Below are 60,948 nucleotides of genomic sequence, written 5' to 3'. Positions count from 1 at the left end.
TCGATGGGAAGAAACCTCGGGAAAGCCCATTCAAAGAGAGATCCCCTTTCCTGGGATGGCTGGGGGGGTTACAGGAACTCCGAAAAAGCTAAATTTTTATTTATTTATTTTTTAAGATTGACCCACTCTATCTATTCCTGTCCAACAGAAAAAAGAAAGGAAGTTACTACAATGTATCACACTTACATGATAAGGTGTGAATTGTGTGTTTGTGTGTGTTATCTTAGCCAGGGGTGAAGCTGGAGCTCCTCCAGTGTTGGGCGCTTCTCCGGGACTATAGCTAAACATGCGTCCAAGAAATTCCGGCATTCTTGAAAGAAAGAAAAGATCAAAAAGATGAAGATGATAGTTCTAGTGATCCAAGGCATCAGTGAATGTGGAAGTGTGAAGTTTTCTTACCTGTGGACAGACGCTTTTTGATGCTCAGTTGCTTTGTGAGGAACCTCGCGGTACTAAAGTATCGTGCATGAAGCGCTTCATACAACACCACTCCCATTTGCCACACCGTGGTGGGTCCACACCTGTAGCAGCTCCTAATGTACCACTCGGGAGGGATGTGAAGAGGAGTGCCTAACAAACAGACACAATTGCAATTTCTTCTAAAACAAAAGACACAAATTGTTACATCTGTGAAAAGCAGGAGCAGAATATGTTACCATAGAAGATGCGATACAGAGATCGCTGTTTAACAAAGCAGCTCAGTCCAAAGTCAATGATGCGAACTCGAGGCACATCTGAGCCGGTCTCAATCAGAATGTTTTGTCCCTTGATGTCCCGATGAAAGATGTGTTTCTCCTCAAGTTCCTTTACAGCATCAACTAGTTGCTTCAGAATGACCTGGAAAAGATGAAAAACACAATAATGAGTTAATGCTTTTCTGCCTTGATTGAATGCTGTACAGTCTAAGGCTCTCCCAGTCAACCTACCTTGGCCTTGTCCTCTGGTAAAGCTCTTCCATTTTCTGCTTTGTATTTTTGCAGGTCCACAGCAGGGACAGGTCTCTCCAGCACCAGGATCAGCTCTTTGCCAAAGTCGAACCACTCCAGCAAGGACACAGGTGCTGATATTCCCACTGACCCTTCTGCTTCACCTGCAAGTTTAAGCATAATGGCCACTTCCACCGAGAGCATCTTCCCATTTTCATCCTGAAATATTACAACAAAGTGGATGATGAGGAACGCCGCATTCAATCCAGTAATGTAAAACTAATTCAAGTGTTGGACGCTTACCGCCACTTTGCAGTAGACTTTATTTTTGGGAATGTGTTTGATGGCAACCTAGAAGACACAGAGCATTGGTGAGCATTTCCTCAGTATGACATAATGAAAGGTGGAAACACAGCAGACGTCTCAGTTTACGATATTATCCATTATCTGCGTTACTGCCTGTCTTACTACCATCATCTGAACACTTACTGGAAAACGATCTTCTATCCGGTAGCCAGAAAACACTGCTCCGCAGCCTCCTTCTCCGAGCTGGTGCTCCTCCACATATCTGGCTTGGAATTCACCTGAACAGACAAAACAGCAAATCTTGTTTTATTACAGCTGTGACACAAATTACTCTCCTCTGTAGCCTAAATGTTCCTTCTGCCCTTCCCCTGAATATAAAACCCAAGCTGCTTGCTACTTACGTTTTTGGTCTGCCACTGATTTTTTGCCCTGGTCCACATTCCTTTTTTTTTTCTTGGGTGACTCTCTGTTGTCTCCCGTGGCCTTTCTTTTGCCATTTTTTGTGCACTCCTGTTTGTTGTTCAAGTCTGGAGATGTGGAAAACACCAAAAGCACATCAGCTCACTGGATGATAGACACAAACACTAAACACCAATATCTTAAACCTAGCAACCACACTTAATCTACCCCCTTATTCAACTAATTAGCCTACCTTTACCAGAGTCCAACGAGGAGGATGCTTGCTCCTTGTCACCGCTCGTATGGTCGAGAAGTTTAGCCTTCTTTGCTTTCTTTGTTGTGCCCTCTTCATCTTGCACAACCTTGCGCTTCACTCCTTTGACCACATCTGAGCTGGTGGAAGGACCAGCCTGCTCAGCGACCCTCCTCCTTTTTATTGGGGTCTTCTTTTCAGGACTGGCCTTTCTTTTAGCAGTCCTGCTCTTACAATCTATAAACGACGACAACAACACAGTGGTGAAAAAGAGTCCCCGACATCAGGACTGGAAGCAGTTTGATGGCAAAGAATTTGAAATTGCTTTTGCTTAAATGATCACAAGTTTATTCTTGGGATTAAAAAAACTGACCAGTGCGAATTGATACTAGGTTTACTAAGTCTTAGATCTTGATGACACTTGTTGGTCTGTTTTTACTGTTGAGTCCAAGAATAAACTTATTACATTATTTTACCAAAAGACCGGTAACCTTCCTTTGATTAGACATCTTGTATTAAAGCTATTTTCAATCAAACATATGATTCAATTGCTTCAAAAATGATTCACACAGTGTCAACATTTCTAGGATTTGGATTTTACCAGGTTCTTATTTTATTATTTTACTTACCTTGATCTCCTGAATCTTTCTTATCGGCCGGAGTGGTAATTTTTCTTGTTTCCTTTTTCATTGTAATTTCGGAGACCCTTTAAAATCGAAAATGTAAACCGTAATGAGTTAATATTGAGTTAATACTTCTTCAAATGTGCACCTTTCAAATGCTTGACTTTTCTAACTGAATTCTGTAAGTGAGCTTTATAAGTAAACTCTGGAAACTACGGCAACACAACATAGAATCTTGCCTTTCAGTGACTTCACTGACTGCCAGTAGTTCAAAGTAGTTTACAGAAAAACACTCTGGCAGACAAAGCCATAATATTTCATATAATTCAGTCATTTCATATCAATTAAACAGTTTCTTTCATTATCTTTCATCATTTGTATAAAGACCTCATCTATGGATGACAGTATGAAGATTTGTGGTTGACCACACACTAATAAACACAGTGTCAGCTACATTGTCATCTGATTTAAAGTATTTATTATGTACATTTAACTGTCATGGTACTGAGTCTGTGACCCAGTGTTTTGTGTTTGTTCATTTATATTCATTGATTATTCTTATGTATGTTTTTGGTTCTCTTTATTGTTTTCTTCTTGTGTTATATTCTTAGGCTTTAGGTTTCTGTTACTTTGCCTTGCCCCTGTGTCCCACGTGGCCCATTGTTTTCCTCTGTTTGCTGTTGGGTTGTCTGTGTATCATCCATGACAATTAAATTAAATAGCAAATGCAACTACAATTTCAATGAGATTCATTCCTGGCATTCTACTGCGGTGGCTGAAAGTAGACACCAAGCATTATCACTGTAACTGATGTAAATATTGGACTTGGAGGGGATTCATCTGATAGACTGATGCAAACATTACTGTAGCGACTTCCACAGTCGCTAGAGGCCAGGGATGGAGCCTGCCTATTTGCCTGACACGCTGTCAACTTTACGCAATAATGCAAGAGGTGGAATTGTTTGCTTGTTTATTAAAGTGCTTTGAGAGTTTACAGAGTAATGTCATCAGCTCCTGATTCAGACTCTTAAAACATCACAGGCTCTAATGTAACAAAGCGAAACATGTTGTGCAGCGCAGCGGTCAACAAAAACTACGGCTACCCAGCCCTCCTCTCTGTCAAAAATACGGAGTGGAAACTACAGATATTTGTTTAAAAATGTAGGGAGTAAAAATTAAGTACAGCAAGGAAGTTTTTTTTTACTTTTTTACTTCCTACCTGTGGAGCCAATTAAGCTAAATTTAAGAAGCGCATGTCTGTGTATACTTAAAAGCTCTTATGGTTATTTTCACTTTGTAGACAAATTAAAGCACAGAAAAGAAAAACACGATACATTAGAGCATGACATAATTTGACCTGAGGTGGCGCTGCACCGTGAGAGAGCCTGAACGTCAACCGGAAGAAGACGAGAATAAACTCCTTATAAACAACATGGCGTCTCCCTGTGAGGTTTTTTGTTTTGTTTTGTTTTTTAAATGAACTTTATTTAGAACAATAACAATGACAATCTCAAAGAGACAAGCGACATATTAAATCAATCAGAACAGAATCACATCTCCTGTACACCACAATGAAATCGACAATAACTGAAAGTAAACATACATACACACACACACACACACACACACACACACACACACACACACACACACATATATATACATATATATACATATATATGCATATACACATGCATACATACACATCCATATTCACACATCTACATAATAATAATATAAAAAGATGAATAACCAATACAAAAATAAATAACAATAAAAAAAAGAATGAAAAACAAGGAACAGAAATAAAGAAGACAAGGGGGATCATAAAATCTCTAAAAGTGAGGTTCCATAAACAAGACACATAACTTAAATAAGGGGCTAAGAAAAATCAAACTCTTCTAAAAATCTATGCAATTTGATTGCTTGGGGCTTATTTATTAGCTTAAGAGATTTATGGAACAGGGAGAATTTTGTCCTACCTGGATATAAGGTGTTAACCAAATACCTCCTCAAAAATGGATTATTGCATTTTCCATTAACCAAGTCAAGACCATCTAGTTTAACTTTATGTAAATTTGTAGTCTGTATATTTGAAAAATTGTTCTTTATTGTATTTACAAGGACTGTTGGGATATTCTGTGAAACCTTTTTATAGAGCTCGAACGAGCAACTCATGTCATATTTCTCATTAAGCCTGTTTAATTCAAGTATATCTCCATTTTCATCCATTATATGTGTCACAGACCAAATTTGTTTTGTCATCCATTCGTCCACAAACATAGATTTCCCCCGATTCAATATCACCCTATTATTCCACAATGGAACATTGTGGGGACTAAAGTTATGTTTAAACATTAATTTACAATTTAACAAAACTTGTTGATGAAATTTGGAAAGTTTTATGGGTAGTTTAGAAATGTCAAAATCACATACTAAAAGGATCCCCCCAACTTTGTTGAAAATAAGAGATGGCATCAAGAACCACATCTCATTATCATTTTTCAAGAAAGATCGTAGCCAATTAATCTTTAAAATGCCATTCATTATTTCAAAATCGATTGCTTTTAAACCCCCCTCTTCATAATCTTTTATCAAGTCCCTGTTACTAATATAATGATGTTTATTTTTCCATATGAAATTAAAATTCGCCTTATTTATGTCTTTTATAATTCTTGGTGGGATGGCTAGGGAATAAGCTGGATAGATTAATCTGGACAAAGATTCAACCTTGGTCAACATTATCCTGCCGAACAACGTTAAATCTCTCTGTAGTCAATGGTTTAGAGGTTTTTTTTGCATTTGTCAATTGTATTCTGAATATTCTTTTCGTCTCCCTGTGAGGTGTCATGCCGAGCAGATGTCAGAGTTGAGTTCAAGCAAAGTTGACTCTTTCGGTGATTACAGTTTGTCCGGGCGGGCTGTGCGTCTTATTTCATCCGCAGACACGTCGTTGGATGAGGAACAGCTCATGTTGGCATCAGTGGCAGTCAGGATGGCAGCATCTTCCAGAGGGAAGGTCAGGTCGCTGGTCTCTCTGAGCAGGACGCTGTCCACCAACAAGCCCGGTTCCACGGCTGGAGATTACCCTTCTCCGGCTGAAGTTCCCGCTTCTCCCCCGAACAGCGAGCCAGCCGCGGCGCCTCAGCGGAGACCCAAAAAAGACCCCAGCGGCTGCTCCGTGCTCCTCTTCCCCGGTCAGGGCAGCCAGTTTGTGGGCATGGGCAGAGGACTTTTAAAATACCCCAACGTTAAAGAAATGTTCACCGTAGCCCAGAAGATCCTGGGTTACGACCTGCTGTCTCTGTGTCTGGAGGGCCCCGAGGACGAGCTGCAGAAAACGGTTCACTGTCAGCCGGCGGTGTTTGTCACCTCCCTGGCTGCTGTGGAGAGACTCAACCAAGAAAACCCCAAAGTAAGTGCCAGATAAATGTCTGGAAAAAGGACAATAACTGCAGGTCCTGCCTTCTTAAATGTGGCCATTTTATCTTTTTTTTTTTTTTTTTAAATACTGCTACAGTAATATTAATTTATATTTAAAATGTGCGCACATTATGTATGAAGGTGTGGATGAATGATGCTTGTTGTAAGAAAGCATTTTGAGTGCCCAGTAGAAGAGCATCTTTCAAATGCAAAGTTTCTCATTTCAACTTTAATTACTGCACCTGATTAAGGCGGTAGAGTAAATAAGGCTTCCAACAGTGGTTATTTCTTATTATCACATCTTGTTTTTATTGTTTTTATCAGTAGATTGTTGTTTCACTCCCACCAAAAACATCACCGTAAATAATCTTCTGATTCTGAATGACCATTTAAAAAAATAAACAAATTGTTCTGAGTTAATTTCAGTTACGGATGTATCAGTGACATAAATGATATATCGGTCATAATCGGGAGGCTGTTACATTTTTATTTTTTTATTTTTTTTTGACTTGTTTCCTGCTGTACACAGGCCATTGAGATGTGTGTCGCTGCTGCAGGTTTCAGTGTCGGAGAATTTGCTGCTCTTGTCTTTTCTGGGGCGATGAACTTTGCAGAAGGTAGAAAGATTTCTTTTTTGGGTTTTTTTGTGCACTTGTAAAAGGTGTTTTAATCACAACTTTGGTTAATATTCTGTATTTACTCCTTATGCATCTTCTAGCTTTGTATGCAGTGAAGGTGCGAGCGGAGACTATGCAGAAGGCCTCAGAACTGGTTCCCAGTGGGATGCTGTCAGTCACTGGTAGACCTCAGGCTCAGTATAATTATGCCTGTCTGCAGTAGGGCTGCCACGATTAGTCGACTAGTCACGATTACGTCGACTATCAAAATCGTCGACGACTGATTTAATAGTCGAGGCGGCGTTTGAAGCTTTGTAAGATCACAAAAGACGCAGGAATAAGTAGTAAGAGTGTAATAACGGACTGAAACAGAAGATGGCAGCACTGCATATACAAGGATGCCGGCCGTTAAACCCCGAAGAAGAAGAAGAAGAAGAAGAAGCGGTGTCCCAGAATTCATAGCGCGGCCTAGCTCAGTTTCCAACAATGGCGGCAGCTAGTTAGTTTTAATATTACTCTTATTATTCTTTCTGGGTCACAAAATAAACGTTTAACATATTTTCAGGCGAGAATGTAGCTGTGTAAACCTCAAATATCTGCTCAGTTTATCAAGACACCACATATTTTCAAAAGCGCTCCGATGTTTTCGGAGACGTCTGTTACCCACTAGCTCGATAGCTAGCCGGGGCAAGGCTCACTAGAGCCGTGAGAACACCGGACTCCCGGCAGATCGTTTTCAAACACACCGCTGTCTTTCGCTGCTCAGGTTAAACATGATATATAAGTCACTTAGATAACTTAAAAATGTTATTGTTTGGCTTATTTTAGTATTTTATTTGTTCCTGAGTAAATCTGTTTTGCTGAGATTAAAGTTATAGTTTTTACACAGCTGAATAAACGTCAAGCAGACAGCTGATTATCAGAAGTGTGAGATGCTCGAGAATATTCTCCGGTGTCCTGTTATATTTTAGATAGCAAGGAGTTTATTAAACTTCACCGAAACAATCTGCAAATTTCATTAAAATTTAATAAACTATCATCTTGTCTTTATTTTTAGTTAGCACATACCTTAAACACTTAAAGCTGTAAGCTAATGATAGTTATATAAGAGCAGATGCTGCTGGTGCAATAAGCTGAACGTTTTACATCCAATGGATGATGAATCAGAATCAGAATACTTTATTGATCCCTGGGGGAAATTATTTTTTGTTACAGTGCTCCATTTTAAACCAACATTAAGACAAGACAGACAATACGCTAACTAAGAATAGTACAATATATACATATATATACATACATACATACATAAGTCACTTATAAATAAATAGTTGGAAAAGAAACATGTGTAGCTGTAGCAGCAAACAGTGTGTTAAGTGGATGCGTTGTACAGGGAGATGGCCACAGGCAGGAATGATTTCCTGTGTCGTTCAGTGGTGCTTTTCGGTAATCTCAGTCTCTCACTGAACGAGCTCCTGTGACTGACCAACATGTCATGGAGTGGGTGGGAGGTGTTATCCAACATTGTCTTTATCTTGGACAGCATCCGCCTCTCCGACACCACCTTGAGGGAGTCCAGCTCCATCCCCACAACATTGCTGGCCTTACGGATCAGTTTATTAAGTCTGTTGGCATCTGCGACCCTCAGCCTGCTCCCCCAGCATGCAACAGCATAGAGGATCGCACTGGCCACAACAGACTCATAGAAAATCCTCAGCATTTTCTGGCAGATGTTGAAGGACCTCAGTCGCCTCAAAAAATAGAGACGACTCTGGCCCTTCCTGTAAAGTGCTGTGGTGTTTTTAGCCCAGTCCAGTTTATTGTCAATGTGTACTCCAAGGTATTTATAGTCCTCCACAATGTCAACACTGACCCCCTGGATTGAAACAGGGGTCAAGTGTTTCCTGGTCTTCCTGAAGTCCACGATCAGTTCCTTGGTCTTTGCCACGTTGAGCTGCAGATGATTCTGCTCACACCACGTGACAAAGGAGTCGACCACAGCCCGGTACTCTGTCTCATCATCCCTGCTGATGCATCCAACCACCGCAGAGTCATCAGAAAACTTCTGAAGATGGCAGGTCTCTGTGCAGTGGCTGAAGTCTGTGGTGTAGAGGGTGAAGAGGAAGGGGGAGAGGACAGTCCCCTGTGGTGCCCCTGTGTTGCTAATCACCTTGTCAGACACACACTGTGGGAGACGTACATATTGTGGTCTTCCTGTCAGGTAATCAACAATCCAGGACACCAGAGAAGCATCCACCTGCATCGCTGCTAACTTATCACCCAGGAGGGTCGGCCTGATGGTGTTGAAAGCACTGGAAAAGTCAAAAAACATGACCCTCACAGTGCTCGCCGGCTGGTCCAGATGGGTGTAGACACGATTGAGCAGGTAGATGATGGCGTCCTCTGTTCCGAGACGAGGCTGATAAGCGAACTGAAGGGGATCCAGATGTGGTCTTACTATGGGTCGCAGCTGGTCCAGGATGAGCCTTTCCAGGGTCTTCATGATGTGGGAGGTCAGTGCCACGGGCCTGTAATCCTGGGGGCCACTGGGACGAGGCGTCTTTGGTACAGGGACGAGGCATGATGTCTTCCACATCACCGGGACCCTCTGCAGACTCAGACTCAGCATAAACAGTTTATGAAAGACTCCACACAGCTGGGGGGCACAGGTCTTGAGGACAAGGGGACTCACTCCGTCTGGTCCAGCAGACTTGCCTGAGTGAAGTCTCCTCATTTGCATCTCAACCTGGTATTGAGTGAAGGTGATGGGTGGGGGAGGGGTGTCAGGAATCTCACAGGAGGCAACATGTGAAGAGAGAGGCTGGCACAGTGGTGTGGTTCTGGATTCCAGGCTGACTGCAGGTGAGGTTGTGGGGGTGGGAGCAGACACTGTGGTGTCGAATCTATTGAAAAACAGATTCAACTCGTCGGCTCTATTCTCACCTCCCTCAGCTCCCCTGCTGTTGGTTGGCCTGAATCCAGTGATGGTCTTCATGCCCCTCCACACCTCTCTCATGCTGTTCTGCTGGAGTTTCCACTCCAGCTTCCTCCTGTAATTGTCCTTAGCCTCTCTGATCTTGTCCTTTAGTAACACCTGGATCTTCCTCACCTCCTCTTTGTTGCCCCCTCTGAAAGCCCTCTTCTTGTTGTTGAGGAGGGCTTTGATGTCCTTAGTCACCCACGGCTTGTTATTTGGGTAACAATGAACAGTCTGAGCTGGAACAATGGAGTCGGTGCAGAAAGTTATGTAGCCTGTGATACACTCAGTAAGCCCATTGATGTCCTCGGCGTGAGGCTCACAGAGTGTTTCCCAGTCGGTCACCTCGAAACAGCCCTGTAGTTCCGCTATTGCCTCCTCTGACCACCTCCTAACAGTCCTGGTGGTCACAGGTTCCCTCCTCACAATTGGCACATAGCGGGGGGTGAGGTGAATCAGGTTATGATCTGACCTACCAAGTGGGGGGAGGGAGGAGGAGCTGTATGCATCCTTGACGTTAGCATACAGTAAGTCTAAAGTTTTCTCTCCCCTGGTGGGACAGTCCACATATTGTTTGAATGTTGGTAGTGTATTGTCCAGTGATACATGGTTGAAGTCACCCGAGATCACAATAAAGGCACTCGGGTGCTGAGTCTGTAGCCGAGCTATGGCAGAGTGGATAGTCTGATTAGTCGACTAATCGCAAAAATAATCGGTGACTAGTCGACTATCAAAATAATCGTTTGTGGCAGCCCTAGTCTGCAGGCAAAAGAGCACTGCAAGAGTCTGGGGATGGAGAATCCTGTGTGCTCTGTGGCCAACTAGCTTTTTCCAGATGGCAGGGTTATTGCAGGGCACCAGCAGGTAATGCATTCATATATTCTTGCTGCTTTAATATACCGTGAATCTATTGTGTTCTCTTTTCTGTCTTCTCTCAACCATCAAAAAAGTTGTTAGAGCTGCTCTTGTCATTTCTGCTGTCTTCTTTGACTTCTCAGGCTCTGGATTTCCTCCAGGAAAACTCTCGGCGCCTAAAGTTCATGCGGACCAAAACTCTCCCAGTCAGTGGTGCGTTCCATACTGAGCTGATGGCATCGGCTACTGAACCTCTCAGAGAGGTGCTCCGGCAGGTGGAGGTCAGTCAGCCACTTTATCCAAAAGGGATTAACATATTTTCCGAAACATGTATTCAATTACTCTGTAAAGCTACACCAGTCCTCATTTTTAAAAGATAACCCATCCTATTCAGTCTGACTCGGAAAGTTAAATGGAAAGTATACCCAAGATTTTACATCTGGTATTCAGCCATTCAAACTGCCCTCCGTCTTCAGAGTGAGGGAAAGTCTTCCCTTCACCATGAACTCAAACTGAAGAGACGGATCCAGCGGGAAAACAGTCAGCGGGAACGCAGCCGGAGCGCCCGCAGCAGCTGCAGCAGCAGGGGCAGCCAATCTGATGACTCGACTATCCATGAGACAGAGAAGACAGAAAAAGAGAAAGACAAACAGGACTTAGAGATTGAAAACATTATCAAGGTAAGTGAGGGCTATAAGAATCTTTTTTTGTAATATTTATTTAATTACATCATGCACCAAACTATCCATGGTAGTGATTATTTAACTAAGTCATAGTGGCACTGGGCAGCTGCCAGTGCAGTTCATTTTGTCCATTTAAAAAGTACCATGTACACTCACTGGCCACATTTTTGTTAGATACACCTGTTGAGCTGCTCATTAGGTCAAATACCTAATCAGCCTATCACATGGCAGCAGCTCAGTGCATTTAGGCATGTATACATTAATAAGATGACCTGCTGAAGGTCAAATGGGATTTAAATGACTTTGAACATGCATTGTTGTTTGTGTCGGACAGGCTTGTCTGAGTATTTCAGAAACTGTACAACCATCTAACCGGTTTATAGAAAATGGTCTGAAATAGAGGAAATCTCCTGTGAGCAGCACTTCTCTGGGAAAAAAATCACTTGTTGGTGCCAAAGATCAAAAGCGGAATGAGCAGATTACTTACAGCTGTAAGGAAAGCAACATGAACTCAAATACCCACTTACTTCAACCAAGTTATCAAGAAGAGCACCGCTGAAAGCACAATACGTTGAACCTCGAAGCTGATGGCCTAGTGTCACCTGCTGGATAGAGGTGAAAACACAAACCAAACAATGGCTCTTTCATCTGTTTCACAGCATGCTCGGGAACTGGAAACTCGCCGAAGGGAGGCAGAGGAGAGAGAGCGGAGGAAGCAGAGGGAGGTGCAGATGGAACTGGAAAGACAGCTGAAAGAGGCTGAGATGGTAAAAAAAAAGTTTTCCACTTGACACCAATTATGTACAGAGTCTTTTCTCCTTGACTTTGATCTTTGAGAACTGCAGCAAAATGTTGACTGTCATTATAAAATTCACATCTTTAATGATTTGGAAAAATGGTTATGACAGTCCAGGAAAAGGTGATTCAGGAATAGGTCAGTTTATACCGCTCTGTTGGTGCATCTGTTTATGTAGCTGTGTGTGTGTGCATAGATAAAAGACAGCATGCAGGCTGAGATGCAGGTGAAGGAAAAGGAGGCTGAACAACAGAAGAAGAGGATCAGGGAGCTGGAGCTGACACAGCAGCAGCTGGAAGTTGCCCTTAATATGGAGATCCAGGCTCGGCTGGAGGAGGAGAGGGCCAGACTGGAGCTTGAGCGGTAACAATGGATTTCTAACTCTTATTATGGCCCTTTATTATTTTATTTGTGATGGAGATCTGAGATATCCATAAGAAGTATTAACTGTCATGCGGCGGCTGTGTGAAGGCAAGAGAGGACCCAATTGCACGGCTCTAGACACACGGGAATGAACTCAAAGGCAGGTCTTTATTAACAGGAACATAAGAAGTCATACAAAACTATACTGGGAGAAACTAAAGCTGAGGCGCTGGGAAGACACGGGAAATGCACACAACCTAGAAGGATGACGCAACACAGAACAAAGGGACACTCTGACATAAATACACAGAAGGTAATGAGGGAAGTGGGAACACACGGGGAACACAGCTGAAGACAATTACTCATGACCGAGCAGGGAGGACACGAAACTGAAAATACTGACACCAAGATGTGGACCTTAAACACAACACAGTACACAGAGATGAGCACAGAGAGAGAGGCAGAGAACAAGGATGAATACGAGGGGATGAGGAGAACACAGAACACAACGGACGGGAACACGGTACCAGAACAAACACCACAATAAAAGCATGGACACAGGGGGAATCCAACTACCAAACCAAACAATCCAATGGACATAAGGAACAAAATACAAAACCACAGGAAAACTGAGAACACTGGGTCAAAATGACCCAGGACCATGACAATACCCCCCCTCAAGGGCTGACTCCAGACAGCCCTTGCGGACGGCAACGGCGGCAGAACAGATCCGGAGGCCGGCCGTGTGGAAGGCGGCGGCTACAGAGCGGGACCGGAGGCCGGGCCCCTCGAACCCTCCAGCGGAGACGAGGAAGGGCTGGCTGGGCTCTCCAGAACCCCCAGCGGACAAGGCAGGTGGCAGCGTGGAAGCCGCGGAGTGCTGGATGGGCTCATCCGAGCTTCCAGCCGGAGCTGATGTAGCACCAGAGGGTATCGGGACCCCTGGCTGAATGTTAAGCTGACCAGAAGACCAAACTGCTACAGGGGACCAAACTGATGGCTGTAGTAATGGTTGTGGTGACAGTGGAGTGGGCGGTGGAGTGGATGACTGAGTTAACGGTGACTGTGCTAATGGTTCAGCTAAGGAGTGCATTAATGACAGGACTACAGGTTGAATGACTGACTGAGCAGCAGCCTGAATGGCTGAGTGTCGTGATGGTTGTGGTGGAAGAGAAGCGGGTGATGGTGTGGATGATGGAGCTACGGGCGACTGAGTGGCAGACTGAACTGATGACTGAAGTGATGGTAGAGGTGAAAATTGAGCTTGTGGTGGGGTAGCTGACTGAGGTGCGGGGGACACAGGAGACAGAGCCAGCGGGGACACAGGAGGCAGAGCTACAGATTGAACTGAGGGAGACTGGGTAGCAAACTGAACTAGTGGTAGTAATGGCGGTTGGGGAGAAGGCTGGACTGTACACTGAGGAGAAGGCTGACTGACTGACTGAGGAGCATCCTGTGCAGCTGAGTGTAATGATGGTTGTGGGAGCGAATGTTGGACAGGTGGTGGTGTCGGGTCCCCTGAGCCTACAATGCGGATGAAAGGTGCAGGCACCTGCTGGACACCAGTCGCTCCCACCTGAGGAGCAGGTACAGGTGCAGAGATCGGCTGGGTCCTGGCGGGCCCCACCTCAGTGGTTGGCACAGATTTCGGCAGGGACTGGGCGGCTGCTGTCCCCACCCGAGGAGCTGATACGGGTGCAGGGACCAGCAGAGCCTCAGTCGACCCGGAAACCGGAACAGGGACCAGCTGGGCGCCAGCCCCCCTCACCTGGGGAACTGAGATAGGTGCAGGGGAGTGCTGGGCCGCAGCTATCCCTAGAACGCAAGGGGCCTGGGAGGCGGGCCTAGAAAGAACAGTCTGCAAGAGATCAATTCCCTGCCCTGAGTGAGCGGATGAGGAACAGCGCTCTGACTTCATAGCGTTAAGTGTGCTAAAGCTGTAGCTTACAGGCACTAATGCACCACCTTCAGTGTTTACAGACTCTAGAGAAATGTGATCAGCTGATGCACCAACAGTCTTAGAGCTTCTTTCTTCGGAGCTAACCATGCTTATACTGACAGAGGAGGGGTTAATAGCCGATGTAAACATAGGTCTGTGCACCGGAGAGGCAGATGAAACAAAGTCTTTTACCTCCGGATCGCTGGAAGCAGTAAACCTAGGGAAAACAGTGGTGGGTGTAGAGCCCCCTGACTCAAGAACATTCGAATCAGTAAATACGTCAGAATGGACTTTCCCCTGGGGTGATGGCTCAGAAGTAACGAGCTGGGGTCGAGCTATCACAGGAACATTTACAGTCTTGGATTTTACTGCTTTAACATCTAAGGAGGCAGGTTTTAAAGCCCCAGTGGTGAGCTTAACTGCAAAACAATCATTCTCAGCAGACACACAGGTAAAGGGCACAGAAGCAGGTGTCTCTAACTCAGGAAATGCTGACTTCAAGTTTTCAGACCTAGGAAACACTAGCGAAGGATAATCTTTCTCAAATATGAGTCCAAACGTAGGAGAAACGGTCTCTGAGTTGACCCTCCGGGCAGTACAACGGTTCATAAGAAGTTCGGGTTCGGATTCAACATTTACAGATCGTGAGCCTTTAGAGCCTACGGCAAGAGTCACAGAGTTTGCATTCCTGCATTCAGAGTAGTGAGAACTAGCCTCAGAGTGAACAGAAAGAGTGTCTTTGTCACTCACCCCAGCCGGCTGCTCAGTAGTCCCGGAATCCGGCTGAGGAGAGGACCGGCGACGGCGTCTCCTCCTTGATGAGGGAACGGAGGTGACGGGGGAAACCGGTGATGATGCGGGGGTGACGGTCTCCTCTTCATCATCCGACCTCATCGCTGCTAGGAAAGCAGCGGGAGAGCGACGGTCAGAGCTGAGAGGGGATGGAGAAGGGCTCCGCGGCAGCAGCGCCAAAAAACCCTCTCGTTTTAGCAGCCGCTGTTGCGATACCGAGAGCCCCGTCTGCTGCTGCGATGCCGTCGCGGCGAGCTTAGTTCGCTGCTGCTGCGGCGGCTGACTGGCGGAGATCTCCGTCTGCAGTCGCTGTGGTGTGGAATCCCGGGAACAGACACTGTCTGCCAGCTCACGAGCTTGTAATGCCTCCTTGGCTCGGCTCAGTTCGTCAATAAAGCCCTCATAGCAGGTGAGCTGGTGAAGGAAAGGGTTTCCCTCGATTATTGCCTTTATGGCGTTAAGTCCGACGGAAATTGTCCGTGAGTCCGAGGCGCGGGTTATTCGTTGCACCAGACTCTGTACACGGAGAATATCTCCCTCACGGGCGGAGCCTGCTGGGTCCATTTCGTGGTTGCGTCGTTCTGTCGTGCGGCGGCTGTGTGAAGGCAAGAGAGGACCCAAATGCACGGCTCTAGACACACGGGAATGAACTCAAAGGCAGGTCTTTATTAACAGGAACATAAGAAGTCATACAAAACTATAAATACACAGAAGGTAATGAGGGAAGTGGGAGTTGTTACAGGATGCAAACATATTTTATACTGCTTTGAAGTCTGGGACAGCATCATAAGAGGCATAACTGATCTCACCGTAGTCCCATGAAGACTCAAGATGAGTGTTTTCACGACTGCCATCTTGGTGTTTTGAAATCAGGCATGATGAATGAAGGGAAGAACTGTCTGTTAAGGTTCTCAGTCGTTCAGGTCATCGTAGTCTAAGGAGCTTGGAAAGAAAAGCATCTGGACTTCTTTAAGCTTCTTGAAGAGCGTTTCACCTCTCATTCAAGAAGCTTCTTCAGTTCTCTGAAGAAATTCTGAACTGAAGAAGCTTCTCAGATGAGAGGTGAAACATCTTCAAGAAACTTAAAGAAGTCCAGATGCTTTTCTTTCCACGCTCCTTAGACTGTAGTTAAACTTCACACACTGGACTTGTCAGTCACACATCCTTCGCCAGTAGGCATTCCCAGAATGATCTTTCCCCTTCTGACGCTTAGAATGACCAAATATGTGCAAAATGGACAATTCAACATGCCACCATGTCAGTCTTTTATTAAATATGACATGAAACAAATGACTGAGCCATTAAATTTGTCACAAAGGTGTTCACCTAATTCCAGGCAAATGGAATAGACTTCTATGGGACCATAAGTCTTTTTGCACTTTGACATTTGTTTTACTTTTCAGATCTGTAACCTATAACTTTTATACTGTATGTGTTTTGATCATAGGAGTCTACAGGGACTTACTTACTTTTAGCACGTTTAGCAGTTGATGTTGGCTTCTTTTTTCAGTACTGGAGCTTCCTGCTCATTGAAGACTTTTCTAAAAGGAAATGCTTAATCCAAAATGGCGTTTTAAGGGCTTGGATTAATGTCAATTTCAGCAAATATTCTTTCTTATGTTAAAAGAACATGGATCTCTGTCAGTGATAACTTCTGACTTTATAACTCAAATTTTAAGAGAGAGCTTCACTGCTAAGCTCTCATCTGTGTGGGTGTCACGGTTCGCTTGAGGACTCACATGCAGGACTCAGAGGCACAGTCAGTATTTATTACAGTTCCACCAGGTGTATATACAAACAGTGCAGGGGATAGTGCTATATACAAAGCGGTGACAGGGAAAAGGCTCCGGGGAAATCCAGGTAGGGAAAAGACACTTGCTCCTCTTCTGACTCTCTCTCCAAACACTCACACAAAAAGGGAATCCGCTCGGGGAATGCAGAGTCGGGTCCAGGGGATCTATGTACAGAAGGAAACACACGTTAGAGGTTTTGCACAGGGAAGCAAATGAGAACTTGCTGAGAGCCGGGCTGCACTGACGCGAGTCACACACAACGATCCAGCGATGAGTAGAAGCCACTCCCTGGCTTAAATGCTGGCTGCACTGATGAGGCCCAGGTGTTTCCTCCTCAGAGGGGCGTGGGCCGAGGGCGTGAACCCACCATGAGTATATCTGTATCTATATAGATATATATGTGTATTCGTAACCTTTTTTCATCATCTAGTTTCCTGTGCCAGATCTTCTACTGATCCACTGAGGCAGACATGTAAAAAAACATGAACTAAAGCATATTTCTGTATATAAACAGGACCTTAAATCTTTATCAACAGCTACTTTAGAGGAAATTCTTCAATAAACTGCAACCAAAGGCTCAACTCAGAGGACAAAACCCAACCTGTTATAAATAGTGTGACAGCAAACTTTCTCTTGTGTAAAGTTACAAATAGGAGTAATTATCCACAGGAGCTTTTATACATAATGAAGTTATAATTCGTCCTGTAGAAATTGTACATTTAAGCTATATAGTTCCCTCTGTGATAACTCTGCTATGAATGCCTCTTATTAACTTTTATGCTTTTACAACCCACTATGAGCAAACACTCAGCAACAGTGGGAAGGAAAAACTCCCTTCTTGAAGGAAAAAACCTCTGGTAGAACCAGGAAATCTGTCTAAACTAGTTGGGGGTTAGAGCAACAGATGCAAGTCTTCAGATCATTTGCAGTGTGACTGTCTTTGTGCACACTTTAACCTGATTCAGTTTTCTTATTTGTCAAAATGCACCATGGGTAAAAAAAAACAAAACAAAATAGTAATGAAGGAGAATCTTCAGCAAAGATGAATTAAACAAGTTTTATTTTGATCAAATTTTACTTTAAGTAAAACACATCTTTATTTGATGACTTTAATGTCATCAAATAAAGACAGTTTTGATGGAGCTCCTGACCCAGCCCAAGCTCTCTATGAAGACGAGGAAAAACTCCCCAGGGGGCCAGATCGATGGGAAGAAACCTCGGGAAAGCCCATTCAAAGAGAGATCCCCTTTCCTGGGATGGCTGGGGGGGTTACAGGAACTCCGAAAAAGCTAAATTTTTATTTATTTATTTTTTAAGATTGACCCACTCTATCTATTCCTGTCCAACAGAAAAAAGAAAGGAAGTTACTACAATGTATCACACTTACATGATAAGGTGTGAATTGTGTGTTTGTGTGTGTTATCTTAGCCAGGGGTGAAGCTGGAGCTCCTCCAGTGTTGGGCGCTTCTCCGGGACTATAGCTAAACATGCGTCCAAGAAATTCCGGCATTCTTGAAAGAAAGAAAAGATCAAAAAGATGAAGATGATAGTTCTAGTGATCCAAGGCATCAGTGAATGTGGAAGTGTGAAGTTTTCTTACCTGTGGACAGACGCTTTTTGATGCTCAGTTGCTTTGTGAGGAACCTCGCGGTACTAAAGTATCGTGCATGAAGCGCTTCATACAACACCACTCCCATTTGCCACACCGTGGTGGGTCCACACCTGTAGCAGCTCCTAATGTACCACTCGGGAGGGATGTGAAGAGGAGTGCCTAACAAACAGACACAATTGCAATTTCTTCTAAAACAAAAGACACAAATTGTTACATCTGTGAAAAGCAGGAGCAGAATATGTTACCATAGAAGATGCGATACAGAGATCGCTGTTTAACAAAGCAGCTCAGTCCAAAGTCAATGATGCGAACTCGAGGCACATCTGAGCCGGTCTCAATCAGAATGTTTTGTCCCTTGATGTCCCGATGAAAGATGTGTTTCTCCTCAAGTTCCTTTACAGCATCAACTAGTTGCTTCAGAATGACCTGGAAAAGATGAAAAACACAATAATGAGTTAATGCTTTTCTGCCTTGATTGAATGCTGTACAGTCTAAGGCTCTCCCAGTCAACCTACCTTGGCCTTGTCCTCTGGTAAAGCTCTTCCATTTTCTGCTTTGTATTTTTGCAGGTCCACAGCAGGGACAGGTCTCTCCAGCACCAGGATCAGCTCTTTGCCAAAGTCGAACCACTCCAGCAAGGACACAGGTGCTGATATTCCCACTGACCCTTCTGCTTCACCTGCAAGTTTAAGCATAATGGCCACTTCCACCGAGAGCATCTTCCCATTTTCATCCTGAAATATTACAACAAAGTGGATGATGAGGAACGCCGCATTCAATCCAGTAATGTAAAACTAATTCAAGTGTTGGACGCTTACCGCCACTTTGCAGTAGACTTTATTTTTGGGAATGTGTTTGATGGCAACCTAGAAGACACAGAGCATTGGTGAGCATTTCCTCAGTATGACATAATGAAAGGTGGAAACACAGCAGACGTCTCAGTTTACGATATTATCCATTATCTGCGTTACTGCCTGTCTTACTACCATCATCTGAACACTTACTGGAAAACGATCTTCTATCCGGTAGCCAGAAAACACTGCTCCGCAGCCTCCTTCTCCGAGCTGGTGCTCCTCCACATATCTGGCTTGGAATTCACCTGAACAGACAAAACAGCAAATCTTGTTTTATTACAGCTGTGACACAAATTACTCTCCTCTGTAGCCTAAATGTTCCTTCTGCCCTTCCCCTGAATATAAAACCCAAGCTGCTTGCTACTTACGTTTTTGGTCTGCCACTGATTTTTTGCCCTGGTCCACATTCCTTTTTTTTTTCTTGGGTGACTCTCTGTTGTCTCCCGTGGCCTTTCTTTTGCCATTTTTTGTGCACTCCTGTTTGTTGTTCAAGTCTGGAGATGTGGAAAACACCAAAAGCACATCAGCTCACTGGATGATAGACACAAACACTAAACACCAATATCTTAAACCTAGCAACCACACTTAATCTACCCCCTTATTCAACTAATTAGCCTACCTTTACCAGAGTCCAACGAGGAGGATGCTTGCTCCTTGTCACCGCTCGTATGGTCGAGAAGTTTAGCCTTCTTTGCTTTCTTTGTTGTGCCCTCTTCATCTTGCACAACCTTGCGCTTCACTCCTTTGACCACATCTGAGCTGGTGGAAGGACCAGCCTGCTCAGCGACCCTCCTCCTTTTTATTGGGGTCTTCTTTTCAGGACTGGCCTTTCTTTTAGCAGTCCTGCTCTTACAATCTATAAACGACGACAACAACACAGTGGTGAAAAAGAGTCCCCGACATCAGGACTGGAAGCAGTTTGATGGCAAAGAATTTGAAATTGCTTTTGCTTAAATGATCACAAGTTTATTCTTGGGATTAAAAAAACTGACCAGTGCGAATTGATACTAGGTTTACTAAGTCTTAGATCTTGATGACACTTGTTGGTCTGTTTTTACTGTTGAGTCCAAGAATAAACTTATTACATTATTTTACCAAAAGACCGGTAACCTTCCTTTGATTAGACATCTTGTATTAAAGCTATTTTCAATCAAACATATGATTCAATTGCTTCAAAAATGATTCACACAGTGTCAACATTTCTAGGATTTGGATTTTACCAGGTTCTTATTTTATTATTTTACTTACCTTGATCTCCTGAATCTTTCTTATCGGCCGGAGTGGTAATTTTTCTTGTTTCCTTTTTCATTGTAATTTCGGAGACCCTTTAAAATCGAAAATGTAAACCGTAATGAGTTAATATTGAGTTAATACTTCTTCAAATGTGCACCTTTCAAATGCTTGACTTTTCTAACTGAATTCTGTAAGTGAGCTTTATAAGTAAACTCTGGAAACTACGGCAACACAACATAGAATCTTGCCTTTCAGTGACTTCACTGACTGCCAGTAGTTCAAAGTAGTTTACAGAAAAACACTCTGGCAGACAAAGCCATAATATTTCATATAATTCAATCATTTCATATCAATTAAACAGTTTCTTTCATTATCTTTCATCATTTGTATAAAGACCTCATCTATGGATGACAGTATGAAGATTTGTGGTTGACCACACACTAATAAACACAGTGTCAGCTACATTGTCATCTGATTTAAAGTATTTATTATGTACATTTAACTGTCATGGTACTGAGTCTGTGACCCAGTGTTTTGTGTTTGTTCATTTATATTCATTGATTATTCTTATGTATGTTTTTGGTTCTCTTTATTGTTTTCTTCTTGTGTTATATTCTTAGGCTTTAGGTTTCTGTTACTTTGCCTTGCCCCTGTGTCCCACGTGGCCCATTGTTTTCCTCTGTTTGCTGTTGGGTTGTCTGTGTATCATCCATGACAATTAAATTAAATAGCAAATGCAACTACAATTTCAATGAGATTCATTCCTGGCATTCTACTGCGGTGGCTGAAAGTAGACACCAAGCATTATCACTGTAACTGATGTAAATATTGGACTTGGAGGGGATTCATCTGATAGACTGATGCAAACATTACTGTAGCGACTTCCACAGTCGCTAGAGGCCAGGGATGGAGCCTGCCTATTTGCCTGACACGCTGTCAACTTTACGCAATAATGCAAGAGGTGGAATTGTTTGCTTGTTTATTAAAGTGCTTTGAGAGTTTACAGAGTAATGTCATCAGCTCCTGATTCAGACTCTTAAAACATCACAGGCTCTAATGTAACAAAGCGAAACATGTTGTGCAGCGCAGCGGTCAACAAAAACTACGGCTACCCAGCCCTCCTCTCTGTCAAAAATACGGAGTGGAAACTACAGATATTTGTTTAAAAATGTAGGGAGTAAAAATTAAGTACAGCAAGGAAGTTTTTTTTTACTTTTTTACTTCCTACCTGTGGAGCCAATTAAGCTAAATTTAAGAAGCGCATGTCTGTGTATACTTAAAAGCTCTTATGGTTATTTTCACTTTGTAGACAAATTAAAGCACAGAAAAGAAAAACACGATACATTAGAGCATGACATAATTTGACCTGAGGTGGCGCTGCACCGTGAGAGAGCCTGAACGTCAACCGGAAGAAGACGAGAATAAACTCCGTATAAACAACATGGCGTCTCCCTGTGAGGTTTTTTGTTTTGTTTTGTTTTTTAAATGAACTTTATTTAGAACAATAACAATGACAATCTCAAAGAGACAAGCGACATATTAAATCAATCAGAACAGAATCACATCTCCTGTACACCACAATGAAATCGACAATAACTGAAAGTAAACATACATACACACACACACACACACACACACACACACACACACACACACACACATACATATATATACATATATATACATATATATACATATATATGCATATACACATGCATACATACACATCCATATTCACACATCTACATAATAATAATATAAAAAGATGAATAACCAATACAAAAATAAATAACAATAAAAAAAAGAATGAAAAACAAGGAACAGAAATAAAGAAGACAAGGGGGATCATAAAATCTCTAAAAGTGAGGTTCCATAAACAAGACACATAACTTAAATAAGGGGCTAAGAAAAATCAAACTCTTCTAAAAATCTATGCAATTTGATTGCTTGGGGCTTATTTATTAGCTTAAGAGATTTATGGAACAGAGAGAATTTTGTCCTACCTGGATATAAGGTGTTAACCAAATACCTCCTCAAAAATGGATTATTGCATTTTCCATTAACCAAGTCAAGACCATCTAGTTTAACTTTATGTAAATTTGTAGTCTGTATATTTGAAAAATTGTTCTTTATTGTATTTACAAGGACTGTTGGGATATTCTGTGAAACCTTTTTATAGAGCTCGAACGAGCAACTCATGTCATATTTCTCATTAAGCCTGTTTAATTCAAGTATATCTCCATTTTCATCCATTATATGTGTCACAGACCAAATTTGTTTTGTCATCCATTCGTCCACAAACATAGATTTCCCCCGATTCAATATCACCCTATTATTCCACAATGGAACATTGTGGGGACTAAAGTTATGTTTAAACATTAATTTACAATTTAACAAAACTTGTTGATGAAATTTGGAAAGTTTTATGGGTAGTTTAGAAATGTCAAAATCACATACTAAAAGGATCCCCCCAACTTTGTTGAAAATAAGAGATGGCATCAAGAACCACATCTCATTATCATTTTTCAAGAAAGATCGTAGCCAATTAATCTTTAAAATGCCATTCATTATTTCAAAATCGATTGCTTTTAAACCCCCCTCTTCATAATCTTTTATCAAGTCCCTGTTACTAATATAATGATGTTTATTTTTCCATATGAAATTAAAATTCGCCTTATTTATGTCTTTTATAATTCTTGGTGGGATGGCTAGGGAATAAGCTGGATAGATTAATCTGGACAAAGATTCAACCTTGGTCAACATTATCCTGCCGAACAACGTTAAATCTCTCTGTAGTCAATGGTTTAGAGGTTTTTTTTGCATTTGTCAATTGTATTCTGAATATTCTTTTCGTCTCCCTGTGAGGTGTCATGCCGAGCAGATGTCAGAGTTGAGTTCAAGCAAAGTTGACTCTTTCGGTGATTACAGTTTGTCCGGGCGGGCTGTGCGTCTTATTTCATCCGCAGACACGTCGTTGGATGAGGAACAGCTCATGTTGGCATCAGTGGCAGTCAGGATGGCAGCATCTTCCAGAGGGAAGGTCAGGTCGCTGGTCTCTCTGAGCAGGACGCTGTCCACCAACAAGCCCGGTTCCACGGCTGGAGATTACCCTTCTCCGGCTGAAGTTCCCGCTTCTCCCCCGAACAGCGAGCCAGCCACGGCGCCTCAGCGGAGACCCAAAAAAGACCCCAGCGGCTGCTCCGTGCTCCTCTTCCCCGGTCAGGGCAGCCAGTTTGTGGGCATGGGCAGAGGACTTTTAAAATACCCCAACGTTAAAGAAATGTTCACCGTAGCCCAGAAGATCCTGGGTTACGACCTGCTGTCTCTGTGTCTGGAGGGCCCCGAGGACGAGCTGCAGAAAACGGTTCACTGTCAGCCGGCGGTGTTTGTCACCTCCCTGGCTGCTGTGGAGAGACTCAACCAAGAAAACCCCAAAGTAAGTGCCAGATAAATGTCTGGAAAAAGGACAATAACTGCAGGTCCTGCCTTCTTAAATGTGGCCATTTTATCTTTTTTTTTTTTTTTTTTTAAATACTGCTACAGTAATATTAATTTATATTTAAAATGTGCGCACATTATGTATGAAGGTGTGGATGAATGATGCTTGTTGTAAGAAAGCATTTTGAGTGCCCAGTAGAAGAGCATCTTTCAAATGCAAAGTTTCTCATTTCAACTTTAATTACTGCACCTGATTAAGGCGGTAGAGTAAATAAGGCTTCCAACAGTGGTTATTTCTTATTATCACATCTTGTTTTTATTGTTTTTATCAGTAGATTGTTGTTTCACTCCCACCAAAAACATCACCGTAAATAATCTTCTGATTCTGAATGACCATTTAAAAAAATAAACAAATTGTTCTGAGTTAATTTCAGTTACGGATGTATCAGTGACATAAATGATATATCGGTCATAATCGGGAGGCTGTTACATTTTTATTTTTTTATTTTTTTTTGACTTGTTTCCTGCTGTACACAGGCCATTGAGATGTGTGTCGCTGCTGCAGGTTTCAGTGTCGGAGAATTTGCTGCTCTTGTCTTTTCTGGGGCGATGAACTTTGCAGAAGGTAGAAAGATTTCTTTTTTGGGTTTTTTTGTGCACTTGTAAAAGGTGTTTTAATCACAACTTTGGTTAATATTCTGTATTTACTCCTTATGCATCTTCTAGCTTTGTATGCAGTGAAGGTGCGAGCGGAGACTATGCAGAAGGCCTCAGAACTGGTTCCCAGTGGGATGCTGTCAGTCACTGGTAGACCTCAGGCTCAGTATAATTATGCCTGTCTGCAGTAGGGCTGCCACGATTAGTCGACTAGTCACGATTACGTCGACTATCAAAATCGTCGACGACTGATTTAATAGTCGAGGCGGCGTTTGAAGCTTTGTAAGATCACAAAAGACGCAGGAATAAGTAGTAGGATTTAAGAGTGTAATAACGGACTGAAACAGAAGATGGCAGCACTGCATATACAAGGATGCCAGCCGTTAAACCCCGAAGAAGAAGAAGAAGAAGAAGAAGAAGCGGTGTCCCAGAATTCATAGCGCGGCCTAGCTCAGTTTCCAACAATGGCGGCAGCTAGTTAGTTTTAATATTACTCTTATTATTCTTTCTGGGTCACAAAATAAACGTTTAACATATTTTCAGGCGAGAATGTAGCTGTGTAAACCTCAAATATCTGCTCAGTTTATCAAGACACCACATATTTTCAAAAGCGCTCCGATGTTTTCGGAGACGTCTGTTACCCACTAGCTCGATAGCTAGCCGGGGCAAGGCTCACTAGAGCCGTGAGAACACCGGACTCCCGGCAGATCGTTTTCAAACACACCGCTGTCTTTCGCTGCTCAGGTTAAACATGATATATAAGTCACTTAGATAACTTAAAAATGTTATTGTTTGGCTTATTTTAGTATTTTATTTGTTCCTGAGTAAATCTGTTTTGCTGAGATTAAAGTTATAGTTTTTACACAGCTGAATAAACGTCAAGCAGACAGCTGATTATCAGAAGTGTGAGATGCTGGAGAATATTCTCCGGTGTCCTGTTATATTTTAGATAGCAAGGAGTTTATTAAACTTCACCGAAACAATCTGCAAATTTCATTAAAATTTAATAAACTATCATCTTGTCTTTATTTTTAGTTAGCACATACCTTAAACACTTAAAGCTGTAAGCTAATGATAGTTATATAAGAGCAGATGCTGCTGGTGCAATAAGCTGAACGTTTTACATCCAATGGATGATGAATCAGAATCAGAATACTTTATTGATCCCTGGGGGAAATTATTTTTTGTTACAGTGCTCCATTTTAAACCAACATTAAGACAAGACAGACAATACGCTAACTAAGAATAGTACAATATATACATATATATACATACATACATACATAAGTCACTTATAAATAAATAGTTGGAAAAGAAACATGTGTAGCTGTAGCAGCAAACAGTGTGTTAAGTGGATGCGTTGTACAGGGAGATGGCCACAGGCAGGAATGATTTCCTGTGTCGTTCAGTGGTGCTTTTCGGTAATCTCAGTCTCTCACTGAACGAGCTCCTGTGACTGACCAACATGTCATGGAGTGGGTGGGAGGTGTTATCCAACATTGTCTTTATCTTGGACAGCATCCGCCTCTCCGACACCACCTTGAGGGAGTCCAGCTCCATCCCCACAACATTGCTGGCCTTACGGATCAGTTTATTAAGTCTGTTGGCATCTGCGACCCTCAGCCTGCTCCCCCAGCATGCAACAGCATAGAGGATCGCACTGGCCACCACAGACTCATAGAAAATCCTCAGCATTTTCTGGCAGATGTTGAAGGACCTCAGTCGCCTCAAAAAATAGAGACGACTCTGGCCCTTCCTGTAAAGTGCTGTGGTGTTTTTAGCCCAGTCCAGTTTATTGTCAATGTGTACTCCAAGGTATTTATAGTCCTCCACAATGTCAACACTGACCCCCTGGATTGAAACAGGGGTCAAGTGTTTCCTGGTCTTCCTGAAGTCCACGATCAGTTCCTTGGTCTTTGCCACGTTGAGTTGCAGATGATTCTGCTCACACCACGTGACAAAGGAGTCGACCACAGCCCGGTACTCTGTCTCATCATCCCTGCTGATGCATCCAACCACCGCAGAGTCATCAGAAAACTTCTGAAGATGGCAGGTCTCTGTGCAGTGGCTGAAGTCTGTGGTGTAGAGGGTGAAGAGGAAGGGGGAGAGGACAGTCCCCTGTGGTGCCCCTGTGTTGCTAATCACCTTGTCAGACACACACTGTGGGAGACGTACATATTGTGGTCTTCCTGTCAGGTAATCAACAATCCAGGACACCAGAGAAGCATCCACCTGCATCGCTGCTAACTTATCACCCAGGAGGGTCGGCCTGATGGTGTTGAAAGCACTGGAAAAGTCAAAAAACATGACCCTCACAGTGCTCGCCGGCTGGTCCAGATGGGTGTAGACACGATTGAGCAGGTAGATGATGGCGTCCTCTGTTCCGAGACGAGGCTGATAAGCGAACTGAAGGGGATCCAGATGTGGTCTTACTATGGGTCGCAGCTGGTCCAGGATGAGCCTTTCCAGGGTCTTCATGATGTGGGAGGTCAGTGCCACGGGCCTGTAATCCTGGGGGCCACTGGGACGAGGCGTCTTTGGTACAGGGACGAGGCATGATGTCTTCCACATCACCGGGACCCTCTGCAGACTCAGACTCAGCATAAACAGTTTATGAAAGACTCCACACAGCTGGGGGGCACAGGTCTTGAGGACAAGGGGACTCACTCCGTCTGGTCCAGCAGACTTGCCTGAGTGAAGTCTCCTCATTTGCATCTCAACCTGGTATTGAGTGAAGGTGATGGGTGGGGGAGGGGTGTCAGGAATCTCACAGGAGGCAACATGTGAAGAGAGAGGCTGGCACAGTGGTGTGGTTCTGGATTCCAGGCTGACTGCAGGTGAGGTTGTGGGGGTGGGAGCAGACACTGTGGTGTCGAATCTATTGAAAAACAGATTCAACTCGTCGGCTCTATTCTCACCTCCCTCAGCTCCCCTGCTGTTGGTTGGCCTGAATCCAGTGATGGTCTTCATGCCCCTCCACACCTCTCTCATGCTGTTCTGCTGGAGTTTCCACTCCAGCTTCCTCCTGTAATTGTCCTTAGCCTCTCTGATCTTGTCCTTTAGTAACACCTGGATCTTCCTCACCTCCTCTTTGTTGCCCCCTCTGAAAGCCCTCTTCTTGTTGTTGAGGAGGGCTTTGATGTCCTTAGTCACCCACGGCTTGTTATTTGGGTAACAATGAACAGTCTGAGCTGGAACAATGGAGTCGGTGCAGAAAGTTATGTAGCCTGTGATACACTCAGTAAGCCCATTGATGTCCTCGGCGTGAGGCTCACAGAGTGTTTCCCAGTCGGTCACCTCGAAACAGCCCTGTAGTTCCGCTATTGCCTCCTCTGACCACCTCCTAACAGTCCTGGTGGTCACAGGTTCCCTCCTCACAATTGGCACATAGCGGGGGGTGAGGTGAATCAGGTTATGATCTGACCTACCAAGTGGGGGGAGGGAGGAGGAGCTGTATGCATCCTTGACGTTAGCATACAGTAAGTCTAAAGTTTTCTCTCCCCTGGTGGGACAGTCCACATATTGTTTGAATGTTGGTAGTGTATTGTCCAGTGATACATGGTTGAAGTCACCCGAGATCACAATAAAGGCACTCGGGTGCTGAGTCTGTAGCCGAGCTATGGCAGAGTGGATAGTCTGATTAGTCGACTAATCGCAAAAATAATCGGTGACTAGTCGACTATCAAAATAATCGTTTGTGGCAGCCCTAGTCTGCAGGCAAAAGAGCACTGCAAGAGTCTGGGGATGGAGAATCCTGTGTGCTCTGTGGCCAACTAGCTTTTTCCAGATGGCAGGGTTATTGCAGGGCACCAGCAGGTAATGCATTCATATATTCTTGCTGCTTTAATATACCATGAATCTATTGTGTTCTCTTTTCTGTCTTCTCTCAACCATCAAAAAAGTTGTTAGAGCTGCTCTTGTCATTTCTGCTGTCTTCTTTGACTTCTCAGGCTCTGGATTTCCTCCAGGAAAACTCTCGGCGCCTAAAGTTCATGCGGACCAAAACTCTCCCAGTCAGTGGTGCGTTCCATACTGAGCTGATGGCATCGGCTACTGAACCTCTCAGAGAGGTGCTCCGGCAGGTGGAGGTCAGTCAGCCACTTTATCCAAAAGGGATTAACATATTTTCCGAAACATGTATTCAATTACTCTGTAAAGCTACACCAGTCCTCATTTTTAAAAGATAACCCATCCTATTCAGTCTGACTCGGAAAGTTAAATGGAAAGTATACCCAAGATTTTACATCTGGTATTCAGCCATTCAAACTGCCCTCCGTCTTCAGAGTGAGGGAAAGTCTTCCCTTCACCATGAACTCAAACTGAAGAGACGGATCCAGCGGGAAAACAGTCAGCGGGAACGCAGCCGGAGCGCCCGCAGCAGCTGCAGCAGCAGGGGCAGCCAATCTGATGACTCGACTATCCATGAGACAGAGAAGACAGAAAAAGAGAAAGACAAACAGGACTTAGAGATTGAAAACATTATCAAGGTAAGTGAGGGCTATAAGAATCTTTTTTTGTAATATTTATTTAATTACATCATGCACCAAACTATCCATGGTAGTGATTATTTAACTAAGTCATAGTGGCACTGGGCAGCTGCCAGTGCAGTTCATTTTGTCCATTTAAAAAGTACCATGTACACTCACTGGCCACATTTTTGTTAGATACACCTGTTGAGCTGCTCATTAGGTCAAATACCTAATCAGCCTATCACATGGCAGCAGCTCAGTGCATTTAGGCATGTATACATTAATAAGATGACCTGCTGAAGGTCAAATGGGATTTAAATGACTTTGAACATGCATTGTTGTTTGTGTCGGACAGGCTTGTCTGAGTATTTCAGAAACTGTACAACCATCTAACCGGTTTATAGAAAATGGTCTGAAATAGAGGAAATCTCCTGTGAGCAGCACTTCTCTGGGAAAAAAATCACTTGTTGGTGCCAAAGATCAAAAGCGGAATGAGCAGATTACTTACAGCTGTAAGGAAAGCAACATGAACTCAAATACCCACTTACTTCAACCAAGTTATCAAGAAGAGCACCGCTGAAAGCACAATACGTTGAACCTCGAAGCTGATGGCCTAGTGTCACCTGCTGGATAGAGGTGAAAACACAAACCAAACAATGGCTCTTTCATCTGTTTCACAGCATGCTCGGGAACTGGAAACTCGCCGAAGGGAGGCAGAGGAGAGAGAGCGGAGGAAGCAGAGGGAGGTGCAGATGGAACTGGAAAGACAGCTGAAAGAGGCTGAGATGGTAAAAAAAAAAAGTTTTCCACTTGACACCAATTATGTACAGAGTCTTTTCTCCTTGACTTTGATCTTTGAGAACTGCAGCAAAATGTTGACTGTCATTATAAAATTCACATCTTTAATGATTTGGAAAAATGGTTATGACAGTCCAGGAAAAGGTGATTCAGGAATAGGTCAGTTTATACCGCTCTGTTGGTGCATCTGTTTATGTAGCTGTGTGTGTGTGCATAGATAAAAGACAGCATGCAGGCTGAGATGCAGGTGAAGGAAAAGGAGGCTGAACAACAGAAGAAGAGGATCAGGGAGCTGGAGCTGACACAGCAGCAGCTGGAAGTTGCCCTTAATATGGAGATCCAGGCTCGGCTAGAGGAGGAGAGGGCCAGACTGGAGCTTGAGCGGTAACAATGGATTTCTAACTCTTATTATGGCCCTTTATTATTTTATTTGTGATGGAGATCTGAGATATCCATGAGAAGTATTAACTGTCATGCGGCGGCTGTGTGAAGGCAAGAGAGGACCCAATTGCACGGCTCTAGACACACGGGAATGAACTCAAAGGCAGGTCTTTATTAACAGGAACATAAGAAGTCATACAAAACTATACTGGGAGAAACTAAAGCTGAGGCGCTGGGAAGACACGGGAAATGCACACAACCTAGAAGGATGACGCAACACAGAACAAAGGGACACTCTGACATAAATACACAGAAGGTAATGAGGGAAGTGGGAACACACGGGGAACACAGCTGAAGACAATTACTCATGACCGAGCAGGGAGGACACGAAACTGAAAATACTGACACCAAGATGTGGACCTTAAACACAACACAGTACACAGAGATGAGCACAGAGAGAGAGGCAGAGAACAAGGATGAATACGAGGGGATGAGGAGAACACAGAACACAACGGACGGGAACACGGTACCAGAACAAACACCACAATAAAAGCATGGACACAGGGGGAATCCAACTACCAAACCAAACAATCCAATGGACATAAGGAACAAAATACAAAACCACAGGAAAACTGAGAACACTGGGTCAAAATGACCCAGGACCATGACAATACCCCCCCTCAAGGGCTGACTCCAGACAGCCCTTGCGGACGGCAACGGCGGCAGAACAGATCCGGAGGCCGGCCGTGTGGAAGGCGGCGGCTACAGAGCGGGACCGGAGGCCGGGCCCCTCGAACCCTCCAGCGGAGACGAGGAAGGGCTGGCTGGGCTCTCCAGAACCCCCAGCGGACAAGGCAGGTGGCAGCGTGGAAGCCGCGGAGTGCTGGATGGGCTCATCCGAGCTTCCAGCCGGAGCTGATGTAGCGCCAGAGGGTATCGGGACCCCTGGCTGAATGTTAAGCTGACCAGAAGACCAAACTGCTACAGGGGACCAAACTGATGGCTGTAGTAATGGTTGTGGTGACAGTGGAGTGGGCGGTGGAGTGGATGACTGAGTTAACGGTGACTGTGCTAATGGTTCAGCTAAGGAGTGCATTAATGACAGGACTACAGGTTGAATGACTGACTGAGCAGCAGCCTGAATGGCTGAGTGTCGTGATGGTTGTGGTGGAAGAGAAGCGGGTGATGGTGTGGATGATGGAGCTACGGGCGACTGAGTGGCAGACTGAACTGATGACTGAAGTGATGGTAGAGGTGAAAATTGAGCTTGTGGTGGGGTAGCTGACTGAGGTGCGGGGGACACAGGAGACAGAGCCAGCGGGGACACAGGAGGCAGAGCTACAGATTGAACTGAGGGAGACTGGGTAGCAAACTGAACTAGTGGTAGTAATGGCGGTTGGGGAGAAGGCTGGACTGTACACTGAGGAGAAGGCTGACTGACTGACTGAGGAGCATCCTGTGCAGCTGAGTGTAATGATGGTTGTGGGAGCGAATGTTGGACAGGTGGTGGTGTCGGGTCCCCTGAGCCTACAATGCGGATGAAAGGTGCAGGCACCTGCTGGACACCAGTCGCTCCCACCTGAGGAGCAGGTACAGGTGCAGAGATCGGCTGGGTCCTGGCGGGCCCCACCTCAGTGGTTGGCACAGATTTCGGCAGGGACTGGGCGGCTGCTGTCCCCACCCGAGGAGCTGATACGGGTGCAGGGACCAGCAGAGCCTCAGTCGACCCGGAAACCGGAACAGGGACCAGCTGGGCGCCAGCCCCCCTCACCTGGGGAACTGAGATAGGTGCAGGGGAGTGCTGGGCCGCAGCTATCCCTAGAACGCAAGGGGCCTGGGAGGCGGGCCTAGAAAGAACAGTCTGCAAGAGATCAATTCCCTGCCCTGAGTGAGCGGATGAGGAACAGCGCTCTGACTTCATAGCGTTAAGTGTGCTAAAGCTGTAGCTTACAGGCACTAATGCACCACCTTCAGTGTTTACAGACTCTAGAGAAATGTGATCAGCTGATGCACCAACAGTCTTAGAGCTTCTTTCTTCGGAGCTAACCATGCTTATACTGACAGAGGAGGGGTTAATAGCCGATGTAAACATAGGTCTGTGCACCGGAGAGGCAGATGAAACAAAGTCTTTTACCTCCGGATCGCTGGAAGCAGTAAACCTAGGGAAAACAGTGGTGGGTGTAGAGCCCCCTGACTCAAGAACATTCGAATCAGTAAATACGTCAGAATGGACTCTCCCCTGGGGTGATGGCTCAGAAGTAACGAGCTGGGGTCGAGCTATCACAGGAACATTTACAGTCTTGGATTTTACTGCTTTAACATCTAAGGAGGCAGGTTTTAAAGCCCCAGTGGTGAGCTTAACTGCAAAACAATCATTCTCAGCAGACACACAGGTAAAGGGCACAGAAGCAGGTGTCTCTAACTCAGGAAATGCTGACTTCAAGTTTTCAGACCTAGGAAACACTAGCGAAGGATAATCTTTCTCAAATATGAGTCCAAACGTAGGAGAAACGGTCTCTGAGTTGACCCTCCGGGCAGTACAACGGTTCATAAGAAGTTCGGGTTCGGATTCAACATTTACAGATCGTGAGCCTTTAGAGCCTACGGCAAGAGTCACAGAGTTTGCATTCCTGCATTCAGAGTAGTGAGAACTAGCCTCAGAGTGAACAGAAAGAGTGTCTTTGTCACTCACCCCAGCCGGCTGCTCAGTAGTCCCGGAATCCGGCTGAGGAGAGGACCGGCGACGGCGTCTCCTCCTTGATGAGGGAACGGAGGTGACGGGGGAAACCGGTGATGATGCGGGGGTGACGGTCTCCTCTTCATCATCCGACCTCATCGCTGCTAGGAAAGCAGCGGGAGAGCGACGGTCAGAGCTGAGAGGGGATGGAGAAGGGCTCCGCGGCAGCAGCGCCAAAAAACCCTCTCGTTTTAGCAGCCGCTGTTGCGATACCGAGAGCCCCGTCTGCTGCTGCGATGCCGTCGCGGCGAGCTTAGTTCGCTGCTGCTGCGGCGGCTGACTGGCGGAGATCTCCGTCTGCAGTCGCTGTGGTGTGGAATCCCGGGAACAGACACTGTCTGCCAGCTCACGAGCTTGTAATGCCTCCTTGGCTCGGCTCAGTTCGTCAATAAAGCCCTCATAGCAGGTGAGCTGGTGAAGGAAAGGGTTTCCCTCGATTATTGCCTTTATGGCGTTAAGTCCGACGGAAATTGTCCGTGAGTCCGAGGCGCGGGTTATTCGTTGCACCAGACTCTGTACACGGAGAATATCTCCCTCACGGGCGGAGCCTGCTGGGTCCATTTCGTGGTTGCGTCGTTCTGTCGTGCGGCGGCTGTGTGAAGGCAAGAGAGGACCCAAATGCACGGCTCTAGACACACGGGGATGAACTCAAAGGCAGGTCTTTATTAACAGGAACATAAGAAGTCATACAAAACTATAAATACACAGAAGGTAATGAGGGAAGTGGGAGTTGTTACAGGATGCAAACATGTTTTATACTGCTTTGAAGTCTGGGACAGCATCATAAGAGGCATAACTGATCTCACCGTAGTCCCATGAAGACTCAAGATGAGTGTTTTCACGACTGCCATCTTGGTGTTTTGAAATCAGGCATGATGAATGAAGGGAAGAACTGTCTGTTAAGGTTCTCAGTCGTTCAGGTCATCGTAGTCTAAGGAGCTTGGAAAGAAAAGCATCTGGACTTCTTTAAGCTTCTTGAAGAGCGTTTCACCTCTCATTCAAGAAGCTTCTTCAGTTCTCTGAAGAAATTCTGAACTGAAGAAGCTTCTCAGATGAGAGGTGAAACATCTTCAAGAAACTTAAAGAAGTCCAGATGCTTTTCTTTCCACGCTCCTTAGACTGTAGTTAAACTTCACACACTGGACTTGTCAGTCACACATCCTTCGCCAGTAGGCATTCCCAGAATGATCTTTCCCCTTCTGACGCTTAGAATGACCAAATATGTGCAAAATGGACAATTCAACATGCCACCATGTCAGTCTTTTATTAAATATGACATGAAACAAATGACTGAGCCATTAAATTTGTCACAAAGGTGTTCACCTAATTCCAGGCAAATGGAATAGACTTCTATGGGACCATAAGTCTTTTTGCACTTTGACATTTGTTTTACTTTTCAGATCTGTAACCTATAACTTTTATACTGTATGTGTTTTGATCATAGGAGTCTACAGGGACTTACTTACTTTTAGCACGTTTAGCAGTTGATGTTGGCTTCTTTTTTCAGTACTGGAGCTTCCTGCTCATTGAAGACTTTTCTAAAAGGAAATGCTTAATCCAAAATGGCGTTTTAAGGGCTTGGATTAATGTCAATTTCAGCAAATATTCTTTCTTATGTTAAAAGAACATGGATCTCTGTCAGTGATAACTTCTGACTTTATAACTCAAATTTTAAGAGAGAGCTTCACTGCTAAGCTCTCATCTGTGTGGGTGTCACGGTTCGCTTGAGGACTCACATGCAGGACTCAGAGGCACAGTCAGTATTTATTACAGTTCCACCAGGTGTATATACAAACAGTGCAGGGGATAGTGCTATATACAAAGCGGTGACAGGGAAAAGGCTCCGGGGAAATCCAGGTAGGGAAAAGACACTTGCTCCTCTTCTGACTCTCTCTCCAAACACTCACACAAAAAGGGAATCCGCTCGGGGAATGCAGAGTCGGGTCCAGGGGATCTATGTACAGAAGGAAACACACGTTAGAGGTTTTGCACAGGGAAGCAAATGAGAACTTGCTCAGAGCCGGGCTGCACTGACGCGAGTCACACACAACGATCCAGCGATGAGTAGAAGCCACTCCCTGGCTTAAATGCTGGCTGCACTGATGAGGCCCAGGTGTTTCCTCCTCAGAGGGGCGTGGGCCGAGGGCGTGAACCCACCATGAGTATATCTGTATCTATATAGATATATATGTGTATTCGTAACCTTTTTTCATCATCTAGTTTCCTGTGCCAGATCTTCTACTGATCCACTGAGGCAGACATGTAAAAAAACATGAACTAAAGCATATTTCTGTATATAAACAGGACCTTAAATCTTTATCAACAGCTACTTTAGAGGAAATTCTTCAATAAACTGCAACCAAAGGCTCAACTCAGAGGACAAAACCCAACCTGTTATAAATAGTGTGACAGCAAACTTTCTCTTGTGTAAAGTTACAAATAGGAGTAATTATCCACAGGAGCTTTTATACATAATGAAGTTATAATTCGTCCTGTAGAAATTGTACATTTAAGCTATATAGTTCCCTCTGTGATAACTCTGCTATGAATGCCTCTTATTAACTTTTATGCTTTTACAACCCACTATGAGCAAACACTCAGCAACAGTGGGAAGGAAAAACTCCCTTCTTGAAGGAAAAAACCTCTGGTAGAACCAGGAAATCTGTCTAAACTAGTTGGGGGTTAGAGCAACAGATGCAAGTCTTCAGATCATTTGCAGTGTGACTGTCTTTGTGCACACTTTAACCTGATTCAGTTTTCTTATTTGTCAAAATGCACCATGGGTAAAAAAAAAACAAAACAAAATAGTAATGAAGGAGAATCTTCAGCAAAGATGAATTAAACAAGTTTTATTTTGATCAAATTTTACTTTAAGTAAAACACATCTTTATTTGATGACTTTAATGTCATCAAATAAAGACAGTTTTGATGGAGCTCCTGACCCAGCCCAAGCTCTCTATGAAGACGAGGAAAAACTCCCCAGGGGGCCAGATCGATGGGAAGAAACCTCGGGAAAGCCCATTCAAAGAGAGATCCCCTTTCCTGGGATGGCTGGGGGGGTTACAGGAACTCCGAAAAAGCTAAATTTTTATTTATTTATTTTTTAAGATTGACCCACTCTATCTATTCCTGTCCAACAGAAAAAAGAAAGGAAGTTACTACAATGTATCACACTTACATGATAAGGTGTGAATTGTGTGTTTGTGTGTGTTATCTTAGCCAGGGGTGAAGCTGGAGCTCCTCCAGTGTTGGGCGCTTCTCCGGGACTATAGCTAAACATGCGTCCAAGAAATTCCGGCATTCTTGAAAGAAAGAAAAGATCAAAAAGATGAAGATGATAGTTCTAGTGATCCAAGGCATCAGTGAATGTGGAAGTGTGAAGTTTTCTTACCTGTGGACAGACGCTTTTTGATGCTCAGTTGCTTTGTGAGGAACCTCGCGGTACTAAAGTATCGTGCATGAAGCGCTTCATACAACACCACTCCCATTTGCCACACCGTGGTGGGTCCACACCTGTAGCAGCTCCTAATGTACCACTCGGGAGGGATGTGAAGAGGAGTGCCTAACAAACAGACACAATTGCAATTTCTTCTAAAACAAAAGACACAAATTGTTACATCTGTGAAAAGCAGGAGCAGAATATGTTACCATAGAAGATGCGATACAGAGATCGCTGTTTAACAAAGCAGCTCAGTCCAAAGTCAATGATGCGAACTCGAGGCACATCTGAGCCGGTCTCAATCAGAATGTTTTGTCCCTTGATGTCCCGATGAAAGATGTGTTTCTCCTCAAGTTCCTTTACAGCATCAACTAGTTGCTTCAGAATGACCTGGAAAAGATGAAAAACACAATAATGAGTTAATGCTTTTCTGCCTTGATTGAATGCTGTACAGTCTAAGGCTCTCCCAGTCAACCTACCTTGGCCTTGTCCTCTGGTAAAGCTCTTCCATTTTCTGCTTTGTATTTTTGCAGGTCCACAGCAGGGACAGGTCTCTCCAGCACCAGGATCAGCTCTTTGCCAAAGTCGAACCACTCCAGCAAGGACACAGGTGCTGATATTCCCACTGACCCTTCTGCTTCACCTGCAAGTTTAAGCATAATGGCCACTTCCACCGAGAGCATCTTCCCATTTTCATCCTGAAATATTACAACAAAGTGGATGATGAGGAACGCCGCATTCAATCCAGTAATGTAAAACTAATTCAAGTGTTGGACGCTTACCGCCACTTTGCAGTAGACTTTATTTTTGGGAATGTGTTTGATGGCAACCTAGAAGACACAGAGCATTGGTGAGCATTTCCTCAGTATGACATAATGAAAGGTGGAAACACAGCAGACGTCTCAGTTTACGATATTATCCATTATCTGCGTTACTGCCTGTCTTACTACCATCATCTGAACACTTACTGGAAAACGATCTTCTATCCGGTAGCCAGAAAACACTGCTCCGCAGCCTCCTTCTCCGAGCTGGTGCTCCTCCACATATCTGGCTTGGAATTCACCTGAACAGACAAAACAGCAAATCTTGTTTTATTACAGCTGTGACACAAATTACTCTCCTCTGTAGCCTAAATGTTCCTTCTGCCCTTCCCCTGAATATAAAACCCAAGCTGCTTGCTACTTACGTTTTTGGTCTGCCACTGATTTTTTGTCCTGGTCCACATTCCTTTTTTTTTTCTTGGGTGACTCTCTGTTGTCTCCCGTGGCCTTTCTTTTGCCATTTTTTGTGCACTCCTGTTTGTTGTTCAAGTCTGGAGATGTGGAAAACACCAAAAGCACATCAGCTCACTGGATGATAGACACAAACACTAAACACCAATATCTTAAACCTAGCAACCACACTTAATCTACCCCCTTATTCAACTAATTAGCCTACCTTTACCAGAGTCCAACGAGGAGGATGCTTGCTCCTTGTCACCGCTCGTATGGTCGAGAAGTTTAGCCTTCTTTGCTTTCTTTGTTGTGCCCTCTTCATCTTGCACAACCTTGCGCTTCACTCCTTTGACCACATCTGAGCTGGTGGAAGGACCAGCCTGCTCAGCGACCCTCCTCCTTTTTATTGGGGTCTTCTTTTCAGGACTGGCCTTTCTTTTAGCAGTCCTGCTCTTACAATCTATAAACGACGACAACAACACAGTGGTGAAAAAGAGTCCCCGACATCAGGACTGGAAGCAGTTTGATGGCAAAGAATTTGAAATTGCTTTTGCTTAAATGATCACAAGTTTATTCTTGGGATTAAAAAAACTGACCAGTGCGAATTGATACTAGGTTTACTAAGTCTTAGATCTTGATGACACTTGTTGGTCTGTTTTTACTGTTGAGTCCAAGAATAAACTTATTACATTATTTTACCAAAAGACCGGTAACCTTCCTTTGATTAGACATCTTGTATTAAAGCTATTTTCAATCAAACATATGATTCAATTGCTTCAAAAATGATTCACACAGTGTCAACATTTCTAGGATTTGGATTTTACCAGGTTCTTATTTTATTATTTTACTTACCTTGATCTCCTGAATCTTTCTTATCGGCCGGAGTGGTAATTTTTCTTGTTTCCTTTTTCATTGTAATTTCGGAGACCCTTTAAAATCGAAAATGTAAACCGTAATGAGTTAATATTGAGTTAATACTTCTTCAAATGTGCACCTTTCAAATGCTTGACTTTTCTAACTGAATTCTGTAAGTGAGCTTTATAAGTAAACTCTGGAAACTACGGCAACACAACATAGAATCTTGCCTTTCAGTGACTTCACTGACTGCCAGTAGTTCAAAGTAGTTTACAGAAAAACACTCTGGCAGACAAAGCCATAATATTTCATATAATTCAATCATTTCATATCAATTAAACAGTTTCTTTCATTATCTTTCATCATTTGTATAAAGACCTCATCTATGGATGACAGTATGAAGATTTGTGGTTGACCACACACTAATAAACACAGTGTCAGCTACATTGTCATCTGATTTAAAGTATTTATTATGTACATTTAACTGTCATGGTACTGAGTCTGTGACCCAGTGTTTTGTGTTTGTTCATTTATATTCATTGATTATTCTTATGTATGTTTTTGGTTCTCTTTATTGTTTTCTTCTTGTGTTATATTCTTAGGCTTTAGGTTTCTGTTACTTTGCCTTGCCCCTGTGTCCCACGTGGCCCATTGTTTTCCTCTGTTTGCTGTTGGGTTGTCTGTGTATCATCCATGACAATTAAATTAAATAGCAAATGCAACTACAATTTCAATGAGATTCATTCCTGGCATTCTACTGCGGTGGCTGAAAGTAGACACCAAGCATTATCACTGTAACTGATGTAAATATTGGACTTGGAGGGGATTCATCTGATAGACTGATGCAAACATTACTGTAGCGACTTCCACAGTCGCTAGAGGCCAGGGATGGAACCTGCCTATTTGCCTGACACGCTGTCAACTTTACGCAATAATGCAAGAGGTGGAATTGTTTGCTTGTTTATTAAAGTGCTTTGAGAGTTTACAGAGTAATGTCATCAGCTCCTGATTCAGACTCTTAAAACATCACAGGCTCTAATGTAACAAAGCGAAACATGTTGTGCAGCGCAGCGGTCAACAAAAACTACGGCTACCCAGCCCTCCTCTCTGTCAAAAATACGGAGTGGAAACTACAGATATTTGTTTAAAAATGTAGGGAGTAAAAATTAAGTACAGCAAGGAAGTTTTTTTTTACTTTTTTACTTCCTACCTGTGGAGCCAATTAAGCTAAATTTAAGAAGCGCATGTCTGTGTATACTTAAAAGCTCTTATGGTTATTTTCACTTTGTAGACAAATTAAAGCACAGAAAAGAAAAACACGATACATTAGAGCATGACATAATTTGACCTGAGGTGGCGCTGCACCGTGAGAGAGCCTGAACGTCAACCGGAAGAAGACGAGAATAAACTCCGTATAAACAACATGGCGTCTCCCTGTGAGGTTTTTTGTTTTGTTTTGTTTTTTAAATGAACTTTATTTAGAACAATAACAATGACAATCTCAAAGAGACAAGCGACATATTAAATCAATCAGAACAGAATCACATCTCCTGTACACCACAATGAAATCGACAATAACTGAAAGTAAACATACATACACACACACACACACACACACACACATACACATACACATACATATATATACATATATATACATATATATGCATATACACATGCATACATACACATCCATATTCACACATCTACATAATAATAATATAAAAAGATGAATAACCAATACAAAAATAAATAACAATAAAAAAAAGAATGAAAAACAAGGAACAGAAATAAAGAAGACAAGGGGGATCATAAAATCTCTAAAAGTGAGGTTCCATAAACAAGACACATAACTTAAATAAGGGGCTAAGAAAAATCAAACTCTTCTAAAAATCTATGCAATTTGATTGCTTGGGGCTTATTTATTAGCTTAAGAGATTTATGGAACAGGGAGAATTTTGTCCTACCTGGATATAAGGTGTTAACCAAATACCTCCTCAAAAATGGATTATTGCATTTTCCATTAACCAAGTCAAGACCATCTAGTTTAACTTTATGTAAATTTGTAGTCTGTATATTTGAAAAATTGTTCTTTATTGTATTTACAAGGACTGTTGGGATATTCTGTGAAACCTTTTTATAGAGCTCGAACGAGCAACTCATGTCATATTTCTCATTAAGCCTGTTTAATTCAAGTATATCTCCATTTTCATCCATTATATGTGTCACAGACCAAATTTGTTTTGTCATCCATTCGTCCACAAACATAGATTTCCCCCGATTCAATATCACCCTATTATTCCACAATGGAACATTGTGGGGACTAAAGTTATGTTTAAACATTAATTTACAATTTAACAAAACTTGTTGATGAAATTTGGAAAGTTTTATGGGTAGTTTAGAAATGTCAAAATGATCACATACTAAAAGGATCCCCCCAACTTTGTTGAAAATAAGAGATGGCATCAAGAACCACATCTCATTATCATTTTTCAAGAAAGATCGTAGCCAATTAATCTTTAAAATGCCATTCATTATTTCAAAATCGATTGCTTTTAAACCCCCCTCTTCATAATCTTTTATCAAGTCCCTGTTACTAATATAATGATGTTTATTTTTCCATATGAAATTAAAATTCGCCTTATTTATGTCTTTTATAATTCTTGGTGGGATGGCTAGGGAATAAGCTGGATAGATTAATCTGGACAAAGATTCAACCTTGGTCAACATTATCCTGCCGAACAACGTTAAATCTCTCTGTAGTCAATGGTTTAGAGGGTTTTTTTGCATTTGTCAATTGTATTCTGAATATTCTTTTCGTCTCCCTGTGAGGTGTCATGCCGAGCAGATGTCAGAGTTGAGTTCAAGCAAAGTTGACTCTTTCGGTGATTACAGTTTGTCCGGGCGGGCTGTGCGTCTTATTTCATCCGCAGACACGTCGTTGGATGAGGAACAGCTCATGTTGGCATCAGTGGCAGTCAGGATGGCAGCATCTTCCAGAGGGAAGGTCAGGTCGCTGGTCTCTCTGAGCAGGACGCTGTCCACCAACAAGCCCGGTTCCACGGCTGGAGATTACCCTTCTCCGGCTGAAGTTCCCGCTTCTCCCCCGAACAGCGAGCCAGCCGCGGCGCCTCAGCGGAGACCCAAAAAAGACCCCAGCGGCTGCTCCGTGCTCCTCTTCCCCGGTCAGGGCAGCCAGTTTGTGGGCATGGGCAGAGGACTTTTAAAATACCCCAACGTTAAAGAAATGTTCACCGTAGCCCAGAAGATCCTGGGTTACGACCTGCTGTCTCTGTGTCTGGAGGGCCCCGAGGACGAGCTGCAGAAAACGGTTCACTGTCAGCCGGCGGTGTTTGTCACCTCCCTGGCTGCTGTGGAGAGACTCAACCAAGAAAACCCCAAAGTAAGTGCCAGATAAATGTCTGGAAAAAGGACAATAACTGCAGGTCCTGCCTTCTTAAATGTGGCCATTTTATCTTTTTTTTTTTTTTTTTTTTAAATACTGCTACAGTAATATTAATTTATATTTAAAATGTGCGCACATTATGTATGAAGGTGTGGATGAATGATGCTTGTTGTAAGAAAGCATTTTGAGTGCCCAGTAGAAGAGCATCTTTCAAATGCAAAGTTTCTCATTTCAACTTTAATTACTGCACCTGATTAAGGCGGTAGAGTAAATAAGGCTTCCAACAGTGGTTATTTCTTATTATCACATCACAGGCGCGGGTTATTCGTTGCACCAGACTCTGTACACGGAGAATATCTCCCTCACGGGCGGAGCCTGCTGGGTCCATTTCGTGGTTGCGTCGTTCTGTCGTGCGGCGGCTGTGTGAAGGCAAGAGAGGACCCAAATGCACGGCTCTAGACACACGGGAATGAACTCAAAGGCAGGTCTTTATTAACAGGAACATAAGAAGTCATACAAAACTATAAATACACAGAAGGTAATGAGGGAAGTGGGAGTTGTTACAGGATGCAAACATGTTTTATACTGCTTTGAAGTCTGGGACAGCATCATAAGAGGCATAACTGATCTCACCGTAGTCCCATGAAGACTCAAGATGAGTGTTTTCACGACTGCCATCTTGGTGTTTTGAAATCAGGCATGATGAATGAAGGGAAGAACTGTCTGTTAAGGTTCTCAGTCGTTCAGGTCATCGTAGTCTAAGGAGCTTGGAAAGAAAAGCATCTGGACTTCTTTAAGCTTCTTGAAGAGCGTTTCACCTCTCATTCAAGAAGCTTCTTCAGTTCTCTGAAGAAATTCTGAACTGAAGAAGCTTCTCAGATGAGAGGTGAAACATCTTCAAGAAACTTAAAGAAGTCCAGATGCTTTTCTTTCCACGCTCCTTAGACTGTAGTTAAACTTCACACACTGGACTTGTCAGTCACACATCCTTCGCCAGTAGGCATTCCCAGAATGATCTTTCCCCTTCTGACGCTTAGAATGACCAAATATGTGCAAAATGGACAATTCAACATGCCACCATGTCAGTCTTTTATTAAATATGACATGAAACAAATGACTGAGCCATTAAATTTGTCACAAAGGTGTTCACCTAATTCCAGGCAAATGGAATAGACTTCTATGGGACCATAAGTCTTTTTGCACTTTGACATTTGTTTTACTTTTCAGATCTGTAACCTATAACTTTTATACTGTATGTGTTTTGATCATAGGAGTCTACAGGGACTTACTTACTTTTAGCACGTTTAGCAGTTGATGTTGGCTTCTTTTTTCAGTACTGGAGCTTCCTGCTCATTGAAGACTTTTCTAAAAGGAAATGCTTAATCCAAAATGGCGTTTTAAGGGCTTGGATTAATGTCAATTTCAGCAAATATTCTTTCTTATGTTAAAAGAACATGGATCTCTGTCAGTGATAACTTCTGACTTTATAACTCAAATTTTAAGAGAGAGCTTCACTGCTAAGCTCTCATCTGTGTGGGTGTCACGGTTCGCTTGAGGACTCACATGCAGGACTCAGAGGCACAGTCAGTATTTATTACAGTTCCACCAGGTGTATATACAAACAGTGCAGGGGATAGTGCTATATACAAAGCGGTGACAGGGAAAAGGCTCCGGGGAAATCCAGGTAGGGAAAAGACACTTGCTCCTCTTCTGACTCTCTCTCCAAACACTCACACAAAAAGGGAATCCGCTCGGGGAATGCAGAGTCGGGTCCAGGGGATCTATGTACAGAAGGAAACACACGTTAGAGGTTTTGCACAGGGAAGCAAATGAGAACTTGCTGAGAGCCGGGCTGCACTGACGCGAGTCACACACAACGATCCAGCGATGAGTAGAAGCCACTCCCTGGCTTAAATGCTGGCTGCACTGATGAGGCCCAGGTGTTTCCTCCTCAGAGGGGCGTGGGCCGAGGGCGTGAACCCACCATGAGTATATCTGTATCTATATAGATATATATGTGTATTCGTAACCTTTTTTCATCATCTAGTTTCCTGTGCCAGATCTTCTACTGATCCACTGAGGCAGACATGTAAAAAAACATGAACTAAAGCATATTTCTGTATATAAACAGGACCTTAAATCTTTATCAACAGCTACTTTAGAGGAAATTCTTCAATAAACTGCAACCAAAGGCTCAACTCAGAGGACAAAACCCAACCTGTTATAAATAGTGTGACAGCAAACTTTCTCTTGTGTAAAGTTACAAATAGGAGTAATTATCCACAGGAGCTTTTATACATAATGAAGTTATAATTCGTCCTGTAGAAATTGTACATTTAAGCTATATAGTTCCCTCTGTGATAACTCTGCTATGAATGCCTCTTATTAACTTTTATGCTTTTACAACCCACTATGAGCAAACACTCAGCAACAGTGGGAAGGAAAAACTCCCTTCTTGAAGGAAAAAACCTCTGGTAGAACCAGGAAATCTGTCTAAACTAGTTGGGGGTTAGAGCAACAGATGCAAGTCTTCAGATCATTTGCAGTGTGACTGTCTTTGTGCACACTTTAACCTGATTCAGTTTTCTTATTTGTCAAAATGCACCATGGGTAAAAAAAACAAAACAAAATAGTAATGAAGGAGAATCTTCAGCAAAGATGAATTAAACAAGTTTTATTTTGATCAAATTTTACTTTAAGTAAAACACATCTTTATTTGATGACTTTAATGTCATCAAATAAAGACAGTTTTGATGGAGCTCCTGACCCAGCCCAAGCTCTCTATGAAGACGAGGAAAAACTCCCCAGGGGGCCAGATCGATGGGAAGAAACCTCGGGAAAGCCCATTCAAAGAGAGATCCCCTTTCCTGGGATGGCTGGGGGGGTTACAGGAACTCCGAAAAAGCTAAATTTTTATTTATTTATTTTTTAAGATTGACCCACTCTATCTATTCCTGTCCAACAGAAAAAAGAAAGGAAGTTACTACAATGTATCACACTTACATGATAAGGTGTGAATTGTGTGTTTGTGTGTGTTATCTTAGCCAGGGGTGAAGCTGGAGCTCCTCCAGTGTTGGGCGCTTCTCCGGGACTATAGCTAAACATGCGTCCAAGAAATTCCGGCATTCTTGAAAGAAAGAAAAGATCAAAAAGATGAAGATGATAGTTCTAGTGATCCAAAGCATCAGTGAATCTGGAAGTGTGAAGTTTTCTTACCTGTGGACAGACGCTTTTTGATGCTCAGTTGCTTTGTGAGGAACCTCGCGGTACTAAAGTATCGTGCATGAAGCGCTTCATACAACACCACTCCCATTTGCCACACCGTGGTGGGTCCACACCTGTAGCAGCTCCTAATGTACCACTCGGGAGGGATGTGAAGAGGAGTGCCTAACAAACAGACACAATTGCAATTTCTTCTAAAACAAAAGACACAAATTGTTACATCTGTGAAAAGCAGGAGCAGAATATGTTACCATAGAAGATGCGATACAGAGATCGCTGTTTAACAAAGCAGCTCAGTCCAAAGTCAATGATGCGAACTCGAGGCACATCTGAGCCGGTCTCAATCAGAATGTTTTGTCCCTTGATGTCCCGATGAAAGATGTGTTTCTCCTCAAGTTCCTTTACAGCATCAACTAGTTGCTTCAGAATGACCTGGAAAAGATGAAAAACACAATAATGAGTTAATGCTTTTCTGCCTTGATTGAATGCTGTACAGTCTAAGGCTCTCCCAGTCAACCTACCTTGGCCTTGTCCTCTGGTAAAGCTCTTCCATTTTCTGCTTTGTATTTTTGCAGGTCCACAGCAGGGACAGGTCTCTCCAGCACCAGGATCAGCTCTTTGCCAAAGTCGAACCACTCCAGCAAGGACACAGGTGCTGATATTCCCACTGACCCTTCTGCTTCACCTGCAAGTTTAAGCATAATGGCCACTTCCACCGAGAGCATCTTCCCATTTTCATCCTGAAATATTACAACAAAGTGGATGATGAGGAACGCCGCATTCAATCCAGTAATGTAAAACTAATTCAAGTGTTGGACGCTTACCGCCACTTTGCAGTAGACTTTATTTTTGGGAATGTGTTTGATGGCAACCTAGAAGACACAGAGCATTGGTGAGCATTTCCTCAGTATGACATAATGAAAGGTGGAAACACAGCAGACGTCTCAGTTTACGATATTATCCATTATCTGCGTTACTGCCTGTCTTACTACCATCATCTGAACACTTACTGGAAAACGATCTTCTATCCGGTAGCCAGAAAACACTGCTCCGCAGCCTCCTTCTCCGAGCTGGTGCTCCTCCACATATCTGGCTTGGAATTCACCTGAACAGACAAAACAGCAAATCTTGTTTTATTACAGCTGTGACACAAATTACTCTCCTCTGTAGCCTAAATGTTCCTTCTGCCCTTCCCCTGAATATAAAACCCAAGCTGCTTGCTACTTACGTTTTTGGTCTGCCACTGATTTTTTGTCCTGGTCCACATTCCTTTTTTTTTTCTTGGGTGACTCTCTGTTGTCTCCCGTGGCCTTTCTTTTGCCATTTTTTGTGCACTCCTGTTTGTTGTTCAAGTCTGGAGATGTGGAAAACACCAAAAGCACATCAGCTCACTGGATGATAGACACAAACACTAAACACCAATATCTTAAACCTAGCAACCACACTTAATCTACCCCCTTATTCAACTAATTAGCCTACCTTTACCAGAGTCCAACGAGGAGGATGCTTGCTCCTTGTCACCGCTCGTATGGTCGAGAAGTTTAGCCTTCTTTGCTTTCTTTGTTGTGCCCTCTTCATCTTGCACAACCTTGCGCTTCACTCCTTTGACCACATCTGAGCTGGTGGAAGGACCAGCCTGCTCAGCGACCCTCCTCCTTTTTATTGGGGTCTTCTTTTCAGGACTGGCCTTTCTTTTAGCAGTCCTGCTCTTACAATCTATAAACGACGACAACAACACAGTGGTGAAAAAGAGTCCCCGACATCAGGACTGGAAGCAGTTTGATGGCAAAGAATTTGAAATTGCTTTTGCTTAAATGATCACAAGTTTATTCTTGGGATTAAAAAAACTGACCAGTGCGAATTGATACTAGGTTTACTAAGTCTTAGATCTTGATGACACTTGTTGGTCTGTTTTTACTGTTGAGTCCAAGAATAAACTTATTACATTATTTTACCAAAAGACCGGTAACCTTCCTTTGATTAGACATCTTGTATTAAAGCTATTTTCAATCAAACATATGATTCAATTGCTTCAAAAATGATTCACACAGTGTCAACATTTCTAGGATTTGGATTTTACCAGGTTCTTATTTTATTATTTTACTTACCTTGATCTCCTGAATCTTTCTTATCGGCCGGAGTGGTAATTTTTCTTGTTTCCTTTTTCATTGTAATTTCGGAGACCCTTTAAAATCGAAAATGTAAACCGTAATGAGTTAATATTGAGTTAATACTTCTTCAAATGTGCACCTTTCAAATGCTTGACTTTTCTAACTGAATTCTGTAAGTGAGCTTTATAAGTAAACTCTGGAAACTACGGCAACACAACATAGAATCTTGCCTTTCAGTGACTTCACTGACTGCCAGTAGTTCAAAGTAGTTTACAGAAAAACACTCTGGCAGACAAAGCCATAATATTTCATATGATTCAATCATTTCATATCAATTAAACAGTTTCTTTCATTATCTTTCATCATTTGTATAAAGACCTCATCTATGGATGACAGTATGAAGATTTGTGGTTGACCACACACTAATAAACACAGTGTCAGCTACATTGTCATCTGATTTAAAGTATTTATTATGTACATTTAACTGTCATGGTACTGAGTCTGTGACCCAGTGTTTTGTGTTTGTTCATTTATATTCATTGATTATTCTTATGTATGTTTTTGGTTCTCTTTATTGTTTTCTTCTTGTGTTATATTCTTAGGCTATAGGTTTCTGTTACTTTGCCTTGCCCCTGTGTCCCACGTGTCATATCTATTCATTCTTGTTTCCATGTTCCCCAATTTCTCCCCAGTCAGTCATGTCTCTGTGTCAACTCTGTGTCTTTGTAAAAGTCTCTTGTTTGCTGTTTTACTTTGATAGTCATGTGTGCTATGTTAGTGTTTTCATGTCTGTGAAGGTTCTCAGTCATCTAGGTCATCGTAGTCTAAGGAGTTTGGAAAGAAAGCGTCAGAACTTAAACTTTGCTTGAATGTCTTCAAGCAACTTAAAGAAGTCCAGACGTTTTCTTTCTAAGCTCCTTAGACTAGTGTTTTCAGTTTTCCTTCCCCATGGTCTTGCTGTTTGTGATTTCTCGCAGCTGTGCTCTCATCCTGTGTCTTATTCCCTCATTTATCCCTCTGTGTATTTAAGCCCATTGTTTTCCTCTGTTTGCTGTTGGGTTGTCTGTGTATCATCCATGACAATTAAATTAAATAGCAAATGCAACTACAATTTCAATGAGATTCATTCCTTGCATTCTACTGCAGTGGCTGAAAGTAGACACCAAGCATTATCACTGTAACTAATATAAATATTGGACTTGGAGGGTATTCATCTGATAGACTGATGCAAACATTACTGTGAGGAAAATTTTGAATCTCCCAATTTTCTTTTTTTCTGAAAGAAAGAAAGTTGGTTACTGTATCACATTTGTATGGCAAGATGTGAATTCAGTATGCGTGTGTGTTTGTGTCAGAGAGGAGTTTATCTGAGCCAGGGGTAAAGCAGGAGGTCCTCCAGCATTGGGCACTTCTCCAGGACTTTGTTAAAACTTGTTTTCAAGACGTCTGAAATGAAAGAAGGACAAGAGATATCGAGATGATAATTCCAGTGAGCCAAGCGATCACACTGATTTTCTGCAAAATGTTCTTTTTGAGAGGCATTCGGCTGGGCAGGGGGTATAACACATCTGCAATGCAGCAACATCTGCTCTCTGGGCCTGTGTGAGAGTGTTATCTCAATGGCGGGAATGGGGATGTTGGAATTTGGCATCTCAGGCACCAACTCATCTCTTTCCTTAACCGGGCTCACCAGAGATTGGTTTCAGCCTCTCTCCATGCTTTAAGGAGGTTGAGTTGATAAATCTGACTGGCCCCTCCCCTGTCTGACCGTATCTCTTCATAGTCAACACCAATGTTCTCACCGTGTGACCATGAACGGTCCTTACCACTTGGCAAGTAATTTCGAGCTAGAAGAAGGGAGTAAGACAAGAATTTTATGTCCCTGTTAAAATACAATTACATTTTATCAAATATCACTAAGCAGTCCTTACCTTTAAATACAGCCTGGTTTCTTTCTCTTTCTTTCTATACTCTGAGTGAAGTTAGCTCTCATTCTTTCTCCTCCTGTGAAATACAGCAAGTGGAGCTTTAGCTAGCAACACACTGTGACACAGTTAGTGTTTGTTGAGGTGATAGAAATGCTGCATTTCAAATTACCTGACACAACATTTTACTCCCTTTTATGTTCACTCCTTTTTTTCTGAAGTACCGCAAATTATTGGCTCGTGGGGTTGTTCTGGTGTTGTGCTAAAAATAAATGAATCAAAACTACGGTACACGGTTTGCTCTTTCATCTCTTTTTATGCGACATCCTCTACTGATTAAAACGCGACTGCCTTTCATGTGTCACTGTTTAGGCTCAAATCTCATTGTTTGAAGGCCTGCAGTGACGTGAAATATTAACTTCCCCCAATGGGTTAAACCCAAAGTAACGAGTTTGTTTTGAAAATATACGGAGTGGAAACTACAGATATTTGTTTAAAAACGTAGGGAGTAAAAATTAAGTACAGCAAGGAAGTTTTTTTTTTACTTTTTTACTTCCTACCTGTGGAGCCAATTAAGCTAAATTTAAGAAGCGCATGTCTGTGTATACTTAAAAGCTCTTATAGTTATTTTCACTTTGTAGTAAATTTTGTATGACATGACATACTTTGACCTGAGGTGGCGCTGCAGCGTGAAAGAGCCTGAACGTCAACCGGAAGAAGACGAGAATAAACTCCGTATAAACAACATGGCGTCTCCCTGTGAGGTGTCATGCCGAGCAGATGTCAGAGTTGAGTTCAAGCAAAGTTGACTCTTTCGGTGATTACAGTTTGTCCGGGCGGGCTGTGCGTCTTATTTCATCCGCAGACACGTCGTTGGATGAGGAACAGCTCATGTTGGCATCAGTGGCAGTCAGGATGGCAGCATCTTCCAGAGGGAAGGTCAGGTCGCTGGTCTCTCTGAGCAGGACGCTGTCCACCAACAAGCCCGGTTCCACGGCTGGAGATTACCCTTCTCCGGCTGAAGTTCCCGCTTCTCCCCCGAACAGCGAGCCAGCCGCGGCGCCTCAGCGGAGACCCAAAAAAGACCCCAGCGGCTGCTCCGTGCTCCTCTTCCCCGGTCAGGGCAGCCAGTTTGTGGGCATGGGCAGAGGACTTTTAAAATACCCCAACGTTAAAGAAATGTTCACCGTAGCCCAGAAGATCCTGGGTTACGACCTGCTGTCTCTGTGTCTGGAGGGCCCCGAGGACGAGCTGCAGAAAACGGTTCACTGTCAGCCGGCGGTGTTTGTCACCTCCCTGGCTGCTGTGGAGAGACTCAACCAAGAAAACCCCAAAGTAAGTGCCAGATAAATGTCTGGAAAAAGGACAATAACTGCAGGTCCTGCCTTCTTAAATGTGGCCAGTTTATCTTTTTTTTTTTCATTTTTAAAAAATACTGCTACAGTAATATTAATTTATATTTAAAATGTGCGCACATTATGTATGAGGGTGTGGATGAATGATGCTTGAGTGCCCAGTAGAAGAGCATCTTTCAAATGCAAAGTTTCTCATTTCAACTTTAATTACTGCCCCTTGATTAAGGCGGTAGAGTAAATAAGGCTTCCAACAGTGGTTATTTCTTATTATCACATCTTGTTTTTATTGTTTTTATCAGTAGATTGTTGTTTCACTCCCACCAAAAACATCACCGTAAATAATCTTCTGATTCTGAATGACCATTTAAAAAAATAAACAAATTGTTCTGAGTTAATTTCAGTTACGGATGTATCAGTGACGTAAATGATATATCGGTCATAATCGGGAGGCTGTTACATTTTTATTTTTTTTATTTTTTTTTGACTTGTTTCCTGCTGTACACAGGCCATTGAGATGTGTGTCGCTGCTGCAGGTTTCAGTGTCGGAGAATTTGCTGCTCTTGTCTTTTCTGGGGCGATGAACTTTGCAGAAGGTAGAAAGATTTCTTTTTTGGGGTTTTTTTGTGCACTTGTAAAAGGTGTTTTAATCACAACTTTGGTTAATATTCTGTATTTACTCCTTATGCATCTTCTAGCTTTGTATGCAGTGAAGGTGCGAGCGGAGACTATGCAGAAGGCCTCAGAACTGGTTCCCAGTGGGATGCTGTCAGTCATTGGTAGACCTCAGGCTCAGTATAATTATGCCTGTCTGCAGGCAAAAGAGCACTGCAAGAGTCTGGGGGTGGAGAATCCTGTGTGCTCTGTGGCCAACTACCTGTTTCCAGATGGCAGGGTTATTGCAGGGCACCAGCAGGTAATGCATTCATATATTCTTGCTGCTTTAATATACCGTGAATCTATTGTGTTCTCTTTTCTGTCTTTTCTCTCAACCATCAAAAAAGTTGTTAGAGCTGCTCTTGTCATTTCTGCTGTCTTCTTTGACTTCTCAGGCTCTGGATTTCCTCCAGGAAAACTCTCGGCGCCTAAAGTTCATGCGGACCAAAACTCTCCCAGTCAGTGGTGCGTTCCATACTGAGCTGATGGCATCGGCTACTGAACCCCTCAGAGAGGTGCTCCGGCAGGTGGAGGTCAGTCAGCCACTTTATCCAAAAGGGATTAACATATTTTCTGAAACATGCATTCAATTACTCTGTAAAGCTACACCAGTCCTCATTTTTTTAAGATAACCCATCCTATTCAGTCTGACTCGGAAAGTTAAATGGAAAGTATACCCAAGATTTTACATCTGGTCCTTAGCAGGTCTTAAAATTAAGTAAATACAAGCACATATGAGCTGCAAAACAACATATAACACAGTGTCATTTATGTAATTAAAAAATAAGCCTAAATAAGCAACACTGTAAAGAAGATTTGGCATGTTAGGGACTGATAAAGTCAGGGTCCATGTGTTGTTCATCTGACATTGTATTTAAATCATTTTTGAGCCTCCTAACCACAAGTTCCATGTGCGATTTCCTATTCGTCCCCTTCCCGTCCAGGTACGACGTCCTGAGATCAGCGTCTACTCCAACGTAGATGGAAAACGTTACATGAACGAGAGCCACGTGCGCAGGCAGCTTGTTAAGCAGCTGGTGTCACCAGTGAAATGGGAGCAGACCCTGCACGAGATCTACGAGAGGACGCAAGGACAGCATTTCCCACACACCTACGAGGTCGGACCCGGAAGGCAGCTGGGCGCCACGCTTCAGAAGTGCAACAGGAAGGCATACCAAACGTACGCCCATGTGGAAGTCACCGCATATGAAGACTGATAAGGCTCCTGTGGTTGCTTCTTGTCTTTATACAAGTGTGTAATTAAAGATTTTTGTAATTTCTTTTTTTAATTTACAATGTTGTCACATTTTTGTCATTAAGAAGTTTATTTGGCGTCACATGAAAAAGCAGTTTCAAATCTTGAACAGAAAGTCCAGCTCCCTTCATTGTACACTAAGCAATGCTACATATCATTTGAAAACATTTTGGCCTCTTAAACCAGTAAGAAACAAATCTGGATACAAAAGACTGCAAGCCAGCAACAGTCCAGTCAACATGTTTTCTGACATGAATCAACATGTCACTGCTACAATAAACTGGCCAACTCCTTAGGCAAGGCTAGATTTCCTTTAAACAATTTACTCCCAACTAATTTTACATTATACTTTTTTTTTCTTCTCTTTTGAGAGAAGAGGTTGTCGTCCTCACTTTCAACTTCAATACCGCTCAATAAAAACAGTTATTTAAAAAAAAGGGAAAAGTCAAAGTAAACAGCAAGAGAAAACAGCAGTAATTCTCACTCGATAGCAAACATATTTTGACAAACATGGCTGAGAAGACCTGCTCGTGGCCCTCTTAAGCTTTCTGCTCCGTCCATAGTGCACTGAAAATGGTCACCATGGCCACCAGTGCCACAGTAACAAGTGCTCCTCTGTTCCACCCAGTGCAGGTTACTGGGTTAAAGTTGGATGCCTGTAAAATGAGACATAATGAGAAAAAGTGGGCTGTTTTGGATAGATGTACCAAATTATATTTAATATAACACGACCACACAACAGTCAACAATGCAACAAAGCAAGACTGCTCAAATCCACCTATTTTGACTATTTTGGCTCTATTATTTTTATTTTTTTATGTTTAAATTGAGTTTCTCCTTGTTTTATGTATAGGTTCTTATCTAAAAATCATATTTATATTGGGGTTCAAATTGAGAAAGTAGTTCACAGATGGGATCCACTTTAAAATCTTTGATTCTTTATTAAACTGTCTGCCAATTAAACGTTTTTGCAGGTTATGCATCTGTTGACTTTGCTGACACAACCTCCAAAGGAATTAAACCAGGAAGCTTTGCTTGTTTGGCACATGTGTAAACCTCTACACTTTGGAGTCATTGGATAAACCCGCTGCTGTAAATGGAAAGATATCTCTTTTCCTTGGAATACAAAGCCTTAATGCAAACACTAAGAGCAATGAACCTTTATGCATACGTATAATGCAGAGATGCGTTAAAGAGAAGAGTTACCCAAGCTGTCAAGGCCTCAACTCTGAGGATCCCCTGCCCAGGTGCAGTGCTCACTAACCAGGTCTTCATTGCAGCAGACAAACCCCGAAAAGTTCCTAACTGATTGTGAATATCCCTATGAGGAAGCAGTGAGAAGTTAGAACCAATCACACAAATGTAATAGTTTGATAAGTGAAATAAAATAAGAGGGAAAAATTTTTTTTTTTTACCTATAGATGGTCCGAGTCAGTGCCTGGGCAGGTCTCAGGAGGTTTAAGGGAGTCGGAAGCTGGTTTGGCATTCTGCTGGCATACTCTCGGTCTAGCTGGTCACCGATTAAAGCCAACTGGCGGCCACAGGCCCGTGCAACCCTGTCACTGATCCTGAGGGAGGAAAAGGCAGGTGTGTTTAGAATCCATCATAAATATGGGGAACTCAATAAAAATCTCTTTTTTATAAAGTTGTTTTTGCCCAAGGCACAAGCCCGAGCTGTGTGTTTGTTTCTGGTATTAATAGTCGAACTGGGGCAAGGGCGGGACTATACAGTACCTCAGGGTGCCAGGGTCCACCTCACTAGGTCCAGCCTGGAGGGCGATGACACGACTTGGGCGTCTTGTTTGTTCCACCATTTTGTTTTCTGAGAACATATATGCAAATTGTTCATATCGTGCAGCAGACTGCTAAGAACATCAACAGGACAGACAATGGCTCCACAGCCTGAAAGTGTCTGTGTGTTATCTTTGCTCAGGCTCCCAACGGTCAATAACAGGCTGTGTAAATACTGGCTCATGTGACCAGGATAGGTGTGGACTGGGTTACTAGGCTGAAAGAAAAAAACAGCTCCAGAGATAACATCATCTCTTGGCTCAAGTCCAACCTTTGTGCTGTACTTTCTTTTTAAACTGCAGCAAAAATGCATTGCAATGCTTTCATGTTTACGACCAACTTACGACAACTCAAGACGTAACACTTTACATTCAATTTGCCTTTTCACTGAATTTTTTGTTTTTGTCTTAAAGTCCAGCTTAAAACAGGTTTATAATCTCCCAGGTACACCTGTCTTGAGATCAGTTCCTGTTGCACCTGCAATCCTGCCATTTAATGCAAATGCTGAATTTCCATAACTCAAATTAACCAAACTGCCATTTTACTCTCACAGAGAAGGATAGAAAAACACCACCGGGTCAGAAGAATCAGATCACAAGCTTTAAATACTATAAATCTTGACAAATCAAGAACTGGTTTTCCCTGGATTTAATTGCAACGTCTTTATTTTTACAAACCCTTTTTCTTTTGGCAAAACATCAGCAAACTGAAGCCTTAAACGTGGAAACATAAACACCACCATTAAAACGACAGGCAGCCATCAGGTAGAAGCCATATTGCCACAACAAAGTGCGGAGTCATTGCTCTCAGCAAACAAAGGTCGTTTTGAAGATCACACATATTGAATTAGATAAACAATAAACAGGTATTAAACCATTTAAAGACTTAAATTAGTGTATTGTATCATGTTTGAGCAGTATAATATTAGATATTAGTCGAGTATGAATATCCCAACCCTGAGAAGTAAACAGGTGCACACTCTCGTTCTCTCTCACACACACACACACACAAAAGGAAATTAAAAACTACCTTTTTATGTTGATTAAGTGGACGCCGCCCTGAGATAAAAGCAAACAAATTAAAAATAAACATTGTAATGTTAAAAATTGCTGGAAAATACTGAATAAAAGCATAATTTCGAAGTGTTTTCTTCCTCTACTTACAGCAGCGCCCTTTAATCTCGACGCTCTCAGGTAACTGCTGCCGCTAATGACAGGACACACCTTTATCTATCACCGCTGGGGCTTCCGCCGACAGTGAACACCAGGGGGCCACCTGTAAGATGCATTCTGGTAATGTTTGCAGGGTTATTATTAATAACCACAGCTTAAAATTACTCTGCGAGGTGCGCGGTTGGGCTGGGGTAGGCTCCAGGCTGGGTTATTTACAGGTCCAAGAGGGTTTCTGAAGTCCGGAATGGAAACCAAGCTCACAGAGGAGCAACTTCTAGGAAAGAGGACAAGGTGACGTTAGCGAGGTAGGACAGGTGAAGTTCAAGCAGACAAACACGAAGCCTAAACTGCATGACTGCACCAAGCCTGTCGTCCAGGCATCTGGAAATCCACATTCCAGCCATAATCCATTTTCTTTCGTTTTAAAACAAATTAAATTATTTTAATTAGTTATAAATTAATTTAATGCTATTGTTACACTAATTCTATCTACATTTGTGATGTTATTAGTCATACAGTTTCATGTGTTTTCTTTTTTTTCGCAACCGTGTAGCAGGTTGCATATTACTAAACCTACACTTTCTCATACGTTAGAGTAAGAGCATGCCTGTGTTGCCTGTCTGGTGAGCCACAGGCAAACAGGCAAAAGCTGTGTATTATTGGCATAAAGTTAGGTCTGTTATATGCAACTTTATCATCTCTGAAATGGGGTGGTGATGGGTTTGTGGTGATTCGTAGAAAAAGATTTATAATCTATGAACGGAGCTACTGATTCCACTTTTTGCTGAAAACAAGTAAGCAGCTGATAGCTGAATGAATATCAGCAGTTTTGAAGTCCTGAATTTTTAAATCGGACATGTAATTGAGTCAAACACATCAAAATGGTTGTCTTTTATGCTTATATTCCATATGAGCCATTTAATGACATTACATCCTGCTGGACAAAACTCATCTCACAATCCTGTAACAGCTAGCTGCCTAGTAGGTAAGTCAAATACCAATATTACTATAATTTTTAACAGTATTACTATAACTAATGTTGTTACAAAAATATTAGTATTAGCATACCTTTTTGTCATCTTTTTGTACATAAAACCTGAAACGCATTGAACACGTAGCATTTAAAAACGGGTATTGCTAAATGAATATGTGTTAAAGTATATCATCGTTAGGAGAGTATTTATATGTGAATAAAAAATTGTTCGTATTTGATTATTACAAATGAAACCTGTGTGAATTTCATGACGCAGATCAACTTCATATGGAATTTGAATTGGGTGTAATCAGTCAATATGCTTTGTATCAAAGCTTCAGGCTGCTGTGGTGTAATGTTGTTGGGGATGTTTTCTTGGCACGCTTTGGGGCCCTAACTGATTATCATTTAAAACCACAACCTACCTGTTTACTTTTGCTGACCATGTCCATCCCTTTATGACCGAAGTGTACCCATCTTCTCATGGTTGCTTCCAGCAGGATAATGCACCATGTCACCAAAACTAATAATAATAATAATCTCAAACTGACCTCCACAGTCACATGATTTCAAGCCGGTAGTGCACCTTTGGGTTATGCAACCGACACATCGTTAGGCAATGATGCTACTATATCAGGAAAGTTTCCAATACCTTACTGAATTTATGTCATAAAGAAGCTCTGAAATTGATAAGTGGCCAACTCTGTACTAGCAAAGTGTACCTAATGAAGTGGCTTTAGGGACATTGTTTTACAATGACCACGATGCGGTGCTTGTCTGTTAACTCGGACCTTATTATCTTGAATGAAGAAACAAACTAATGCTTACTATTCACGAATACATACAAGGTAGTAAATAACTGATGTTTCATTTTTCTGGAAGGACGCGATGCATTGTTGCCATCCACAGTCCAACACTGACCTCTCCTGGTGCTTTCTTGTAGCACGCCACACAATGACATCACTGCGTCCTTGGTTGCTAGGTAATTCTTCCGGAAGGACCAAGCCCGTAACGACGTCCTTTAGTGGTTTTGAGACCTTTCCTTCTTTAAACGTGTCGCTAAAAATTTTTTAACGTAGTTACTAATCTGTGTACATGCAATTACATTTACATAACAAAGACTTTTATTGTGAAGAGGAGTTTGACTGTGCTGGGCGTTTTCGTCTCTGTCCAGCTTCACGTCGCCGGGATAATTAAAAAGCAGCTTGTTGGCGATTAAAACAGCTAGCATGGAGGTAGCTTTCAGTCGCTAGCTGCTTCTGCTGATGGTGTGTTTCGCTGTGAGTTTAGCTCAGGGACAGTTTGTGGGTATTGCATCACTGACCGGATGATGTCCGCCCAGCCTCTGCGGCAGCATCAGCAGCCCGGGGAGGATTCAGCAGCTTGCTAACAGAGCCAGCCCGGCTAGCTCATGCTGATGACTGGCTGTTTTCCTGGCATTGACTTTCAGGTAGTTCACTGGTGCAAAATGCTTTAGTTTCTTGTAAAAGAATGACATTTTTCAAATATATGTCTATGCATTGGTCCTGTCTGTCTGTGGTGCTTTTCTATGTGTTTACCTGTTGTTGTTTTTTTTGTACTCCACCCTAGTGGGAGGCACCATGTCCGGTAAGGTTAAGTGGGTGACAGATATTGAGAAATCAGTGCTTATCAACAACTTTGAGAAAAGGGAATGGATTCAAGTTACAGAAAACGACGACTGGAATTTCTACTGGTAGGTTTTATATCTAGAGCACACCTGCACCTGTCCAGCTTGGATAAATACATTCAATTGGCACATACACAGGCACATAAGTTCTTCCTGCTTATATGATGCAATTACAAGTAAAGGTCCTGCATTAAAAATCATACTTATAAAGTATTCATATGATTAATCTTGACCTCAATAGCGTGTTTAGATTTAAGCAAGGGCGTGCTTTAACTGGTTTACAACAGATATTGTTATGTAGGGTTAGGGTAGGGTTATGTAGGGTTAATAAAAAGTATAGTTATGGTAATCTTACAAATAAAGAGAATAAAATATAAGAAATAGCAGGGGGTCAGTAAGAAAAAAATCAGGAAAGGCTCTTTGATAACTGTCTGCTCCCAGAAGACATTTAAGAGGTGAGAGATCAGTTTTCTTTAGGGAGATCGTTCCAAAGGTTGGGAGGATTATTTGACATGTAGGCTCATGGGCTACTAAGAAGTCAGACGCATAACCAGACAAGAGGTCATAGTGTCACCCTGGACCTCCTCACCTGCATCAACTATTACCATATAATAAAGTTAATGGTGAGATTTTAAAATCTGCCCTCATATCTCCAGTGAGCCAGTGTAATGAGACTGGTACATGTGTCTCTGAGGTTAAAAGAAGAATCTGAAGGACTGTGAGATGATTAAGAGGATATGTAACTGTTTTTATAAAGCTGTCACAAAGAACTGGTATAAACCTGATCCTCTGAGTCTTAAAGGAAGGGAAATCTTTATGATGGAAAGGATGACGTTCTTGCTAAGGTCTGAAGGTCTAAAAGTGGAAGAAATGGATCATCTTTATGGGTGCTGAAGAAGATGTTGCCTTCTTATAAATTAGATGGTTATGGACACTTAGGACAGTATATGATTTGTTTAATTAAATAACATGGATCCTCAGCTATACAGTTCTTTTTGTAAGACTGAAAAACTGAAATTTAGGATCTAGGTTGGCAAATCAGATGCATATTTATCGTGAAAATATCAATTAATATATTTATTAGTGTGATACTCAATGTACCAAGTGTATTTTGAGCGGGTTATTTGTACCCACATGCAGGATGAGCATCCAGACCATCAGGAATGTGTTCAGCGTGGACACTGGTTACCGCCTGTCAGATGACCAGATGGTTAACCACTTCCCCAATCATTATGAGCTGACTAGGAAGGACCTGATGATCAAGAACATCAAACGCTATCGCAAGGAGCTGGAGAAAGAAAGCAGTCCGTTAGCGGAGAAAGACGAGAATGGAAAATACATTTATCTGGGTACATGACTTGCTCCTATTTTGCCTCACAAAACTCAAAGAGGCACGCTGTTTTCTTCAATGAAACTGCTTTTTCTCTTTGTGCAGATTTCGTCCCGGTGACGTTCATGCTTCCTGCTGATTATAACCTCTTTGTGGAGGAGTTTCGTAAGAATCCATCCAGCACCTGGATAATGAAGCCCTGCGGGAAGGCCCAGGGGAAAGGCATCTTCCTCATTAACAAGCTGTCCCAGATTAAAAAGTGGTCGAGAGACAGCCGCACCTCAACGTGAGTTATCGTGTGACCAGACAGAAGCAGCAAGAAATATTGTGAGAAATTAGCATATCTCTAAATTTCCCATTACAAAAAGCCTCTATATAACTGTTCCCCTCTTGTTTTGTCAGATAGTCTCATCTAAGGAAGCTACAAAAGTTCTTTCTGGATTTGAACACATGCTAAATCTGTTTTATAGACAATTTCTTTCCTGGTAAATCTAAAATTGTTTGGTCACAGGCTGTCGTGTGCTGATGCCTGGCTGTGTCTTTGCCCCAGGTTTGTAGCAGCATCTAGTGGCAAGGAAGCTTATGTCATCTCTCTGTACATTGACAACCCTCTGCTGATAGGGGGGAAGAAGTTTGACCTGCGTCTTTATGTCCTGGTGACCACATATCGACCCCTGAAATGCTACATGTAAGCCTGTGATACTGTTGATGGGTTTTTTGATCATGTCAAAAACATCAGTATATAGGAGATGTTAAGAGGATTTTTTCCTGTTTTGTTAGTGGTTATTCTCAAACGTGCACACAAAAAACTGTTGTTTAATGCTCTCTCTCTCTGGCGTTCGACTTTCAGGTACAAGCTGGGCTTCTGCCGGTTCTGCACAGTGAAGTACACACCCAGCACCAGCGAACTGGACAACATGTTTGTGCACCTCACTAACGTGGCCATCCAAAAACATGGGGTAGGTCTGGTGGGGTTCACAGGAAGTAGTATAAAGCTTTTGTGTTAGCAACAGGGGACTTTCTGTTTCTCCATCTCTTGCTAGATCCTCATTGACTTGTAAATGTTCACATTTTATCCAAATCCACAGTCACGGTTTATAACACAGGGTTTCTGTTTGAAAATGCAATGTTTCAACACTTTCAGGAAATGTCACTACTTGGAAAATTGGTAGCTTGCCCATTGTTGAGAATAGTCTGAATTCTGCACATATAGCACATCTATGCACCTGCCTCACCACATTACAGGCAGTCCCTAACATGGCACAGAGTCAGGCCACTTTTAGCTTTCTGGGAGCTGGAGCTCAAACAGTTACTGCTGTATCACATTCTGTTGGAGGGATTCAGCACAGGCCTCTTTAAACTCAGGAAACTCTTTAAGAAAAAGATGTGCAATTTCAGCAGGACATCTCAGTTTTTCTACAAGATAAGAAATGTTGCTGTAGTAAATGTCAGCACACTTCTTAGAGCCTAAATTGTAAGATATACATGTCAAAGTTTCAGAAAAAGTTCTGGTAGCTCACTGCTCATACTATCCTGTAATTATGAAACAATGTTAATGTTAATTCACAGAATTTTCTTTTCTTACTGTGGATCTATCATAAAAAACAGGACTTTCTATAGTGAAACAAGAACTTTTCTGTCATTTAATTGTTTATCTCAATTACTTTAGTGTAGAAT

At 42.7% G+C, this 60,948-nt stretch overlaps 7 protein-coding genes, 1 long non-coding RNA gene and 2 pseudogenes across 11 annotated transcripts in view; 4 read left to right on the top strand and 6 right to left on the bottom strand.

The window, feature by feature from the left end:
- Positions 1–218: 218 nt before the first annotated feature.
- On the bottom strand, positions 219–2,574 carry LOC308399810 (serine/threonine-protein kinase pim-2-like; the record flags this gene model as incomplete). Its single annotated transcript, XM_080887240.1, has 8 exons — positions 219–310; positions 400–570; positions 657–837; positions 927–1,145; positions 1,230–1,277; positions 1,416–1,510; positions 1,885–2,121; positions 2,514–2,574. 8 exons carry the CDS (start codon positions 2,572–2,574, stop codon positions 219–221), a joined length of 1,104 nt encoding a protein of 367 aa, XP_080743366.1.
- Positions 2,575–5,343: 2,769 nt separating this feature from the next.
- Positions 5,344–13,168, top strand: LOC308399809 (annotated as a pseudogene). The gene is made up of 9 exons: positions 5,344–5,922; positions 6,460–6,547; positions 6,649–6,766; positions 10,280–10,385; positions 10,520–10,657; positions 10,853–11,056; positions 11,719–11,826; positions 12,052–12,218; positions 12,901–13,168. The product of its transcript is annotated as an uncharacterized misc_RNA (transcript).
- A 4,993-nt stretch (positions 13,169–18,161) lies between these two features.
- On the bottom strand, positions 18,162–20,517 carry LOC308399807 (serine/threonine-protein kinase pim-2-like; the record flags this gene model as incomplete). The annotated part of the gene is made up of 8 exons (XM_080887238.1): positions 18,162–18,253; positions 18,343–18,513; positions 18,600–18,780; positions 18,870–19,088; positions 19,173–19,220; positions 19,359–19,453; positions 19,828–20,064; positions 20,457–20,517. The coding sequence occupies 8 exons, from the start codon at positions 20,515–20,517 to the stop codon at positions 18,162–18,164; spliced, it is 1,104 nt and encodes a 367-aa protein (XP_080743364.1).
- Positions 20,518–23,298: 2,781 nt separating this feature from the next.
- Positions 23,299–31,137, top strand: LOC308399806 (annotated as a pseudogene). Its single transcript has 9 exons — positions 23,299–23,877; positions 24,417–24,504; positions 24,606–24,723; positions 28,247–28,352; positions 28,487–28,624; positions 28,820–29,023; positions 29,686–29,793; positions 30,021–30,187; positions 30,870–31,137. The product of its transcript is annotated as an uncharacterized misc_RNA (transcript).
- Positions 31,138–36,131: 4,994 nt separating this feature from the next.
- LOC308399805 (serine/threonine-protein kinase pim-2-like) lies at positions 36,132–38,487 on the bottom strand (the record flags this gene model as incomplete). The annotated part of the gene is made up of 8 exons (XM_080887237.1): positions 36,132–36,223; positions 36,313–36,483; positions 36,570–36,750; positions 36,840–37,058; positions 37,143–37,190; positions 37,329–37,423; positions 37,798–38,034; positions 38,427–38,487. The coding sequence occupies 8 exons, from the start codon at positions 38,485–38,487 to the stop codon at positions 36,132–36,134; spliced, it is 1,104 nt and encodes a 367-aa protein (XP_080743363.1).
- A 6,383-nt stretch (positions 38,488–44,870) lies between these two features.
- LOC308399804 (serine/threonine-protein kinase pim-2-like) lies at positions 44,871–47,226 on the bottom strand (the record flags this gene model as incomplete). The annotated part of the gene is made up of 7 exons (XM_080887236.1): positions 44,871–44,962; positions 45,052–45,222; positions 45,309–45,736; positions 45,859–45,929; positions 46,068–46,162; positions 46,537–46,773; positions 47,166–47,226. The coding sequence occupies 7 exons, from the start codon at positions 47,224–47,226 to the stop codon at positions 44,871–44,873; spliced, it is 1,155 nt and encodes a 384-aa protein (XP_080743362.1).
- A 588-nt stretch (positions 47,227–47,814) lies between these two features.
- Positions 47,815–49,855, bottom strand: LOC308400266. The gene is made up of 3 exons (XR_013972342.1): positions 49,759–49,855; positions 49,100–49,172; positions 47,815–48,614 (listed from the first exon to the last, which is right to left on the bottom strand). It is a non-coding gene; the product is annotated as an uncharacterized lncRNA (long non-coding RNA).
- On the top strand, positions 49,780–52,382 carry mcat (malonyl CoA:ACP acyltransferase (mitochondrial)). The gene is made up of 5 exons (XM_080887854.1): positions 49,780–50,428; positions 50,954–51,041; positions 51,144–51,361; positions 51,498–51,635; positions 52,047–52,382. The coding sequence occupies exons 1-5, from the start codon at positions 49,874–49,876 to the stop codon at positions 52,317–52,319; spliced, it is 1,272 nt and encodes a 423-aa protein (XP_080743980.1). The 5' UTR covers positions 49,780–49,873; the 3' UTR covers positions 52,320–52,382.
- An 8-nt stretch (positions 52,383–52,390) lies between these two features.
- On the bottom strand, positions 52,391–55,368 carry bik (BCL2 interacting killer). Its single transcript, XM_080887853.1, has 6 exons — positions 55,312–55,368; positions 55,178–55,206; positions 54,092–54,179; positions 53,773–53,925; positions 53,564–53,678; positions 52,391–53,013 (listed from the first exon to the last, which is right to left on the bottom strand). Exons 3-6 carry the CDS (start codon positions 54,169–54,171, stop codon positions 52,897–52,899), a joined length of 465 nt encoding a protein of 154 aa, XP_080743979.1. The 5' UTR covers positions 54,172–54,179; positions 55,178–55,206; positions 55,312–55,368; the 3' UTR covers positions 52,391–52,896.
- A 1,791-nt stretch (positions 55,369–57,159) lies between these two features.
- ttll1 (tubulin tyrosine ligase-like family, member 1) overlaps positions 57,160–60,948 on the top strand; it is a 19,627-nt gene continuing 15,838 nt past the window's right edge. The window contains exons 1-6 of one of the 2 annotated variants that reach the window (XM_080886292.1): positions 57,160–57,743; positions 57,884–58,007; positions 59,082–59,290; positions 59,377–59,557; positions 59,822–59,959; positions 60,122–60,230. In XM_080886292.1, the coding sequence (XP_080742418.1) occupies positions 57,895–58,007; positions 59,082–59,290; positions 59,377–59,557; positions 59,822–59,959; positions 60,122–60,230 (750 nt within the window). In that variant the 5' untranslated portion in view covers positions 57,160–57,743; positions 57,884–57,894. Of the gene's footprint in view, positions 57,744–57,883; positions 58,008–59,081; positions 59,291–59,376; positions 59,558–59,821; positions 59,960–60,121; positions 60,231–60,948 lie in introns of those variants that run through there. The other variant, XM_080886293.1, reaches the window with a different exon arrangement.

The sequence above is a fragment of the Rhamphochromis sp. 'chilingali' genome (assembly GCF_963969265.1).
Source record: "Rhamphochromis sp. 'chilingali' genome assembly, chromosome: 7".
Taxonomy (NCBI): Eukaryota; Metazoa; Chordata; class Actinopteri; order Cichliformes; family Cichlidae; genus Rhamphochromis; species Rhamphochromis sp. 'chilingali'.
The sequence above is the reverse complement of the archived record's forward strand: the minus strand, read 5'-3'. Positions and strand labels throughout refer to the sequence as shown.

Coding starts and splice junctions, on each gene's coding strand:
- bik (XM_080887853.1), bottom strand. CDS start 54,171: ATGGTGGAACAAACAAGACGCCCAAGTCGTGTCATCGCCCTCCAGGCT. Junction 53,926..54,091: donor GTGGACCCTGGCACCCTGAG/GTACTGTATAGT, acceptor TTCCTCCCTCAG/GATCAGTGACAGGGTTGCAC. Junction 53,014..53,563: donor TTGAGGCCTTGACAGCTTGG/GTAACTCTTCTC, acceptor CTCATTTTACAG/GCATCCAACTTTAACCCAGT.
- mcat (XM_080887854.1), top strand. CDS start 49,874: ATGTCAGAGTTGAGTTCAAGCAAAGTTGACTCTTTCGGTGATTACAGT. Junction 50,429..50,953: donor TCAACCAAGAAAACCCCAAA/GTAAGTGCCAGA, acceptor TGCTGTACACAG/GCCATTGAGATGTGTGTCGC. Junction 51,042..51,143: donor GGCGATGAACTTTGCAGAAG/GTAGAAAGATTT, acceptor TGCATCTTCTAG/CTTTGTATGCAGTGAAGGTG.